General features: G+C 40.6%; 5 protein-coding genes across 9 annotated transcripts; 1 reads left to right on the forward strand and 4 right to left on the reverse strand.

Annotated features, from left to right (window-relative positions):
- Positions 1–3045: 3045 nt before the first annotated feature.
- Positions 3046–6060, reverse strand: LOC104437053 (UPF0481 protein At3g47200). Of its 4 annotated transcripts, none has more exons than XM_010049926.3 (3): positions 6023–6060; positions 4833–4933; positions 3046–4478 (listed from the first exon to the last, which is right to left on the reverse strand). In XM_010049926.3, exons 2-3 carry the CDS (start codon positions 4858–4860, stop codon positions 3157–3159), a joined length of 1350 nt encoding a protein of 449 aa, XP_010048228.1. In that variant the 5' UTR covers positions 4861–4933; positions 6023–6060; the 3' UTR covers positions 3046–3156. The 4 variants fall into 4 exon arrangements, with proteins under 4 accessions (XP_010048228.1, XP_018726310.1, XP_010048229.1 ...); XM_018870765.2 differs by having other exon boundaries at positions 4833–4981; XM_010049927.3 differs by lacking the exon at positions 4833–4933.
- A 10005-nt stretch (positions 6061–16065) lies between these two features.
- Positions 16066–18654, reverse strand: LOC104437052 (UPF0481 protein At3g47200). The gene is made up of 3 exons (XM_010049922.3): positions 18568–18654; positions 17978–18088; positions 16066–17619 (listed from the first exon to the last, which is right to left on the reverse strand). Exons 2-3 carry the CDS (start codon positions 18003–18005, stop codon positions 16307–16309), a joined length of 1341 nt encoding a protein of 446 aa, XP_010048224.1. The 5' UTR covers positions 18006–18088; positions 18568–18654; the 3' UTR covers positions 16066–16306.
- Positions 18655–23785: 5131 nt separating this feature from the next.
- LOC104439375 (UPF0481 protein At3g47200) lies at positions 23786–26008 on the reverse strand. 2 transcript variants are annotated; one of them, XM_010052451.3, is made up of 2 exons: positions 25945–26008; positions 23786–25166 (listed from the first exon to the last, which is right to left on the reverse strand). In XM_010052451.3, exon 2 carries the CDS (start codon positions 25162–25164, stop codon positions 23869–23871), a length of 1296 nt encoding a protein of 431 aa, XP_010050753.1. In that variant the 5' UTR covers positions 25165–25166; positions 25945–26008; the 3' UTR covers positions 23786–23868. The 2 variants fall into 2 exon arrangements, with proteins under 2 accessions (XP_010050753.1, XP_018726309.1); XM_018870764.2 differs by having other exon boundaries at positions 23786–25319; positions 25945–25981.
- Positions 26009–40762: 14754 nt separating this feature from the next.
- Positions 40763–42945, reverse strand: LOC104439374 (UPF0481 protein At3g47200). Its single transcript, XM_018870608.2, has 2 exons — positions 42877–42945; positions 40763–42097 (listed from the first exon to the last, which is right to left on the reverse strand). The coding sequence occupies exon 2, from the start codon at positions 42093–42095 to the stop codon at positions 40800–40802; it is 1296 nt and encodes a 431-aa protein (XP_018726153.1). The 5' UTR covers positions 42096–42097; positions 42877–42945; the 3' UTR covers positions 40763–40799.
- A 4391-nt stretch (positions 42946–47336) lies between these two features.
- On the forward strand, positions 47337–47918 carry LOC104439373 (glycine-rich protein 1-like). Its single transcript, XM_010052448.2, has one exon. The coding sequence runs from the start codon at positions 47337–47339 to the stop codon at positions 47916–47918; it is 582 nt and encodes a 193-aa protein (XP_010050750.2).
- Positions 47919–71909: the final 23991 nt, after the last annotated feature.

Raw genomic sequence — 71909 nt, forward strand, 5'->3', positions numbered from 1 at the left:
AAGTTCAGCATCCGGCTTAGCCGCCAACAAGCGGTCCTCTTCCAGCTCAAGATGACGCATTGCATCCTCAAAGGTTTTGATATTTTCATTATGAGTCAGGTGCACCTTCATATGCTCCCAACTCTGAGGCAAGGAACGAATCACTGCTTGCACTTGCTGCTCATCTGTGAGGACATGGCCAGCATCTCTCAGCTCAGTTATCATGTTTGACATCTTTCTAAGATGTTGCTTCATGGTCTGACCATGAGGCTTCTTATAAGAGTCAAACCTGATAGTGAGCTACCTCAATCTAGTCACCGAAGTATGACCAAATCTAGCTGCCAATGCCTCCCACATTTCCTTGGCATTGTCAAAACGCCGAAACTCTCGCATGACGTCATTTTCCATGCTGCTCAGCAACGTGATGCGAGCTAGAGAGTTCATTCTTTTCCACGCAAAAAAAGCTTCTTTGTCTCTTTTGTGTTGTGCAGTGGTTCCCTCTTCAAGTTCTACCATGGTCATGACAAGAGCCTCAAGTGCTTCTTGCTCTTCCAGCACATACTGGATTTTCATTTGCCAAATTTCATAGTTGTCTCCATTGAGCTTTTCACCTTTGTTCAGCTCGGCAACTATGCTCTTTGTGGCTGAAGCCATTGATCTGAACAAATCAGACAAATATGCACGAATTATTAATGCCTATTATTTATGCATCCCTATTTACATAAACCCATCATATTAATGAATAATTTCAAGTAAGGTTTCAGAATCAAAAGGTCACTATGTTTCCAATCATCCTCCAAAATCCTAACTTAAAACTATCATCAATATAATTGTCTTATGCAAAATCAATTCTATGAAGCTACAAAAACTTCTAAAACTACCCACAGCTAATTACCCACAAAGAACCAGCAATAACAGAAAGCAATATATAATAGAACATCCAATAAAAACAATAATGCTTTCAATTAACACAATTAGGTAGTAATCATTACATAATATGTCCACAAATCACACTTAACACATATCAGCCAATACAACTAACACCAAGTCAAGACACGAACGGGAAAGATCCTCTTTTGTTCAATTTCTTGATCTTTTCCCTTGAAACAATACAATAATATTCATTTACAAAATCCATCACAATTTTCTTATAGGAAGCAGCTCCGTTGACATCCCATATGCGATTCAACACATCTTGCCATTCAGGTGGAAGAGTGTTTATGAAAAATCGCACCATCTCTGACTGTGACATAGGACGACCATTCCATATGACCTGTTGAATTTTCCCATTGACTTCAAGGACATGATCAATTAAGTCACCTCTCTCCCATCGATGATCAGTCAGCTCAACTATCAACTTAGACAAATTTATCCTTTTGTTCATCGGTAGAATCGCGCGAATAGGTGTGCGCAACCTCGGGGAGGCATTGTTCCTGCAACAAATGCAGAACAAATAAGGGAACACATTATAATCCACATAGACTTAATTGAAAAAGAAACACATTCTTTTCCTTTTTTTTTTTTTTGGGTCAACGGTCAACGGTCAAAGTCAACGGTCAACGGTCGTCGGTCAACGGTGGTCAACGGTCAACGGAGGTCAACGGTCATCGGACCGGTCGGGCCGGTCGGGCCGCTCGCGCGGACCGACGCACGTGCCGCGCGCGTGCGGGGGATGACGTCACGCAGACGTCATCCGCACGTGCCTGACACGTGCCTTGGTCTCCGGTGGGTCGGGTCGCCGGCCGGTGACCGTTCGGCGAAACGACGTTAGTGATGACGTCATCGGTGACGTCATCCGAACGGTTACCGACCGTTGGATGACGTCACGGTGACGTCATCACGTGACGTCAGCACGCGTCGGTCCGCGGACCGGCGCGTGCCAGTTCGCTCGCCGGCGGCGTGCACGCGCCGGTTCGCCGACCGGCGCATGCGCCGCACGCGCTGGCCAATGCCAGCGCTTCGGGCGCGTCGCGCCCACGCGCAGCGCCTTCCGGCCGCGCGTGTGGGCGCGTGCGACGGCGCCCGGCGGCGGTCGACACATCGCCGGACTCGTCTCGACGTCGCGCTTCTTCCTATGCAATCAGAATTTTATTTTGACTTACGAAAACTCGGAAAAATGGCCGAAAAGCGCTCGGGTGTCGGGATTTTCTCCCGGTTCCGTACGGCCGAAGGGATTTCGCGAAAAATCAATGAAAAACATCAGAATTGATCAGGAAAAAACGTGAACTAGGGCTCTGATACTAATGTTGGGAATGACTGATCCCCGAAATACCGGATTCGACACTAAATCGAACCCCTAAATCAATGCGGAAGACGAAGCCCGGGAAAACAACACGCATCACCGATCCTAAAGCACACCACGGATTCGAGCGTACCTTTAGCCACAGATTAAACACCGACGTTGATGGAGGAAGAGATCCCGAGCAATTCGATCCGATGAAGCCTTGAAGGGAGGAAGAACAAGCCGTATGCGTTACTGTTCTTTCTTTTTCCTTTTGAGAGAAAATACGCGCGGGAGAGAGAAGACGTGAATTCTGATTTCAACCAACGTCTTCTCTCTCTCTCTCCTCCCTTTTTATACCTTCCCCCTCCACGGGCCCTATTCCCGTGGGCCGGGCCTTTTGGGCCCAGCATGGGTGGACAGGCCTTAAGCCCATCTAATAAAGCTTTCACTAAGCTTCTTCTTTCGCTTCAATTTTGGTTTGGTCTGGTTTAAAATTTGAAGTTAGCAGTCTAGATCCCGGCATTGCTGTTGAATTAGTTCCGAGACTCCCATAAGTTATTGGAAACTCTAGTGGTGGAGCCTACTTTCCGAAGATCAGCAACTCCTTGCAAGCATTATTGGAAAGACCGAGCATTTCTGGTAATTACTGTTCTGGATCTGAATCAGCATTCTCCATTCCTTCCATTAGATCGTCAGTGATCCTGCTTCTCTGGTCAATGACCTGACATTTTGATTGTTCTCTTTCTGGTGATTGCTCGTTCCGTTCATGAGCGTTATTGTGTTCTAGTGTAAAGTCAACCTTTCTGGCAGCGAAGAAACTTAAGTCAATAGTTATGCCGGGCTTCATTAAGATCTCTTTCGTGGTCTTTACACTCTATTTCGTAAATGATGCGGCCATTGATGAGTGTGTTTAGGATATGCAAATCTAGTTTGAGACTTTCTATTCCATGGATCTAGTAATGGCTTTTGCGCCTACGGAACAATCTCCGGGCGTCACCCGCGTATATATCCAAAAAGGAACACGCAGTTTGAAACAAGGTCAGAACGAGCAGCACCACCGCAGCGACCACGGAGATCCCAGACCACGGGTTGCTGAAGTAGTCTCGGTGGAGGATGACCCTCCACCGGTACCAAGCAGCCTTCCACTGGTGCCACCGGTTCCTGCTGTACGCGTTCAGGCCCAGGCACTGGCTCGAGTAGACGAACTCGCTAGAGTCCCTCATGGTCTCCTTGTACATGCTGTTGAAGAGATGAGCCACATCATCCGTGCTTCCAAGCCGATTTTCCAAAATTCCACAGCTGATTAGAATGTCGACGTCTTCGGGCGTGTTAATGAGGCTGTCCATGAGAATGGCGTAGCTGCTGATGTACTTTTCATCATGGTGGCACTGCTCATACGCAATCATGTTCCTGAAGTACGGCTCGGTCCACTCGTGCACAACCACATGCCGCATCACAAGGATACCATCCTTGAAGTCAACATCGAGCACGGAGGAGGTTCCCTCGCCCTGTCTGAACTTGACCCCGGCCTCTTGCAGCTCCTTTGCACTCCGAGTCAGCTGGAATTTCTTGCTCTCTTTGTGCATCACGCGCCGAGGGAATGCAGGCAGTTGCAGGGCTCGCACGTAGTCCACCAGGTGCTTCACCTGAACTCTCGTGCTTACAAGCTCATGCCCGTGCAGGACATCTCTGAAGTACTCGTAGCTAAGCTTAAAGAATGTGACAGTGGCACTCAATGTCGTGAGGCTGTATAGATTCTCGAGGACAAAGAACGGGACTTGATTTTCCAGCAGCAAGAGGTCGTGGAATACAGCGTTGCTCATCCACTGCTTGCTGAATATCTCGTCGTTCAGGTCTCGGTGCTCAGGGTCGTGGTTCCAGTAATGGTTCGTTATGAACAGCTCAACTAAAAAAACTGCATCCACTAAGATAATTTCTACGAGCTCATAGCTGCCTTGGGTGAGCTTTTCTTGGTAGCATTGCCGAATGCGGTCTTCCGATTCGCTGATCATTCTGGTACAAGCTGGGAGGTCGAACTTGCAATGGCGAAGGAAGCCTGTCACGTACCTCAGTTTGATCTCCTCCGTCAACTGAAGCTCTTTCTTACCATAGTGGAACGGCCCGATGGAGATGACTTGAGGCGTGTAGGCCTCTGCGTTTGCTCTACGCAACTTCTCAGGCACTCGATAGATGCAACGCTCGGTGGACAATAGAGGCAAGTTGTCCATCTTCGTCTTCATGGTAACCACAACTTCCTTGACAATCTGATTCATTTCTAAACAAGTGAAATAAAAAGGTTACAAGCCCATGAAACTAGAAAGAGTGAAAGGGTAAATCTGGGCATAATTCTATCGACATTCTCGTTTGTGTCACGGTGGTGCCCAATGGCGAGAATAAATTAAGCACATGTTCATTTAATCCATTTAACAGGACTCGAGACCCGTCAAAAAGAAAAACAAAACCAAAAACAACATGAAAATGATGTTCTTTTCTAGTAGAACAGAAAACATGCCCAGATCGCGATGCATTCACTCTACTCTAGAAATGGCACGAAGGTCTATATTGACAGAATAATGTGATCTGATTTTGATTGTCATGAAGAAACCTCTTTGCTCTCGAAAGATTTTACCTGCGGCACTTGGCTGTGTTGTTGCCATAGGGCGAATCGGAAAAGTCGTTCAGTTTTAGGAGGCCCTGCGCCTCAACTAATTGAGGAAATATCTGAAGAATCTGCCAAGCTTGAGAGATGAGTAATGGAAGACCGTCCGCTCCCCAGATCTCCCAAGGCCGCGCAGCAAAGTCAATTTGCCGTTCAAATCACGTGGCCGCAAATAATACAAAATCATAACTCCTATAAATTCTACTGGAACATGCATGATCTAACCTTCTATTTCTCTATCAAATGCATACATAGTTTCTATACTATTTGATTTGAAAATACTTGCAGCATGTAGTTACTAAACAAGAAAATTGTCCAAAAAGCCCTAAAGTTATTATACGGTAGCCAATTGTCCTAAATCTTTCAATTGTACTAATTTAGCTATAAATTTTTTAATAATTTGTCAATTTAGTCTTAAACATTTTCACAATTCATCAATTTCATCATTTCGATCAATTTTGGCTGAAAATGGCTAACATGACGGTCTAGTCAACGCTAACTATTCTACATGATACGATCGGCACTAATATATTACAATATTTACAATTTTTGTATTTTATGAGTTTTTCTTCTTCTTTTTTCCTTTCCTTTTCTAATCTTTCCTTTTACTTTTTTCCCCCTTTTTCCCTCCACTAGCCTTAGGCAAGGGCTGCCCTCATCGTCCCTTGGTAAAGGTGGTGAGGGCGGCAGTCACAACCCAAGCGCAAAAGTCCCTCGTTTGAGGCCAATGGAGGGAAAAAGGGAATAAAAAAAAAAAGAATATGAAAAAATATATATATAAAGATTAAAAAAATCATAAGATAGAAAAATTGTCCATATCATAGATGATCGGTACTGACTAGATTATCACATCAGCAGTTTCTAGCCATCATTAATCAAAATAACCAAATTGACACATTGTTAAAAGGTTCGAAACTAAATTGATAAATTATCAAATTATCGAGTACTCATTGGGCACAATTGAAAGATTTAGAGCTAACTCGGCAAGTTATCGAAAGTTTTGTGACTAAATTGGCATAATGTAATGTTTATGACTAATTTGGCCCTTGTACAATAAGTTTAGGACTTTAAATTAATTCTCCAGTCACTAAACATAATACTCTATCTGCACAAGAAGAACAGAGTTGAATGATGTTGAATGAAAAATTAAGAAGGCTTACCTGAGATTCAAGATTAAGAATAAACTCTTCCTTCTTGCTGTCACCGGAGAACTACGGCTTGCTTCCCAGACTTATATAGTGAGAAACCACGCAATCCATGAAACAGTAGCTATGGGGGGACAAAAGAAAGGTACAATATTCTTTAACCTTCTATGAAGTATTATTATCTTATTCACACAAAAGAAGGTCCGACAATTACCATTAACCACAAAGGAAAAGACGGGGCAAAAAACACAGAACCGAGTTATTTGGTTTCTTTGCCATTAAGGCGAAAATATTCCTATTGGGCCGACTTTATCTAGACCGTTAGAGAAGTTTTTGGTGCAGAAAATGGCATAATTCTTTTGTCACGATTACACTGCAACTATGAAGTACTTTAGTTATTCTCAGTGATACAACAGCAAAAGCGAAATTCTTCTTGTTGTAATGTTTTTTCTAACACTTTTCTCTGTAGTTACATTTACCCTTATGACTACTTTAAGGCTTATGACAGGGATTAGCTCCCCTGTGCTTGTTGTGTATAAGTAAATACTCTTTACTTATTTATAAAAGAGAAAATTATGACAAGTTATTTTGTTAATAAATGATTTAAGGCTTGAATTATATACTTTTTCAATTTATTCAATTTGATCCTTGAACTCCTTTTTATTGTCCATTTTAATCCTTGAGCTATAAATTTTTTGTTTAAGTTAGGACTGGAGGAAGTGGATGCCGAAGAAGCCGAGGAGGTGGATGGTGGCAGTGATCTTAAGGATGGAGACGACGTGGAGGGGGATGGAGCTGCGGATCTTGTTGTGCCATCATTGGAGGAGATAGTATGGACGGAGAAGAAGAGCGTGAAGAAGACAGCGTTCATGAGGTACAACAGCAATGGGAGCGTGTCCGATGCCTTCAGTGATGAAGGCTTGCGACAATAGATGACGATATCGATAGTCAGAGATTCTTCCGGTTGTGGCGGTGGCGGCGATGGTGGGGACCGCCGCCCTGCAAGGCCGCGCACCCCACGAAGCTTTGTTTGCCACCGACGGACGTCCAACCAGCAGTGAGGTTGAGAGTGAAAGAGGAAGGAGATCAACCTTCCAAACCTTCTAATAAAAGAAAAAAGAAAAGGAAAAAGAAAAAGAAAAAGCAAAAGCAAAAGCAAAAAAGAAAAAAAATGAGAAAAAAATTATTAAAAAGAGTTCACAAAGAAGAACAAGTTTGATCTAGGTGAAAAAAAAAAAAGGAAGGAAAATGATTTCCTCTTTTCAAAAAAATAAATCATTTTTCCTATTTTTGAAGGTATTTTTTTCTAGATGGAAAATGTCCCATTGACTTATTGATTTTCCGTGAATTGAATGCCCGAAAATTTGAAAAATATTCTCTTTAGCAGTTGTTTTCCACGAAAAGAATAAAGCCTGAATCTCATATCTTCCTTCTTTTTTCCCGAACGTGTAAAATGTATGTAGCTGTTACCGAAGGATTTTATGTATTTCTATTCTAAAGACATGAAGAGACAAAGACGTGATAAAATCGAACTGCTTCTATTGTTTTTCTATCCCTGTAACTTCTCTTTTTATAAAAACAAAAACAATATAATTTCTCTCCTGACTCCCTTATACCCTGGAAAAAGCTTCTTTTTTACACCCTGTTTATTCATTAACTTTAGCAAAAAAATAAAAATATCATCTAGATTTTTCGGAAACTCTAGTTCCGGCATTGGGGAAATAATAATATTATTTACAAAATCTATAAGTAACTGGTTTGTTTATTATAATTAAATGTATAGTTGGCAGCCAAAGGCGAAATCCACGCTATTATTCCACCTGAAATTTGTTAAAAAGCGAAAATTGAGACCCCCAACGGTAATTATATGAACAAGTAGAGTCTACGGGCAGTACCCAACAACGTTTCAACTTTGACTGCAAAAGTTTTAGGGATAAAGGCATGGGACCTTCCAACTATTTTGGGTTTGTGCAACCTCGTCTTTAAATTATTATTATTATTATTATTATTATTATTATTATTATTATTATTATTATTATTATTATTATTATTATTATTATTATTTACAATTCCATCCTTGAACTTCTTCGAATTTGCCCATTAGTAATCCTTCCGTTAGGTGCTAAGACAAAAATGCTGATGTGACAATTAATTACGTGTGAAGCACTTACATGGTGGCTTCATGCCGCTAACACACTGCTTACATGGCTTTATGAATTTAAGGAATTTAAACAATAAAGTCAAGGATTTTGAAAAAAAGAGAATTGAAAATTAGATAGAGGAAATACCATCTTCAGCTCGCTTCAACAATAGAGGGTTGATCACTATTTTACCAGCCATCGACGAGGGTGGCCAAACCATTGCTGGCCACAAGCCATGGTGGCATCGCCGTCGTAGATCACACGAAGTGGAGAGGGCGGCAGCCGTCATGAATGTTTGCCAAGGGCTTGCCACCCTTACCAGCAACGGCCAATAGAGACACCGATCAGGGCCATAGCCTTACCTAGCGCAACCTCTCTTTCTCGCGCACCCACTTTATCCGTCTCTACTATGTGCGTTGCCCGCCATTTCTGTTTGTTGCTTGTAGTGTTTACAAGCGACGAGAGCAGGCGTCTAGATGCCGGCGAGGGTCTGGCCACCGTCGCCAGTGGCTGGCGACACCGCGAGCATTCTTTATTTGCGGGGGCAAGGTGAATACGGTTCTCTTTATTTGTATCTTCAATCTTCTTCATTCAGAAACCTCAACGTAATTTTTTTCTTTTTTTAATTTTCGAAATTTGTAAAAAGCAATGTAGGCCCCGCGCTAGCCACATGGGGTTGCCATTTGAGCACTTAATGACCATTTGGCTACCACGTTAGTGTTCATCCAACCTTCTCACGGATGGACTAACATTGCACAAATCGAAAAATCTGAAGTACTGAATTTTGCAAAACTCAGAAAAGCTCGAGAACTCATGTGACATCATCCCTAAGCTTCATCACAAAGGGGGTTACTATTTTTTTCTTTGCACTTCCTATACGTTCGGAGTTCTTCTTTTTAGTTGATTTCTTATCCAATCCATCAGTAAACGTTTTATTTCTTGATCAAAGTACATATTGTCTTAATTAGGGTGCAACTTTTCGGAGAAGAAGAACATCACAAGTACTATTACTTTCATATGATTCTCACCTGAGTAACATAACTTTTTTTTCACTCGCTTAAGTATCCCATCGAAATAAATCGATCATTTGAGTATCATCTCTAATAAATCATCGTACATGGATATTTTTATTAATTTCCCATCCGACGTGAATTTTTTATTTAAAAAAAGAATTGAATTATCTTTTTCTATTTTTTTGGTTTTCCTTGTTTTAGGGTCTGTCACTAACGACCCTCCCCCTCAACCACGGCCAATGAGGCCGCGATGCCCTCCTCATCCAAGGCCTTTACGGCCACACTGGGCAAGGGCCGCCTCATCCAACAAAATATCTCTATTCTTTGAAGATTTAAGATGAGCATCCATGCTCCTAGTGAATCGAATTGAACTTTTGAAAAAATATAATAAGTTATTAGGTTTCGCTATATTGTACCTCGCAATAAGCGACACTTTTTAAATTTAGCTTAGTGTATAGCATCATGTAAGTGTATGCTTTCTCCTCGGTGAATCCTATAAGTAAAGATCGACGTGTCTCGTACATATTTAAGATGTATAATGACCCGCAAACTGTCATAATAGCATTTAACTGGGGTCGAATTATCATAAAAGAACAAACAAAAAAGTTATCTTTCGTCGGCAGATGTGGTATCACTTGACTTTTTGGATAAATCCTCGGCTACTCATGCAATCGAGTAAATTTGTTATTAGACATAAATTCGTAGAATTGAATATTGAGAGAGAGACAATGTCAAGCGCCACTACGGGCTACCTTCTCCCATGGTCAAAAGAAAAGAAAAAAAAAACCGACCCCTAATTTACTAAGAATTTAAAAGGACCGGAAACAAAAATGATGACGAAAATACAAGCATTGAGTAATAGCTGGAACAGAAAGACTGATGCTAGAGAGATATAGAGAGAGGAGTGACGCATAAGCTTCTCCTCCATCTTCAACAAGTGTTCACTCTCTCTCTCTACACTTCTTTTTGGAGTTTATCCCTTATTGGTTGTGAAAGGAGCGAATAGTCAGTTTATAAGTATAAGAAAAAATCTTACTTTTTGAGCTAATTTTTGGAGAGAAACCCAAGACCACCTAACACTAGTATTGCAGTCTAGGTTACCAATGAGGCTGGACCTAAATGTCACACATGAGATACGAGTAGTTGCTGCTCCAACCTGGGGCCCAATATTTAAGGTGAAGATTGTATTACTTATCAATAAGTATAGACCCAACAATCATACAGGAGATAAGAATTGTCAAACTTCAACCCAGGACCCAATATGTGAGGGAGAGATTGTTGGGTTATCCCACATTGATTATGGAATGGCTTGTGCTTGGTTTATAAGTGTTGAGAGAAAATCTCACTCTTTGAGCTAGCTTCTAAGATAAGAGAGGCCCAAGATTACCCAACACTAGTATTAGAGCTTTAGTTTACCAACAAATCTAGACCCCATAGTTACTTGGGAGATACAAGTTGTTGATCGGTAGCCTACTCCCAATGTGTATAGATGTTTGATGAATATCTCAAGGAGAATCTAGTGACCAATGCGGTTTCTAGGTAGGTAGGCATTGTAGTGTAGTAATACGGGCTCGATAGTTAACTTCATGGTTTGATTTGGAGAAAAAGACTAGGGATGAAGTTGGGCATTGATATATATTCAAGTTGAGATAAATTGATGTAAAATGATTCCTAAATTAAAGGGTAGCAAATCTAACACTGAGCTCATATGTGAGGTGAAGATTTGTTAGGATGCATGTATGAGTTGTATTAAAGTTATCCATATTAGAGAATTGGTATGGTATTGAGCGGTTAATGTATACCAATTCTCTATGAAGAAATGTGTTCTTAACATCCATTTGAAACAAAAACCAACCACGATTGACAACAATTGTCGTGAGAACTTTGATGGTTAATCTTTACTATAGTAGCAAATGTTTCTTTGTAGTTTATTCGGTATGTTTCGATGTATCCCTTGACTACCAATCTAATTTTGTGCTTTTCAATTCAACCATCACTTTTGTACTTGTTCTTGTAAATCCATCGATAGCCTACAGGGACATTTCTCATTAGGTTATGGAATAATATCTCGAGTTTGATTTATGTCAAGGGCTTGGAATTCCTTATCCGTGATCTTTCTCCACACAGCTGATTGTTACCCCTTAAGAAAGTTTGTAGACTCAATGTTTGTAACTACAGCTGATAGAAAGGTACAAAAATCTGAAGAAATTTGATTATAACAAACGTAATCCTCTATGGGATGGATTGTCAACAAATGATATGTGACAAAATCCAAAGACAAGTCGAGGGTTGAGAAGCTCAAATTGATTGATAAACTGGAGCTATATCCTGGATAGGGTTGGAAGTAAAGCAGCTATGTCTAGATTAAGAGCGTCTTCCCTCTCTCTCCAGTTCTTGTCAATCACAAAATCATCAGAAACAATTTGTAAAGGGAGCAAAATCCCTATCAAATCTCCTATAGTCATAGTTGTTAGTATTGCCACCACTATTCTCCCCTTGAATTTGATCCATGGGAGGAAAATACACGAGTATCATCAAACGTAACATCTTGAGAAAGAAGCATTATTTTCGATGAAGAGATCAAAACATTTATGAACCTTTTTAACACTAGAATATCCCAAAATATGCATTTGTGCGCACGAGAATCTAGTTTACTCGCCAACGAAGTGTGAGTGTAGCACATACTACCGAATACACGAACATAGGAGAGATTAATCGACCAGCCAAGGAGCACTTCCATGGGAGATTTGTATTGCAACACTTTACTAGGAATATGATTGGTCAAATAGCAGCTTGTTAGAACCGAATCCGACCAAAAATGTAGGTAAGTTTCCATGGAAGGGATCGTGTTACCTTAAGAAGATGACAATTTTGCCTCTTCGCAACCCTATTGTGTTGGACAGTTTTGACACAAGAAGTCTATATACAATACCTAGACTTTTGAGGAAAGACTCAAATGGGTGATTGGTGTATTTAGTCTCATTGTCAGTGTGCAGTATTTTAATTTAAGCACCACACTATGCATTATCCAAGTAAATTTCTTGAAGAAAATCTATACTTCACTTTTAGAGGTAAGCAAATACAATGAATAGTTTGAGATTTAGCATCTGTAAACATAATAAAGTACTTAAAACTATCTCGAGATTCAATTGGTGCATTACCCGACCATCATAATGAATCAACTCAAATAGTGCATATGCATAATTTGGCCTTTGAAAAAAAAGGCAATCTATGCTGTTTAGCAAAATGACAAGTTTTATGAGAACTTGAATCTAGAGAAAATATAAGATCAATAGATTATAACACCCGATTTGATGGATGCCTCATATGCCAATGCCATAGTTGAGATGTCGAGCCTTTATTCTAACTAGCAACCAAAACTGTACTAAAAAAATCAAAGAGTGCATAGCTCCTTTTGAAACCAGACTTCACCAATCTTCCTTCCTGTGCTTCTGTCCCGAAAGATAACCTTATCACAGGAAAAGATAATGTTGCAATTTAGATCCAGTAATTTTGCTAATAGACAATAAGTTAGACGATATTGAGGGCAAAAAAAAAACATATAAGAAGAATTAGAAAATAAATCCAATTTCCTAACCCTGTGAATAGGGACCTTTTCACCACTGACAACCATAATAGGAGAGTAGAAACTAGTAGGAATCTCATGCTAGTAAGTTATCTAATGAGCACTACCACACATCTAGTTAATAGCTCCTGAATCAATTATAAAACAGTCCACAAATGATGTAAATAAGACAAAGACTTGCACAAATACAATATGAGCACCATAGCTTTTGTACAGCGCTTATTTGAGTGCCATAACTTCTTTTTATTCACTTAATTGTCACATCAAAGTAAAATCGATCATTCGAATGTCATTTCGGACAAATTATCCTTTGTGAAATTTTTTTATTAATTTACCATTCAGACATGGATTTATATTTTATTTTATAATTTTTTTATTGATTTGCCACGTTAGTGGTGGCGGTGCCATGTAAGACAACCAACATCCACATCGAATTTTTCATAAAGGCAAATTGCTTATAGCACTTAAGTGATTGAATTTTTAAAATTGTGACACTCAAGTGAACGTAGTACGAAAGTTATGGTACTCCTAGTGTACTCATCCCAAAAAATGCTTATACATGTGTCCATTGAAGGAATGATTATTTGAATATTTAAGAAAATTCTCAATTTAGTCTTAAACCTAATTTAAGGATGTCATTCAATTTTAACTTTCTAATTTTATCAATATAGTGCTACACATTTGCACAATATTTAAATGTAGTCTTTCTTGCCTATTCTCATTCCAAATTGTGACATGGAAATCAACCAATTGCCTATGTTAGCATGCCATTTAGGATGGCCGGCAATAACTAGACTCCATGTTAGTGATTTTCAATGGTAATTGGTGAAAAAGACTACATTGAAATATCACCTAAAAGTTTAGGACTACATTTACAAAACTTAAAAGTAGAGCTAATTAAGTGGAATAATTAGTTGTTGACAAGAAATTATGACAGTCGTAATTGAATTATAAGACCATCCAATCAATCTATTGGCAAATACAATTTTTTTTGTCAATTCTAAATGCATCAGAATTTCCAAAGAAAGAGAAGAAAAAGGTAGAAAAAAAAATCTTAAATTTGGCACATGTAAGAGATATTAAAGTCAATTTGAGGTAATAGGGGGCATCAGAAGTCAAAAAATGGATGGAAAAAGCGCAAGCCTGTATGCATTTATCATTTTCACATAATTGCTCATTTAAATGTTAAACTTAATATATTTATTTATATTTGAGTTAATGCAAGTAAAATAAGGAGAGAGTATGATAGATTTTCAGAGTCAAGGGCATATGGTGATTGGGAAAAAGGAGAGGCGAAGGAGGTAATTTATAATTAATACTTATGTATTAGTGCATAATAATTGTTTTGGTGATATTTAATTTCAATCTTTATTGAATATAAATTTAATATATTTTTGGATTTTACATGTAAGGGGCCTAATTTTATGAGAAGTGCCTAGTTTTATATATATGGCATCCACTTCTATTAATATGTCTTACAAAGAATTAATTAATGCAAGACATATGTCTACGTAAGACCCTTATGATAAAGTTTAGAGGGATAACTACATTGATTGGCCCTCCCTAACCTTCACTTGTAAATAAAAATGCTTGGGATGAAAATAGCAAAAATGTCTTAACTTTCGTACAACATTCACTTGAGTGTTAGATATATATTCACTCACTTACGTGCCACATCTGAATAAAATTAATCATTTGAATGCCATTTCCAACAAATCATCCTATGTGGATTTTTTTTATTAATTTCCCATTTTGATGTGGATTTATTTTTTATTTTGATTTTTTTATTAATTGTCTTCGTCAACGCCAACAATGCCACAAAATATGCTCGGCATTCACATTAGATTTTTTGGCGAGGCAAATTGTTGATGGCACCCAAGTGATTGATTTTTCGAATTTGTGGCATTGAACTAAGTGAAAAAAAAAGAGTTATATTACTCAAGTAAGCGCCATATAAAAGTTATGGCACTTGCACTGTTTTTATCTCAGCAAATACATTACCAGAAGTTTAAACCATGTTTCTTGAGTCAAAACTCTGCTGAGACACACCACTGGAGGACATTAGTTTTTGGAGTTGCAAAGTTATTTATCCTAGAGATGTTTGCATATATGTAATAATGACCTAACTAACAACTCTAGGATCTGTAGCCCTGTCCTCATTAGGTCGCAAGTGAGGGTAAAAACCCCAACAACAGTCCTATATATGCCCATTTTTGCTACAATACGACAGTGAAACTTGGTATTACGACCGCAGCCTTTCCCTTTGACACCATTAAAACAAGTGTTGATACTAGTTTGGTTGCCAAAATTAATTTTATCAGCCAAACTCTCTACCAGTCTATCCCTCGATTTGGGTTCAATATCCATCAACCTTCGACAAGTGTCTTCTCGTTGAATAATGGCACAGACATTAGCAAGCGATGGTAGAGTAGCGCTCATAAGAATCCATCTCTTAACATCTTCATATCCAGGACGAATACCAGCAAGCAACTGAAATATGTGATCCTGTTCTTCTCACTGAGTATACACATCAATAGATTGAACTAGGGGATGTTACTGTCCAAGTGCATCCCATTTTTGCTTAAAATCGTAAAGATGTTCAGTGAAGGATTGAACATAGGCTTGCTCATTATGAGCAATCTCCTACTGCAACTCAAAATCTGGAAAGCATTGTCTTTATGTCCATACATATCACAAAGAGAGTCCCACAAGGCTTTTGCAATCTTAGAATATGCAAAAATCTTCTAGGTCTGAGGTTCATGGAGTCAAAAATCCATTACATGACGAAATTGTAAATAGCCTGCCAGTCGGCATACTTAGAATTAGAAATAGGAAGGGGTTCGATCAAGCCATTAACATGCCCCAACTTTGATCTGCCTCTAAAGCGATTTTAACCGCTTGAAGCCAAGGGAGGTAATTGCGACCAATAAAAATGATAAAGGCAAGTCAAGTGCCCATTTTGTCCGACCCCAAACGACCCAAATCGATGATAATAGAGATGCTGGTCATTGTGCAAAAGGAACGAAAATAAGAGAATTTAACTGATTATAAGGGCAGGGTGCCTCGGCCATATAGTGCATTAATATAAAGAGGGAATAGACAAAGAAAAGAAAAGATAAACAAAGGTTTTATGCGGTTCAGTCTACCAAAAAAAAAAAAAAATTCCTTAGAAGCCTACCTCCACGGAAGAAATCCCCATATTTCTTAGCCTCTTGCGAGAGATTCATTTTCCTCAAATAAAGAAGAGTACAATGTAGTTGTTAAACATAGCCTATGGTTTTTCTGGTAAATATAACTATTACATTTTGGACTTTAATCCTAAATCTTGTCTTGACTTGGCAAATTTATCTCGCCAACGGTTTGTGTGTTCTAGTGTTTAGTCAACCTTTCTGGCAGGAGAGAGACTCAAGTCAATATTTATCCCGGGCATCATTAAGATTTCCTCTGTGGTCTTTACGCTTTATTTCATAAATGAAGCGGCCATTGACAAGAGCGTTTAGGATTGGAAATTTAGTTTGAGACTTTCCATTCCTTGGTACCAGTAATGCCTTTTATATCACTACTTGCGCCTACGGAATAATCTCCAGGCGTCGCCCGCATAAATATCCAGAAAGGAACACGCAGTTTGAAACAAGGTCAGAACGAGCAGGAACACCGCAACGACCACGGAGATCCCAGACCACGGGTTGCTGAAGTAGTCTCGGTGCAGGATGACCCTCCACCGGTACCAGGCAGCCTTCCACCGGTTCCACTGGGTTCTGCTGTACGTGTTCAGGCTCTGGCACTGGTTCGTGTAGAGGAACTCGCTGGACTCCCTCATGGTCTCCTTGTACATGTTGTTGAAGAGACGAGCCACGTTGTCCACACTCCCTAGCTGATTTTCCACAATTCCACAGCTAATTAGAATGTCGATGTCTTCGGGCGTGTTGATGAGGCTGTCCATGAGGATGGCATAGCTGCTGATGCACTTGTTGTCGTGGTGGCACTGCTCGTACGCAATCATGTTCCTGAAGTATGCCTCAGTCCACTCGTGCACAACCACATGCCGCATCACGAGGGTCCCGTCCCTGAAGTCGACATCAAGCAGGGAGGAGATTCCCTCCCCGCATCTGAACTTGACACCAGCCTCTTGCAGCTCCTTTGCACTCCGAGTCAGCTCGAATTTCTTGCCATTTTTGGACGTCACACCTCGTGGGAACGAGGGCAGTTGCAGGGCTCGCACGTAGTCTACGAGGTGCTTCATCTGAACTCTCGTGCTTGCGAGCTCGTGCCCGTGTAGGATGTCTTTGAAGTACTCGTAGCTAAGCTTGAAGAACGTGACAGTGGTACTTAATGCGGTGAGATTATAGAGATTCTCGAGGACAAAGAACGGGACTTGATTTTCCAGCAGCAGGACGTCGTGGAATACAGCATTGCTCATCCACTGCTTGCTGAATACCTCGTCGTTCTGGTCTCGGTGCTTGGGGTCATGGTTCCAGTTACGGTTCCTTATGAACAGCTCAACTAAAAAAACTGCGTCCACTAAGATAATTTCTAGGAGCTCACAGCTGCTTTGGGTAAGCTTTTCATGGTAGCATTGTCGAATGTGGCCTTCCGATTCGCTGATCATTCTGGTACAAGCTGGGAGGTCAGCCTTGCCGCGGCAGAGGAAGCCTGTCAAGTACCTCAGTTTGATCTCCTCCATCAACTGAAGCTCTTTCTTACCACGGTGGAATGGCCCGATGGATATGACTTGAGGTGTGTAGGCCTCTGCATTTGCTTTACGCAACTTCTCAGGCACTCGATAGATGCAACACTCGGTGGACACGGCAGGCAAGTTGTCCATCTTCGTCTTTATGGTAACTGCAACTTCCTTGACTACCTGACTCATTTCTGAACAAGTGAAAGAAAATGATTACAAGCCCATGAAACCAGAAAGAGTGAAAAGGTACATTTGGGCATAATTCTGTCAACATTCTTGTTCATGTCAAGTGTGATTTGGTGCCTCACGACGAGAATGAATTAAGCATATGTTCTTTTTTCCATCTAACAGGAATCAAGTCTCGTCAAAAAGAGAAACAAAGCCAAAAGCAACATGAAAATGATGTTTTATTTCTAGTAGAACAGAAAACATGCCGCAGCTCGTGATGCATTCAATTTGTTCTAAAAATGGCACAGCGTTTACATTGACAGAATAACGTGATCTGATATTGATTGTCATGAAGAAACACCTGCCCTCGAAAGATTTTACCTGTGGCACTTGGCTGTGCTTTTGCCATTGGGCGAATTGGAAAAGAAGTTCAGTTTCAGGAGGCCTTGCACCTCAGCTAGTTGAGAAAATTTCTTAAGAATCTGCAAAAACCTTGAGAAACGAATAATGGAAGACCGTCAGCTCCCTAGATCTCCTACGGCTGTGCAGCAAAGTCAATTTGCCGTTAAAATCAGGTGGTCACATGTGATACATGATCATAACTTCCATAAATTCCATTGGAACACGAAGAATCTAATCTTTCATCTCTCGGCTATTCTACGAGTAATCGCTAAAGTCAAATGCATATGAAATTTTGATACTGTTTGATTTTAAAACAATTGCAGCATGCCAGCCCTGGCAAGGGTGGCCCTCGTCAATCCAAAAACTCGGATGTCCCTCGCCCGAGGCTGGGAGGGGGTGTGGGGAAGAATATGAAAAGAAAATAAAAACTTGTAAAAGTTGTTCACCTTAACGCCGAACATAGAGTTAACAGTTTTGGATAATTTTCCCATCACTAAGCATAATTCTCTTATGTCTGCAGAAGGAGCACTGAGTTGAAAGTTGTTGAGAGAAAAACAAAGAAGGCTTACCTGAGATTGGAGATCAGTATGTTCTTCTTTCTTGTTGTCACTGGAGAAATCCCGTTTGCTTCCCAGACTATATACCGAGAAACCATGCAAACCATGAAAACAACAGCTATGGAGGGACAGAAGAAAGATATGATATTCTTTAACCTTCTATGAAGCAATATTATCTTGTGCGCACAAAAGAATGTCTGCCCATTACTATTAACCCCAAAGAAAAAGGGGAAGGGGAAAAGAACACAGAACAGAAAATTGGTTACTTTGCCATTGAGCTGAAAAGATCTCTTGATCTAACTTTATCTAGACCGTTAGAGAAGTTTTTGATGCAGAAAAAGTGATAATACTTTGGTCACAATTACACTGCAACTGTGAAGTATTCAAGTTATTCTCAATATCGCAACAGCAAAAGCAAAATTCTTTCTTGGCATAATGTTTGTCCTAAGACTTTCTCTATGGTTCCATGTACCCATATCCCTAATTTAATAAGGCTTATGAAAGGGATTAGCTCCCCGTGCTTATTCCGTATCAATAAATAGTCTTATTTATAATTTAGAAAAAAGAACATTATGACAAGTTTCTTCGATAATAAACGGTTTAAGGCTTGAATTATATACGTTTTCAATTTGTTCAATTTGATTCTCGAACTCTTCTTTTTTTTCTTCTTTTTTTGGTCCAACTAAATCCTTGAACTATAACTTCTTTTGTTTAAGTTAGTCTTTCCATCAAATATGTGAACAGAAATGCTGACATAGAATCGTGTCAATGCCACTTCATTACATGGATATCCATGTGACAAGTGTGACACGACCCTTGTAGTTGCAATGGCAAGTTTTGTTTAGAACTTGCAAGTTCTATGGCCAGAATCACAGTCTGATTTACGTGCTCATCGTGTAGTCCTGGCGGACGTTCATAAGATGTTTTCATTCATTGTATTCTCTCCCGGTGGTTTGGAGAATAATTTAGTGAGATTCAGTCTATATATTGTATTCTAAGCGCAACTTTTTGGGGGATTTTAGCGACTTGGCATGTAGCACATGTGCGCTTTTTGGGACTTCGGGAAGCTTCTGAATGAATGTCGAAATGAATGTCACGCCCCGATCTTCGGGTATGCACACATCCTTCTTATTTGATTGATTTTATAATGCGATATCTCAGGACTAGTATCGCCGACCCTTTCTATTATTAAGCACATGCGGAAGCAGTTATAAATCCCCAGACAATAAAACAATGGGATAGAAAAGCAGGGCCATAATTTCATATTGAAACTTATAACCAAACTTTTATACAAAACACAAACCAGAGTACTTCACAACTTTTTACTCTATCTCTATTCACATCAAAATGGAGATCTCAAAAGAAGATAGAATCTCAGTCCATCCGGGCCATACTCAAGGCCCCTCTCGGGATTATCTTCTTCTTCCAAAATTCTTCTCCTCAGGTTTTACCTCAGAGTTCTCCCACTCGATTCCTCCTCCTCGCCTTCTCATCGGGTCCCGAAATGGTTTTCCCCAAACCGGGATGAGACTACATCTCTGCAAGTTCTACCCCACTAAGCCCGATTAGATAACCATTATACTAAAGGCTGCCTAAACACGCATAGGGCAGAAGACGTACCTTGGCCTCATATCCCACCTGCAAGTCAGTACAATTCATAATAGGCACCCAAGCAATCATATCGCCGATCGAAGCATCGATCAAATCGACCTAGTCGATTAAATGCCAACAAGACCACTCACGGTCATTTTCATTCAGTCAATCAATTCACAAAGATCAAATCAAAGCAATGATCAATCGACTCGTCGATTACATGTCAACAATGACCCTTCCCAGCCAATTCGGTTCAATCAATCAATCCATCACAAACGAATCAAACCATAACAATGATTTCATCTACACTTGATAATTAATCTCAACATTCTCATTCAACATTCCCACTCAAATATAGGCTCAAGGCGCTAGAGGTGACCCCAACACGAAGTCTCGTCATCGCGCGGCACTTAGTCCTTGACCACAAATAACAGTAGTATAAGGCGCTAGAGGTAACTCACATGAAGTCTCGCTATCGTGCAGTACTTAGTCATTCACTACAAAGGCAATAGTATAAGGCGCTAGAGGTAACTCACACGAGATGTAGCACTTAGCCCTTTACTATGCATTACAATACTGCAAGGCGCTAGAGATAATTCCCATGCGACTCAGGTCGCCATGTAATACTTAGTCCTTAACTACAATAAGCAATGGTATAAGGCGCTAGAGATAACTCACACGAAGTCTTCTACTTGTGTAGTACTTAGTCCTTTACCTGCTCATGATCCATTGGTTTCCCTCAACACAACACACATCACATCAACTTCCAATAATCATCTTACTTCAACTATAAGCCAACACACGATTAATCCCTCGCGGCCCAATGACATTGTGCCACGCATTTAAATTCCTCAATTCAAATAATGTCGTGGCCTAAGTTTTTGTATTAAAAATACCCGATAAAATATCGTGCGTGAACACACACTACCGGCCTTAGCCAAAATATAATATTTTCCTTTCCATAACTCCCACATTTTCTGTAGTCCGCTCAAATAGATTTGGCATTATCAACCGATGCCTGGTTATTTTTCCAACGATTTTCCAATTAAAGAATAATTCCCAACATTCACAAATAATTCAATTCAACGCAAAATAAAGCTCCATTAAATAAACAGACTTCACCACGACGATCGCCACGAAATTTCGGTCGTCGACTAACCCAACTTTAATTTCCGAAAAAATAAATAAATAATTAATTAATTTCAAATTTTAATAATTAATTACAATAAATCCAATTTAGCTCAAATTAAAGCCCAATTAAATAAACGGGCTACACCACGATCGTCAGCATAAAAATCTGGCTACTAGCCATCCAAGTCGAATTTCCAAAAATAAATAATTAAATAATTAATTTCGAAAAATAATATTTAAATACAAGAAATTCAATTTAACTTAAAATAAAGCCCGATTAAACAAACGGACTTTGCCACGGTCATCAGCATAATATTCCGGTCACTGGCCATCACTGTTGAATTTTTGAAAAATAAATAATTAATTAATTAATTTCGAAAATTAATATTTAAATGCCAAAAATTCCACTTAGGCCCGACTTATCAAATTGAAGCCCGATTTGGGTCGGGAAAAATCCCAAGGCACTTCCAATAATTAGTAGACCAACCTTAAGCATAATTAGCCAACTAATCCAAGATTAGTGAGATTACTCACCAAATCACGCGCAAATCGGATCAATCCGACGGCGGTGACGCGAGGAACGAAACTTCCCAAAGCACGGCTCAGGTTTGGGGCTGGGAAACGGCCCAAAAGCAGGCCCGAAGATGCTGAAACCCACTCCGTGGGTCTGCTGGACGGAGCCGATCGGGGCTGCTCCGGCGGCTAGGGCGGCGAGGGAAAGCCGGCGGAGGGCGAGGGGGTCGCGTGGGTGGTCCGGCGGGGCTAGGCGGTGGCCGGAGGTGGCCGGACGGTGGCTGGTCGGTGCGGAGCAGAGGCGAACAGCGGCTGGTTCGCGCGGCCTGGGCGTGCGCTGACGGCGGACGGCGGCAAGCGCGCGGGCGCGGCGCGGGCGGCGGTGCGGCGGTGCGGCGGCGGGACGAGCGGCGAGCGGGCGGCGGTCGCGGCGACGGAGCTGCAGCTTCTAGTCTTCCTCCGCTTCTGGTTCGCTCGAACGGAAGGGGAAAGGAAATGTCGAGGGAGAGAGATGAGAGAGAGGAGGGGAGATAAACATTGACTGGTCAAAGGGGAAAAAGAAAGAGAGAGAGAGAGAATGGGTGGTGGGGGCAATTCGCACGAGGGGGAGGGGAGAGGAGAGAGGAGAGAGAAAGAAAAGAGAGAAAAGAAAGAAAGAAAAGAGAGGGAGAGAGAGGAAAAAGACAGAAAAAGAAAAGGGGAGAGAGAAAAAAAAATAAAATGCATACTTCCTTTATGCAAATTTTCCTTTTCTCTTTTCCTTTTTCTTTCTATTTTCTTTTGATCTTCAATTTTCTCCCGATAATTTCTTTATTGAAATTTTGGACTCGTCAATAAATTGACGAGTGATGAGACAAGATCCTAAAAATAAGAATTATGACGCGCTTAAAATTCGATTCCGAAATCGAGTTCAATTTCGTGGTTAAAATCGATCGACGTGATTTTAGCTCAATCCAACCAATTAGGTAGCTTTTAGGGATTTTACGGCCGATACATCCCTTAACGGCTTCACCCAATAGGTTAGTTAACTCGTGAGTGATCAGTTCAGAGAAAAAGAGCCATAGGCACGTTAACGAAATGCCCATTTCACTTTATCGAAACGGGGTCGAATTTCAGGATGTCACAATGAAGCTATCGTCCACGGTGTTTGAGATTTGGGTATTTGAAGCCTACTCCTTAACTCGTTGACTATGACCTATTCGACGAAATCCATCCATGGCATTTTCATAAAATAGGTCCACAAAGCGTTCAAACTGAATGAGTGTTGATATAGTTTACACCTCTTATTTGTTCATTAATTGTTAACCACGATTTCGAGTGTAATTGATGGTGGTGGGTGATGAGAAAAAATGACGCGGAGCTATTTATCAGTGATTATTCATGATGATTTGTTGGGTCACATCTCGCTTCCTTATTCATAAGCCATGAGTTTTTCCAAAGTTCGTGATAGTATGAAGATAGTGATTTCACTAAGTGTGAGTTAGGTGTGAGTTAGATTCTTTGATGACGGTCTAGTGATAGATGGACCGACATAACTCGCGGTGAGAATACTTGGTAGTGCTTTGCTTGAACGTGGAGAGCATTATCTATTGATTAAAAGTTTTAAATATTCTGAATTTAATGTTCAGTTTAAGAAAGGCGATAAAACACTGAGTAAGGAAGAAGAAAAGTACATGGAGAAAGAGGAGAGAGTGGAGGCACAGACCTTAGTTGTTATTTTTAGGAAGTTTGGGCTTAATTCTAGTTATAGTTGTATTGATGTTTTTGGGCTTTGATCTGCTTTGATGGAGGCATTGGATTGTTGATGAGTTGGGCTTAATTTGCTTTTAAATTGGGCTTGAATAGCGCATGGGCCGTATTCGGACCGTGCTTAAGGGCCCGCCCCACGTCTCCTTCTTCCAGAATATAAAATGATTTTTAAAAAATTAATTTTAAAAAATTCAAAAATTTTAAAAGAAAAAAGAAGGAAATAATAAATAAAAAAAAGACAACAACAACAATGAGGAAACGAAAAAAAAAAATAGAAAAGAATTAGCGAAATGGAGAGAAGTTGGGCGAGGTTCATTCCGACGGGCATTACTTGTGCCAACGGAACAATCGCCCTGGGTCGCCCGCGTAAACATCCATCAAGGAACACGCAGTTTGCAACAAGGTGAGCACGAGCAGCACCGCAGCGGCAACCACGGAGAACGCGGACCACGGGTTGCTGAAGTACTCTCGGTAGAGGATGACCTTCCACCGGTACCGGGCGGCCTTCCACTGGTTCCACGGGTGCCTGCTGTACTCATTCAGTTTCTGACACAGGTCTGAGTAGAGGAACTCGCTGGAGTCCCTCATGGTCTCCTTGTACAAGCTGTTGAAGAGACTGGCCACGTCTTCCTTGCTACCGAGCCGATTTTCCAAAATTCCGCAGCTGACTAGAATGTCGATGTCTTCGGGCGTGTCGATGAGGCTGTCCATGAGAATGGCGTAGCTGGTGATGTACTTTTGCACGAGGTGGCACTGCTCGTACGCAATCATGTTCCTAAACCACGCCTCGGTCCACTCGTGCACAACCACGTGCCGCATCCAGAGGGTCTCAGCCTCGAAGTGGACATCGGGCAGGGAGGAGTTTTCCTTGCCTGGTTTGAACTCAGCACCGGCCTCATGCAGCTCCTTTGCACTCCGAGTCAGCTCGAATTTCTTGCCATGTTTGTACCTCCCACCCCGTGGGAACGAGGGCAGTTGCAGGGCTCGCACGTAATCCACCAGGTGCTTCATCTGAAAGCTCGTGCTTGCAAGCTCATGCCCGTGCAGGACGTCTTTGAAGTACTCGTAGCTAAGCTTGAAGAACGTGACAGTGTTACTCAATGCGGTGAGATTATAGAGAATCTCGAGGACAAAGAATGGGACTTGATTTTCCAGGAGCAGGAGGTCGTGGAATACGGCGTTGCTTATCCACTGCTTGTTGAATATTTCGTCGTCCTCGTCTCGGTGCTCGAGGTAGCGGCTTCTTATGAATAGCTCAACTACAAAAACTGCGTCCACTAAGATCATTTCCACGAGCTCCTTGCTGGCTTGGGTGAGATTTTCTTGGTAGCATTGCCGAATGCGGTCTTCCAATTCGCTGATTATTCTGATACAAGCTGGGAGGTCAGCCTTGCTGCGGTGGAGGAAGCCTTTCAAGTACCTCAGTTTGGTCGCCATCAACTGAATTGCTGTCTTTTCACGGTGGAATGGCCCGATGGAGATAACTTGAGGGGTGTAGGCCTCCGCATTTGCTCTGCGCAACTTCTCAGGCACTCGATATATGCAACACTCGATGGATCCGGTAGTCAAGTTGTGCATCTTCCTCTCTATGGTTACCGCAACTTCCTCGACGATCTGACTCATTTCTAAACAAGTGAAAGAAAAAAATTACAAGCCCATGAAACTAGAGAGTGAAAGGGTACATCTGATATTCTCGTTCGTGTCACAGTAATTTAGTGCCTAATGACGAGAATGAATTAAGCACATCTTCTTTTTTCCCATTAAACAGGACTCGAGACCTGTCAAAAAGAAAAACAAAGCCAAAAAACAACATGAAAATGATGTTTTTTTCTTCTTCTTTTTTCTAGTAGAACAGAAAACATGCCCGTTTCGCGATGCATTCAATCTGTTCTAGAAATAGCAGAGGTCTACATTGACAGAATAACGTGATTGGATTTTGATTGTCATGAAGAAACCCCTGCTCTCGAAAGATTTTACCTCGGGCACTTTGCCGTGTTTTTGCCATTGGGCAAATCGGAAAAGTCGTTCACTTTGAGGAGGCCTTACGCCTAAACTAGTTGAGGAAATATCTAAAGAATCTGCGAAGCTTGAGAAATGAATAATTAAAGACCGTCAGCTACCTTGATCTCCCAACAACGTGCAACGAAGACAATTTGCCGTTAAAATCAGGTGGTCGCAAATCATACAAGATCATAACTCCTATAAATTCTACTGGAACACGCATAATCCAACCTTCTATTTCTTGGCTATTCTATGGGCAATTAGTAATGTCGAATGCATACATAGTTTTTGTCTATTTGATTCGAAACGAAGTGCAGCATGCGGTCACTAATCATAATGCTCTATGTCTGCAAAAGAAGCACCGTGTTGAAAGATATTGAGAGAAAAACAAAGAAGGCTTACCTGAGATTCGAGATCAAGAATTCGTTCTCCCTTCTTGCCGTCACGGGAGAAATCCCGTTTGCTTCCCAGAATATATAGTGAGAATGCATGCAAACTGTCGCTACTGGGGGCAAAAGAAAGATCTGATATTCTTTAACCTTTTATGAAGCATTATTATATTATGCACACAAAAGGTTGTCTGGCCATTATTATTAACCCCATGAAAAAGTATAAGGGGTAAAAACACAAAAAAGAGTCATTTGTTTTCTTTGCCACTAAGTCGAAAAGATCTCCTCTTGGTCCAACTTTTTCTACAGTGTCAGAGAAGTTCGTGATGCAGAAAAAGCGAATATATACTTTGGTCACAATTAAACTGCAACTACGAAGCATCCTTGTTATTCCCAATGAGACAACAGCAAAAGAAAAATTCTTCTTGGCGTAATGTTTCTTCTAAGACTCTTTCTATGGTTACATTAAACACATCACTAATTTAGGGCTTATGATGGGGATTAGCTCCCCTGGGCTTATTTCGTACCAATAAACAGGAGTGTCAGGAACCGAACCGAAAACCGAACCGAACCGAACTGAAAAATTCGATTTTTTTCGGTTCGGTTCGGTTTTCGGTTCGATTCTCATTAAAAATTGATAATTTTTTATTGGTTCGGTTTTTATCGGTTAACCGAACCGAACTGAACCACAAACCGATAAAATTAAAATTCTCTCCTAAATCCCGTCTCCTCTGGCTCTCTCTCTCCCTCGGGGCTTCAGGCCAGCTCCGATTCTTAGCTTTCATTGCTCGAAGAGGCAGGCTTCCTTCTTCGACCCTCTCTCTTCTTCCCCCACCAACTCTCTCTCTCTCTTTCTCTCTCTCTCTTGCCACCAGCTGCTCAAATCATTACTTTGCTTTAGATCTGCCTGGGTTCTTGCTCTTCGAGTCACGGACCCCTGTTGTTGTTGTTACTTCAGTTGATCGGAATTCGGACCATTCGATTTGAGGCAGGGGAGGTTTTGGGGGCAATGGAATTGAATGTGGAAGATGCGACGTGTCTGTGCGCGCTTGCTGCGAAGTTTCTTGAGACTGGTCAGCCCAAAGATTCAAAGAAGTGAAACGAAAGAGAGGAACCAGACATCAATCAACGGGAGCCCAACACTCGCGCTGCGATTCCATCGAGGATGGCCACGGCGAAGGCGGCACGATCGCGGGGGACGCCGGTGAAGGAGAACGGCGCGAAGCTGGAGGAAGGGCTCACCGTCTTCAATTCTGAAAAGTTCGACGCCAAAAAAACCGAAAACCAAAACCCAAAATCTAAAAACCGAAAACCGAAAAACCGAACCGAACCGAAATTTCGGTTCGGTTCGTATTCGGTTCGGGTCTTATTCAGTTCGGTTCGGAAGTTTTTTTTAACGGTTCGGTTCGGTTCGGAAGTTTTTTTTAACGGTTCGGTTCGGTTTTGAAGTTTTTTTTAACGGTTCGGTTCGGTTTGGTTTTTCAATAAAACCGAACCAAACCGAACCGTTGACACCCCTTGGCAATAAATGCTCTAACTTATTTATAAAAAAAAGAACATTATGACAAGTTTCTTTGGTAATAAATTATTTAAGGCTAGAATTATATACTTCATTAATTTGTTCATTCTAATTCTTGAACTCTTTTTTTTTTTTTTTGGTGCAGCTAAATCCATGAATTGTAAATTCCTTTGTTTAAGTTAGTCATTCTGTCAAATACATGAACGGAAATGCTGACATGGAACTGCGTCGACACCACTTCGATACATAGATATCCATGTCATTTGCACTCACCAAAGAATTGAGCGAAGGCTGCCCTCTTGCAAGTCTGTGGCAGGGGACGCAGCCCTTGTAGTTGGAGTGGCAAGTTTTGTTTAGAACTTGCAAGTTCTAGGGTGCGAGTCAGTTTGATTTACGTGCTCGCCAGTGTAGTTATGGCGGACATTGATCAGTTGGCTTTCGCCGTGATTCAGTTTATAGATCATATGCCAAGGTATTATCCGTGCAACATTTTGGGGGACTTTAGCGACTTGGCATGCACAAGTGCGTTTTGGGGACTTTAGGTTTGAGGAGCGGTTCTGCTGCTGAGGATGGTAACTAGGATCCTAGTGTTAGGGTCCAAAGGTTTTCAAGCCCAAAGACCTAGCAAGTAGGTCGTGATAACCTATAAATCACCCAGTGTTCTAGAATCTTTTTTATCTAGAGTTTTTAGGGAGACTCTAGAATGTTCCAAGGGTAATAAGGGAAATGTACACATGGTATTCTAGGGTAATCTTGGGGATAATATAGGAAATATGCACTTGTATTTTAAAGACTTTTCATCAATTCACTGTTAAATTGTATTGTAGATTGGCAATTGCAATTGAAGGGATATTTATATAAATAGGGCTCACCTTCCTCTCATTTGGATTACCAAGAGATGTAAACACAAATTGAGATTTTCTCTCTAGAACTGCTTATGTTGTTTTGAGTAAGGCTGACTTTGGAAAGAGCTTCCTAAGGATGTACGGATAAGGAAAAATTATAATAGCCCATAACAAGTGGAATCAGAACCCATAACAACGTGATCGTTCCAATATGATCAACAAGGCGGTAAGGTCGTCGATGAACAAGGTAGAAAGGTCGAGGATCAACAAGCCACCAAGGTTATACTGACCATTCAACAAGCAGTAACGCTGCTCTGCTCTATTTCAAAACTTGAATCCACAAATAAAACATATGAGATTCAATCGGTGGACCATCAATTGGCAGCAATAAGCATTTCATATCTCAAAGCCTCGACAACTAATAGAATTCATCAACAATTATGGTATATCTCAAAATCTATCGAACAGTTTCTACCATTAGCATATCTCATTATCAACAAGTCAAATTAAAATACTGGACTCCACATAACAAGCTCAAAGCAACGAGATTCGAGTCAAGATCCATCAATCATCAGCGATAAGGATCAGACATCTTGAGCCTATGAACGTCAAATTTCAGTACTCGCCTTCAGCTCATCACATCTCAGAATCAACTAGTCAAATTCAAAATTACCAAACCAAAAATTATGGGGACAAAAAAAACCTCTAGCGACTCGATTTCAGGTAGCAAATTCATTAATTACCAATGATAAGGATCGGATATCTTAACGCTGAAGTAATCATCAAGAATGGACTCGTCTCTATGATTGAGCGGATACCGTAATAGATCCCACTCTAGGACGAAAGGTAATGGCGTGGTGCCTTAAGAGACGGTGAAGAAAATAACAAGAGTTGGATGGGTGAGAGGGCGCATGGGAAAGTAGAGGTAATCAGTTCTAAGGTGGGTAGATTCCAGACCTGAACCCTATATGCTACCGCGTTATAACCGGTTCCCCATTTTTTGGATCATGTATCCTACCATATTTGTACTGAAACCTGTTTTGGAACTTACCCTACTTTTTCCGGTCTAGTTCCAGGGTCTACCTTGTTTGTATTGGAAACTGTTTTGCAACCACACAATATCCTATACGACTTCAAATTTTACATAAATACGTGAGAAAACAACAACATAATCCTCATAATTTGTATTGAAACATTAATTACATGTAATCAATCAGTAAGTACATGAACTTTTTAACTAAACAAAGAACTAAGGACCTATAAGCCTAATTATCATAAACTCAAGACGCCTACATGTGGAAGCCCAAGCACCATAATGCCTACTCCCATTCCATTTCTTTGAATTGAGAAGATAAAAGAGGAGTTGAAGACAAAGAAAAGATGAGCAATCGGCATGGCCCACCCAAGCACCAGAACGCCTATAATTGGATGCCCAATGCCGGTGTCAAAATCAAAGGGCCTGTTTGTTTGTGTTCTTGGCCCGTGTTTATGAACACAATTCCTGTTTTTTTGTTCCCGAGAACAAAAAAAGAATAGAAACGCGTTTATTTGGGTTTTTACTCAAAATCTATTTTTTGTTCCCGGAAACAAATTTGGAACAAAAACAACAAATAAAAAAAAAACTTGTTTCTTGTTTCGGAATACTTTCAAGAAACAATTTTTCTCTCTTTGTTTTTTTCTTCTCTTTCTTTTCTTCTTTTTTTTTTCTTCTTCTTTTTTCTTTGGCCAGTGGCCGGCGACTAGCCGTCGAGGGCCGGCGACCTTGCCGGAGTGTCGCCGGCCCCGGGCGAGGCCACGAGCCCTCGTCGGCTGGTCGCCGGCCATGGCCGAGGCCAATGACCGGCCAAAAGGAAGGAAAAATAAAAATAAAAAAGGAAAAATAAAATAAAAAAATATTAAAAAATTAAAAGAAACAAAAAAAAAAAATTATACAAGTTTACCAAACGTGTTCTTGTTCTTTTTCTATTCCAAGAATAAGTTTACCAAACGCGTTCTTCTATTAAAAAATTGTTCCCCGGAACATAAATAATTTTTTTTTTAATTTCTATTCCCTTGAACAATTTTTGAATAGAAACGTTACCAAACGAATCTAAAGAGATTATAAAACCCCCACCCCAAAAAAGCGAAAAACCCTACAAAAAAAAAAAAAAAAAAGAACAAACAATTTCAAACTCACCTTGCTTAAGTTTGTGCTATTTGGGCAATAATGGCAAATCTCACGACAATGAGACAAGAGGCAACAACGAGTTAGGTTGCGTTCCTTCAGGCTACAATGCCGATGGTGGTGACAATGATGGTGGTTGGGCATACAGAGAGAGACTAAGAGAGAGAGGCGACTGAGAAGGAGGCAGATCATGTGAAGAGAGACAGAGAAAGACAAAGAGACGGAGAGAATAGGAGAGAGGGACGCAACTAGGGTTTCTTTTTTTTAACATTAGTAAAAACCGGTTCCAAAACCAGTTCAATTAGTCTAGTTTCTAGGAGGGCTTTTACTTGGAACTGGTTCTCAAACCGGTTTCAACTTATTCCCAAAAAATGGAACTGATTGCTAGACCAATTCAAATAGGAACCCGTTCCTAGACCTGTTTTCCTAACGGTTTGGTCTGGTTCCTAGGTAAACCCGGTTCGATTGTGCACCCCTATGGGAAAGGGTGATGAGGAGAGGGTGAGGCGCAAATGGGTGAATGAGAACATGATTGGACGAGTTTTGTGGCTGACTGCTAGCCCAAGAGGAACAACTGGGGAAGGCCTCATGTGGGGGGGGAGAGGAGGAGAGGCCTTGAAGGTGTTTGGGTGCTTTGACAAGATATTTTCATATTCCACCAATCTTTTCATTGTGCATTGAACTCTACCACTTTAGGTAAACTAGACTGTTCAAAGACATCTTGTCTCTTTCCTTCCAATCAAAATTAACAATTTTTAATGGAATGATTAAATCGAATAAAAAAGTATATAGTTCAAGAACCTAGATGGACAAAAAAAAAGATTCAAAGATTAGATTGAGCAAATTAAAAAGTTCAAGGACAAGCAATGCTTGGCAAAAGTACCCAGCAAGTCGTAAATATATTGCATTGATGCTAATTTAATCTCAAACCTTTCAATTGAGTCAATTTTATCCTAAATTTTTTCATATTTTTTCCAATTGAGTCTGTCTAACCAATTTTGGCAGGAAATCATTAGCGTGGACACTGACCATGGCCATCCCACATGGCATGGTCGACGTTGACATGTATATATTTAAATAATATTTTAATTTTTTATATTTTCTTTTCTTTTTAATTAATTTTTTTTCTTTCATTTTGGTGAGCAAGGACCAACAAACCCTCATCAACAGCTAGCGAGGGTCGCAACCCTCACCTAAGCCCTCACCGGATCCGGTGAAGGTCTCCTCACCTAAGGCCTTTGTTGATATCATCGGCCAAAATCAAAGGAAAAAAAGAAAAAAATAATGATAACATTTAATTAAAATTTTATTTTTAAAAAAATTGTAAAATTGTCCACATTAGCGTCATCCATGTCACGTAGGACGGTCGGCATCCATATCAGTAATTTCTAAATTGGCCAAAATGACTCAATTGGCAAGTTGTAAAAATATTTATGATTAAATTGGCATAACTAAAGTTTGTGATTAAATTAACACCCTATAATAGACTTAAGATTTTTTTTTTTTATACTTTTCCTACCGACCCTTTTATCCCATAGGCATTTAAGTGAGAACATGGATGAAACATGTAGTTTGACCAAGACGATAAAAAAAAAAAAAACTGGTTTTTCTCCTCATTCTTAACCTTGCTTTTAGCTACATCTCATGGCAAATAATAAAATAAAAAATCCAAAAGATAGAACTAGAAAAAGTTTTGTACGAATTTATTTCGATAATCTTGGGGAATCGTTATAAAGACTTAGCTTACTTTTTCAAACACAATGCAAGAGAAAAATTATCAAAAAAAAAATATAAACGTATTGTACTTGTACCCATTTAATCATAAATTTTTCAATTTGGCCAATTTAGTTATAAACATTTTGATAATTTGCCAATTTAGTTCTAAATCTTTTAATTGTGCCGATTTAGTACTAAGAATTTTAACTGATATGCCAATATAGTTCTAAATATTTTAACAATATGACAATTTAATCTTTATGGTCAATTTGGGCTCAAAATCATTAACATGGTAGTTTAATTAGCACTGACTATCCTACATAGCATGACTGATATTGATATGAATAATTCTTTTTGTTCTTTTCTCTTTGTTTCTTCTTTTCATTTTTCTTTCCTTTTTTTGTTGACCCTGGTCTCAACCCTCACCAGCCATAAGCGAGGACAACGAGGGCTGTGACACCCACTTTTGGCCTATGCAAGGGTCCACACCTCACCTAAGCAAGTAGGGCCTAGGATAAGTGAAAAAAAAAAGACAAAAAAAAAGGATAAGTACACTAATGGTGCCAAAAGTTTCCGCCGGATCACTTAAGTGCCAAATCGGAGGAAAAACGATCACTTTGGTGCTACCGACGACAGATTCCGGCCAAAATGATTACGTGGCTTTTATATTTAAAAAAAAAAATCAAGAAGCCTTTTAAATGACGTCGTTTTCTGTCTTCCTTAAGAAAACGACATCGTTTTGCCATCCTACGTGCATAGCCTCACAAAAACAACACCGTTTTTTTTTTTCATTTTATTTGGAGATTGAAATTAGGGTTTTTTTGTCCGCCATTGTTCGTCCGCCATCGCTCGGCCCCGTCCCTCGGCCACGTCACTTGGCCGCCGTCCCTCGGCCACCGTCGCTCAACCGCCATCCCTCGACCTCCATCGTAGTTGCTTGCCACAGCAAGACAAAAGAAAAAAAAAAACGAACAGAAAATCTCGAGAGAGAGTGAGGTGTCAACGATGAGGGCGGAGGAGGGGATGGCGAGGCCACGGCTGCTGCCTTCGTAGCAGCTGGCTTAGCCAACAACCTCCGTGGCGTTCCAAATCTTCGCGGCTACCATTGGCCGGATCACTCGTGCTTCTGGAGATTCTTCGAACTCGTGTTTCCTCTGCACCCAACGATATTCCTTGTGAAAAGGCGGTGGTGGGGCTAAGATTCAGGCATTTGAAAGGTTGATAAGGTGATTGAAAATGGGGGAAAACTACCGGGGGAGGGCGGAGGCGAATGCATGGTTTCTTTTCTGGAAAATTACTGATGTTGCTGGTTTTGCGCTATTGGTGTTGCTAGTTCTGCGCTGCTGGTGTTGCCGGATCTGTTTAGGGAAGAAGACGAATCTATTCGGGGAAGAAGACGACACAAAATGGCGTCGTTTGGGAATTTAGGATTTTGAACTAGGGGGAAAGACACAAAACGGCGTCGTTTTGGTATTAGGATGCTAAAACGACGTCGTTTGAAGGCCTAAGTGATCTAATGGAAACTCCGGCGAGCCACATCAGTATAAGAAATTAATAAAAAAAAGGCCACGTCAGATTTCCGGCCGATCAGATCGGCATTAGCACCAAAGTGAGCGTTTTTCAAAATTTTTGGCACTTAAATGATCCAACGGAAACTTTTGGTACCAAAGTGAGTGCCGTACACAACTTATGGCACCATTAGTGTACTTATCCAAAAAAAAAAGTATAATAAAGTATAAATAAATAAATAAATAAGAAAAATTTTAAACAATTGTCCATGTTAGTGTTAGCCATGCCTTGTAGGATGGCTAGAACTAATAATATTGCCATGTCAATGATTTTAGGTCCAGATTCGAAACCTTTGTACACCATGGCGAAAATTAAATAAGTGATCTCTGATAACTAAGTTTGGAATCTTTTGATACTTCAATTAATTGTTGCAACGGCTCATAAAAGTAAATTTTTCCAAATTTGAAAAGACATTTACATCTGATAACTTTCTTCTTCTTTTTTCTTGAACGTGTCAAATGTATCTAGTTGTTGCCAAAGATTTTTCTATATTTCTATTTCAAAGGCATGAAGAGAAAAAGACTTCATAAGAGCAAACTCATTCAACGAAAAAAGATAGATAAATAAATAAATTAAGATTGAACTACCTCTTAACATTATGCATACTGAATAGCATATCTGTTGTCTTTCTAATTCCTTTTACTTCTCTCTTTTCAAACAAAAGCAGTATTTTTCCCTCCTGACTTCCTTATACACTAGAAAAAAGCTTCATTTTACACCCTGTTCATTCATCAATATTGGAAAAATAAATAAAATAAATAACATCGTTAGGATCTTCCAGTAACTCAAGTTATGGCACTAGGGAATTTTTCTGGGTGTAAATATTTTTGCAAAATATATGAAGTAACCAGTTTGTTTATTATAAATAAATTTATAGTTGACAGCCAAGAGTGAAATTTACACTATTATACCACCTGGATTTTGTTGAAAAAGAGAAAATTGAACCCACCGGCAGCAATTATATGAACAAGAAAAGGCTTCCGTCAGTATCCAGCAACGTCTCAACTTTGATTACAATATGTTTTAGGAATAAAGGCGTGGGGCCTTCAACTTTTTGGATTTGCACAACGTCGTCGTTCAAGAGCGTTTGCAATTTAAGGATTTTCAAATTTGCAAATTATTAATTTTTCTGTCTTAGACAAAAATATTGATGTGACAGTTAAATAGCTGTTAAGTGCTGACATGGCAGCTACAAGCCAATGTGGCACTCACGTGACTTTACAAATTTAAAGAATTAAAAGAATTGAGTTAAGGATTCTGGAAGAAGGCAATTAAAAATTAAGATAAAGGTTAAACCATATTTAGCTTCCTCGAGCCGCGGTGGTGTCGCCCCACACATCAACCAAGGTACATACCTTTGTGGAGAGAGAGAGAGAGAGAGAGAGGGGTCTTGCCCTCGCCCTCACGGAACCCCTCAGCACACAGTGGTGAGTAGGGGTGAGCAGTTCCCGGTTCCTCACAGGTTCCGCTTGGAACCTGAAACCTACCCTCGGGTACAGGTTTCTCATTTTTTGGAACCTGGAACCTACCCATTAGAACAAGAACCTAGAACCTACCCTGTCACAGGTTCCAGGGTCGGTTCCAGGTTCCAACAGGTTCTATTTTTTTTTTTTTTTGGTTTCATTTTTAGTTTAAAAGAAAATGGAAATGAATGCAGCAATAATAAACCTTTTTGGATAATTTTCCCATCACTAAGCATAATTCTCTTATGTCTGCAGAAGGAGCACTGAGTTGAAAGTTGTTGAGAGAAAAACAAAGAAGGCTTACCTGAGATTGGAGATCAGTATGTTCTTCTTTCTTGTTGTCACCGGAGAAATCCCGTTTGCTTCCCAGACTATATACCGAGAAACCATGCAAACCATGAAAACAACAGCTATGGAGGGACAGAAGAAAGATATGATATTCTTTAACCTTCTATGAAGCAATATTATCTTGTGCGCACAAAAGAATGTCTGCCCATTACTATTAACCCCAAAGAAAAAGGGGAAGGGGAAAAGAACACAGAACAGAAAATTGGTTACTTTGCCATTGAGCTGAAAAGATCTCTTGATCTAACTTTATCTAGACCGTTAGAGAAGTTTTTGATGCAGAAAAAGTGATAATACTTTGGTCACAATTACACTGCAACTGTGAAGTATTCAAGTTATTCTCAATATCGCAACAGCAAAAGCAAAATTCTTTCTTGGCATAATGTTTGTCCTAAGACTTTCTCTATGGTTCCATGTACCCATATCCCTAATTTAATAAGGCTTATGAAAGGGATTAGCTCCCCGTGCTTATTCCGTATCAATAAATAGTCTTATTTATAATTTAGAAAAAAGAACATTATGACAAGTTTCTTCGATAATAAACGGTTTAAGGCTTGAATTATATACGTTTTCAATTTGTTCAATTTGATTCTCGAACTCTTCTTTTTTTCTTCTTTTTTTGGTCCAACTAAATCCTTGAACTATAACTTCTTTTGTTTAAGTTAGTCTTTCCATCAAATATGTGAACAGAAATGCTGACATAGAATCGTGTCAATGCCACTTCATTACATGGATATCCATGTGACAAGTGTGACACGACCCTTGTAGTTGCAATGGCAAGTTTTGTTTAGAACTTGCAAGTTCTATGGCCAGAATCACAATCTGATTTACGTGCTCATCGTGTAGTCCTGGCGGATGTTCATAAGATGTTTTCATTCATTGTATTCTCCCCCGGTGGTTTGGAGAATAATTTAGTGAGATTCAGTCTATATATTGTATTCTAAGCGCAACTTTTTGGGGGATTTTAGCGACTTGGCATGTAGCACATGTGCGCTTTTGGGACTTCGGGAAGCTTCTGAATGAATGTCGAAATGAATGTCACGCCCCGATCTTCGGGTATGCACACATCCTTCTTATTTGGTTGATTTTATAATGCGATATCTCAGGACTAGTATCGCCGACCCTTTCTATTATTAAGCACATGCGGAAGCAGTTATAAATCCCCAGACAATAAAACAATGGGATAGAAAAGCAGGGCCATAATTTCATATTGAAACTTATAACCAAACTTTTATACAAAACACAAACTAGAGTACTTCACAACTTTTTACTCTATCTCTATTCACATCAAAATGGAGATCTCAAAAGAAGATAGAATCTCAGTCCATCCGGGCCGTACTCAAGGCCCCTCTCGGGATTATCTTCTTCTTCCAAAATTCTTCTCCTCAGGTTTTACCTCAGAGTTCTCCCACTCAGATTCCTCCTCCTCAGCTTCTCATCAGGGTCCTGAAATGGTTTTCCCCAAACTGGGATGAGACTACGTCTCAGCGAGTTCTACCCCACTAAGCCCGATTAGATAACCATTATACTAAAGGCTGCCTAAACACGCATAGGGCAGAAGACGTACCTTGGCCTCATATCTCACCTGCAAGTCAGTACAATTCATAATAAGCACCCAAGCAATCATATCGCCGATCGAAGCATCGATCAAATCGACCTAGTCGATTAAATGCCAACAAGACCACTCACGGTCATTTTCATTCAGTCAATCAATTCACAGCATCAAATCAAAGCAATGATCAATCGACCTCGTCGATTACATGTCAACAATGACCCTTCCCAGCCAATTCAGTTCAATCAGTCAATCCATCACAAACGAATCAAACCATAACAATGATTTCATCTACACTTGATAATTAATCTCAACATTCTCATTCAACATTCCCACTCAAATATAGGCTCAAGGCGCTAGAGGTGACCCCAACACGAAGTCTCGTCATCGCGCGGCACTTAGTCCTTGACCACAAATAACAGTAGTATAAGGCGCTAGAGGTAACTCACACGAAGTCTCGCTATCGTGCAGTACTTAGTCTTTCACTACAAAGGCAATAGTGTAAGGCGCTAGAGGTAACTCACACGAGATGTAGCACTTAGCCCTTTCCTATGCATTACAATACTGCAAGGCGCTAGAGATAATTCCCATGCGACTCAGGTCGCCATGTAATACTTAGTCCTTAACTACAATAAGCAATGGTATAAGGCGCTAGAGATAACTCACACGAAGTCTTCTACTTGTGTAGTACTTAGTCCTTTACCTGCTCATGATCCATTGGTTTCCCTCAACACAACACACATCACATCAACTTCCAATAATCATCTTACTTCAACTATAAGCCAACACACGATTAATCCCTCGCGGCCCAATGACATTGTGCCGCGCATTTAAATTCCTCAATTCAAATAATGTCGTGGCCTAAGTTTTTGTATTAAAAATACCCGATAAAATATCGTGCGTGAACACACGGCTGGCCTTAGTCAAAATATAATATTTTCCTTTCCATAACTCCCACATTTTCTGTAGTCCGCTCAAATAGATTTGGCATTATCAACCGATGCCTGGTTATTTTTCAATTAATAACCAACGATTTTCCAATTAAAAAATAATTCCCAACATTCGCAAATAATTCAATTCAACGCAAAATAAAGCTCCATTAAATAAACAGACTTCACCACGACGATCGCCACGAAATTTCGGTCGTCGACTAACCCAACTTTAATTTCCGAAAAAATAAATAAATAATTAATTAATTTCAAATTTTAATAATTAATTACAATAAATCCAATTTAGCTCAAATTAAAGCCCAATTAAATAAACGGGCTACACACGATCGTCAGCATAAAAATCTGGCTACTAGCCATCCAAGTCGAATTTCCAAAAATAAATAATTAAATAATTAATTTCGAAAAATAATATTTAAATACAAGAAATTCAATTTAACTTAAAATAAAGCCCGATTAAACAAACGGACTTTGCCACGGTCATCAGCATAATATTCCGGTCACTGGCCATCACTGTTGAATTTTTGAAAAATAAATAATTAATTAATTAATTTCGAAAATTAATATTTAAATGCCAAAAATTCCACTTAGGCCCGACTTATCAAATTGAAGCCCGATTTGGGTCGGGAAAAATCCCAAGGCACTTCCAATAATTAGTAGACCAACCTCAAGCATAATCCAACTAATCCAAGATTAGTGAGATTACTCACCAAATCACGCGCAAATCGGATCAATCCGACGGCGGTGACGCGAGGAACGAAACTTCCCAAAGCACGGCTCGGGTTCGGGGCCGGGAAACGGCCCAAAAGCAGGCCCGAAGATGCTGAAACCCACTCCGTGGGTCTGCTGGACGGAGCCGATCGGGGCTGCTCCGGCGGCTAGGGCGGCGAGGGAAAGCCGGCGGAGGGCGAGGGGGTCGCGTGGGTGGTCCGGCGGGGCTAGGCGGTGGCCGGAGGTGGCCGGACGGTGGCTGGTCGGTGCGGAGCAGAGGCGAACAGCGGCTGGTTCGCGCGGCCTGGGCGTGCGCTGACGGCGGGACGGCGGCAAGCGCGCGGGCGCGGCGCGGGCGGCGGTGCGGCGGTGCGGCGGCGGGACGAGCGGCGAGCGGGCGGCGGTCGCGGCGACGGAGCTGCAGCTTCTAGTCTTCCTCCGCTTCTGGTTCGCTCGAACGGAAGGGGAAAGGAAATGTCGAGGGAGAGAGATGAGAGAGAGGAGGGGAGATAAACATTGACTGGTCAAAGGGGAAAAAAGATAGAGAGAGAGAGAAATGGGTGGTGGGGGCAATTCGCACGAGGGGGAGGGGAGAGGAGAGAGGAGAGAGAAAGAAAAGAGAGAAAAGAAAGAAAAGAAAAGAGAGGGAGAGAGAGGAAAAAGACAGAAAAAGAAAAGGGGGAGAGAGAAAAAGAAAAATAAAATGCATACTTCCTTTATGCAAATTTTCCTTTTCTCTTTCTTTTTCTTTCTATTTTCTTTTGATCTTCAATTTTCTCCCGATAATTTCTTTATTGAAATTTTGACTCGTCAATAAATTGACGAGTGATGAGACAGATCCAAAAATAAGAATTATGACGCGCTTAAAATTCGATTCCCGAAATCGAGTTGATTTCGTGGTTAAAAATCGATCGACGTGATTTTAGCTCAATCCAACCAATTAGGTAGCTTTTAGGGATTTTACGGCCGATACATCCCTTAACGGCTTCACCCAATAGGTTAGTTAACTCGTGAGTAATCAGTTCAGAGAAAAAGGGCCATAGGCACGTTAACGAAATGCCCATTTCACTTTATCGAAACGGGTCGAATTTCGGGATGTCACAACGAAGCTATCGTCCACGGTGTTTGAGATTTGGGTATTTGAAGCCTACTCCTTAACTCGTTGACTATGACCTATTCGACGAAATCCGTCCATGGCATTTTCATAAAATAGGTCCACAAAGCGTTCAAACTGAATGAGTGTTGATATAGTTTACACCTCTTATTTGTTCATTAATTGTTAACCACGATTTCGAGTGTAATTGATGGTGGTGGGTGATGAGAAAAAATGACGCGGAGCTATTTATCAGTGATTATTCATGATGATTTGTTGGGTCACATCTCGCTTTACTTATTCATAAGCCATGAGTTTTTCCAAAGTTCGTGATAGTATGAAGATAGTGATTTCACTAAGTGTGAGTTAGGTGTGAGTTAGATTCTTTGATGACGGTCTAGTGATAGATGGACTGACATAACTCGCGGTGAGAATACTTGGTAGTGCTTTGCTTGAACGTGGAGAGCATTATCTATTGATTAAAAGTTTTAAATATTCTGAATTTAATGTTCAGTTTAAGAAAGGCGATAAAACACTGAGTAAGGAAGAAGAAAAGTACATGGAGAAAGAGGAGAGAGTGGAGGCACAGACCTTAGTTGTTATTTTTAGGAAGTTTGGGCTTAATTCTAGTTATAGTTGTATTGATGTTTTTTGGGCTTTGATATGCTTTGATGGAGGCATTGGATTGTTGATGAGTTGGGCTTAATTTGCTTTTAAATTGGGCTTGAATAGCGCATGGGCCGTATTCGGACCGTGCTTAAGGGCCCCCCCACATCTCCTTCTTCCAGAATATAAAATGATTTTTAAAAAATTCAAAAATTTTAAAAGAAAAAAGAAGGAAAAAAAAAAAAAAAAAAAGACAACAACAACAATGAGGAAACGAAAAAAATAGAAAAGAATTAGCGAAATGGAGAGAAGTTGGGCGAGGTTCATTCCGACGGGCATTACTTGTGCCAACGGAACAATCGCCCTGGGTCGCCCGCGTAAACATCCATCAAGGAACACGCAGTTTGCAACAAGGTGAGCACGAGCAGCACCGCAGCGGCAACCACGGAGAACGCGGACCACGGGTTGCTGAAGTACTCTCGGTAGAGGATGACCTTCCACCGGTACCAGGCGGCCTTCCACTGGTTCCACGGGTGCCTGCTGTACTCATTCAGTTTCTGACACAGGTCTGAGTAGAGGAACTCGCTGGAGTCCCTTATGGTCTCCTTGTACAAGCTGTTGAAGAGACTGGCCACGTCTTCCTTGCTACCGAGCCGATTTTCCAAAATTCCGCAGCTGACTAGAATGTCGATGTCTTCGGGCGTGTCGATGAGGCTGTCCATGAGAATGGCGTAGCTGGTGATGTACTTTTGCACGAGGTGGCACTGCTCGTACGCAATCATGTTCCTGAACCACGCCTCGGTCCACTCGTGCACAACCACGTGCCGCATCATGAGGGTCTCAACCTTGAAGTGGACATCGGGCAGGGAGAAGTTTGCCTTGCCTGGTTTGAACTCAACACCGGCCTCATGCAGCTCCTTTGCACTCCGAGTCAGCTCGAATTTCTTGCCATGTTTGTACCTCCCACCCCGTGGGAACGAGGGCAGTTGCAGGGCTCGCACGTAGTCCACCAGGTGCTTCATCTGAAAGCTCGTGCTTGCAAGCTCTTGCCCCTCCAGGACGTCTTTGAAGTACTCGTAGCTAAGCTTGAAGAACGTGACAGTGTTACTCAATGCGGTGAGATTATAGAGAATCTCGAGGACAAAGAATGGGACTTGATTTTCCAGGAGCAGGAGGTCGTGGAATACGGCGTTGCTTATCCACTGCTTGCTGAATATTTCGTCGTCCTCGTCTCGGTGCTCGAGGTAGCGGCTTCTTATGAATAGCTCAACTACAAAAACTGCGTCCACTAAGATCATTTCCACGAGCTCCTTGCTGGCTTGGGTGAGATTTTCTTGGTACCATTGCCGAATGCGGTCTTCCAATTCGCTGATGATTCTGATACAAGCTGGGAGGTCAGCCTTGCTGCGGTGGAGGAAGCCTTTCAAGTACCTCAGTTTGGTCGCCATCAACTGAATTGCTGTCTTTTCACGGTGGAATGGCCCGATGGAGATAACTTGAGGGGTGTAGGCCTCCGCATTTGCTCTGCGCAACTTCTCAGGCACTCGATATATGCAACACTCGATGGATCCGGTAGTCAAGTTGTCCATCTTCCTCTCTATGGTTACCGCAACTTCCTTGACGATCTGACTCATTTCTAAACAAGTGAAAGAAAAAGATTACAAGCCCATGAAACTAGAGAGTGAAAGGGTACATCTGATATTCTCGTTCGTGTCACATTAATTTAGTGCCTAATGACGAGAATGAATTAAGCACATCTTCTTTTTTTCCATTAAACAGGACTCGAGACCTGTCAAAAAGTAAAGCAAAGCCAAAAAACAACATGAAAATGATGTTTTTTTCTTCTTCTTTTTTCTAGTAGAACAGAAAACACGCCCCGTTTCGCGATGCATTCAATCTGTTCTAGAAATAGCAGAGGTCTACATTGACAGAATAGCGTGATTGGATTTTGATTGTCATGAAGAAACCCCTACTCTCGAAAGATTTTACCTCAGGCACTTTGCCGTGTTTTTGCCATTGGGCAAATCGGAAAAGTCGTTCACTTTGAGGAGGCCTTACGCCTAAACTAGTTGAGGAAATATCTAAAGAATCTGCGAAGCTTGAGAAATGAATAATAAAAGACCGTCAGCTACCTTGATCTCCCAACAACGTGCAACGAAGACAATTTGCCGTTAAAATCAGGTGGTCGCAAATCATACAAGATCATAACTCCTATAAATTCTACTGGAACATGCATAATCCAACCTTCTATTCTCCGGCTATTCTATGGGCAATTAGTAATGTCGAATGCATACATAGTTTTTGACTATTTGATTCGAAACGAAGTGCAGCATGCGGTCACTAATCATAATGCCCTATGCCTGCAAAAGAAGCACCGTGTTGAAAGATATTGAGAGAAAAACAAAGAAGGCTTACCTGAGATTCGAGATCAAGAATTCGTTCTCCCTTCTTGCCGTCACGGGAGAAATCCCGTTTGGTTCCCAGAATATATAGTGAGAAAGCATGCAAACTGTCGCTACTGGGGGCAAAAGAAAGATCTGATATTCTTTAACCTTTTATGAAGGATTATAATATTATGCACACAAAAGGTTGTCTGGCCATTACTATTAACCCTAGTGAATATATACTTTGGTCACAATTAAACTGCAACTACGAAGCATCCTTGTTATTCCCAATGAGACAACAGCAAAAGAAAAATTCTTCTTGGCGTAATGTTTCTTCTAAGATTCTTTCTATGGTTACATTAAACATATCACTAATTTAGGGCTTATGACGGGGATTAGCTCCCCTGGGCTTATTTTGTACCAATAAATGCTCTAACTTATCTATAAAAAAGAACATTATGACAAGTTTCTTTGGTAATAAACTATTTAAGGCTAGAATTATATACTTCATTAATTTGTTCATTCTAATTCTTGAACTCTTTTTTTTTTTTGGTCCAGCTAAATCCATGAACTGTAAATTCCTTTGTTTAAGTTAGTACTTTTGTCAAATACATGAACGGAAATGTTGACATGGAACTGCGTCGACACCACTTCGATACATAGATATCCATGTCATTTGCACTCACCACAGAATTGAGCAAAGGCTGCCCTCTTGCAAGTCTGTGGCAGGGGACGCAGCCCTTGTAGTTGGAGTGGCAAGTTTTGTTTAGAATTTGCAAGTTCTAGGGTGCAAATCAGTCTGATTTAAGTGCTCGCCAGTGTAGTTATGGCGGACAGTGATCAGTTGGCTTTCGCCATGATTCAGTTTATAGGTCATATGCCAAGGTATTATCCGTGCAACATTTTGGGGGACTTTAGCGACTTGGCATGCACAAGTGCGTTTTGGGGACTTTAGGTTTGAGGAGCGGTTCTGCTGCAGAGGATGGTAACTAGGATCCTAGTGTTAGGGTCCAAAGGTTTTCAAGCCCAAAGACTTAGCAAGTGGATCGTGATAACCTATAAATCACCCAGTATTCTAGAATCTTTTTGTATCTAGAGTTTTTAGGGAGACACTAGAATGTTCCGAGGGTAATAAGGGAAATGTATACATGGTATTCTAGGGTAATCTTGGGGATAATTTAGGAAATATGCACTTGTATTTTAAAGACTTTTCATCAATCTTCACTATTAAATTGTATTGTAGATCGGCAATTGCAATTATAGGGGTATTTATATAAATAGGGCTCCCCTTCCCCTCATTTGGATTACCAAGAGATGTAAACACAAATTGAGATCTTCTCTCTAGAATTGCTTATGTTGTTTTGAGTAAGGCTGACTTTGGAAAGAGCTTCCTAAGGCTGTACGGATAAGGAAAAATTATAATAGCCCATAACAAGTGGAATCAGAACCCATAACAACGTGGTCGTTCCAATATGATCAGCAAGGCGGTAAGGTCGTCGATGAACAAGGTAGAAACGTCAAGGATCAACAAGCCACCAAGGTTATACTGACCATTGAACAAGCAGTAACACTGCTCTGCTCTATTTCAAAACTTGAATCCACAAATAAAACATATGAGATTCAATCGGTGGACCATCAATTGGCAGCGATAAGCATTTCATATCTCAAAGCCTCGACAACTAATATAATTCATCAACAATTATGGTATATCTCAAAGTCTATCGAACAGTTTCTACCATTAGCATATCTCATTATCAACAAGTCAAATAAAAATACTGGACTCCACATAACAAGCTCAAAGCAACGAGATTCGAGTCAAGATCCATCAATCATCAGCGATAAGGTCAGACATCTTGAGCCTATGAACCGTCAAATTTCAGTACTTGCCTTCAGCTCATCACATCTCGGAATCAACTAGTCAAATTCAAAATTACCAAACCAAAAACTATGGGGACAAAAAAACCTCTAGCGACTCGATTTCAGTTAGCATATTCATTAATTACCAACGATAAGAATCGGATATCTTAACGCTGAAGTAATCATCAGCAATGGACTCGTCTCTATGATTGAGCGGATACCGTAATAGATCTCACTGTACAACGAAAGGTAATGGAGAGGTGCCTTAACAGACTGTGAAGACAATAACAAGAGTTGGATGGGTGAGAGGGCGCATGGGAAAGTAGAGGTGATCAATTCTAAGGTGGGTAGATTCCAAACCTGGATCCTATATGCTACAGTGTCATAACCGGTTCCCCTTTTTTTGGACCCTGTATCCTACCATGTTTGTATTGTAACCTATTTTGGAACTTATCCTAATTTTTCGGTCCAGTTCCAAGGTCTACCTTGTTTGCACTGGAACCTATTTTGCAACCACACAATATCCTATACGACTTCAAATTTTACATAAATATGTGAGAAAACACCGACGTAATCCTATTAATTTGTATTAAAACATTAAGCACATATAATCAATCAGTAAATACATGAACTTTTTGACTGAACAAAGAACTAATGACCTACAAGCCTAATTATCATAAACCCAAGACACCTACACGTGGAAGCCCAAGCACCATAATGCCTACTCCCATTCCATTTCTTTAAATTGGGAAGATAAAAGATAAGTTGGAGACAAAGAAGAGATGAGCAATCGGCGTGGCCCACCCAAGCACCAGAACGCCTATACTAGGAAGTCCAATGCCAGCGTCAAATCAAAGAGACATTAAAAACCCCATCTTCAAAAAATCGAAAACTTTATCACGACAAAAAAAAAATCGAAAACTTGACAAAAAAAAAATATCAATTTCAAACTCACCTTGCTTAAGTTTGTGCTGTGTGGGCAATAATGGCAAATCTCGAGACAGCGAGACAAGAGGCAACAACGAGTTAGGTTGCGTTCCTACAGGCTACAATGCCTACGATGGTGACAATGATGGTGGTTGGGCGTATAGAGAGAGACTAAGAGAGAGAGGCGACTAAGAAGGAGGCAGATCGTGCGAGAGAGAGAGAGAGAGAGAGAGAGAGAGAGAGGCAACTAGGATTTCTTTTTTAAACATTAGTAAAAACCAACTCCAAAACCAGTCCATTTAGTCTAGTTTATAGGGGTGTGTATGGTTCGGGCGGGGGGTTCCCGACCTAGAACCGAGAACCGCCCGCTAAGGACCGATTCTGAAAAATTGGAACCGGGATCCACCCGTTTGTTGCATGGATCCACCCGAGAACCAAACCGCCGATCCGGTCCAGTTCCCGAGTGGATCCATGGAACCGATCTTAATGCGAAAATTTTTGGTTTTCAACATAGAATGGTCGCGAAACAATTTTGGTTTCTCGGACCGCCGATCTGGTCCAGTTCCCATGTTTTGAGCTCTGAAATTCCAAGTTCCAATCTCCAAAAACTAAAACAATAATTAATAGATAAATGCTCAACATTAAATAACAGTCAGCTACACGTGAATGACAAAAAAAAAACTAAGTGCGGTGGGGGAAAAAACCCTCAAGATGACTCATGGATCTACCTCATAATCTTCACCAACATCTGCCATTGTTGACTCAATTTCCATGACTTTCGGAGGTGCAACAACAGAAGTCGCAACATCTTTGGGGGCCACATTTTTTGCCAGAGAATCTGTCCATGGAAAGAAATCACAAGCTCCATGTCCCTGTGTTCAAGCCAACACAAGTTAGATAAACAACAACCAAAAGTGCAATCTTGTGAGTACCAGATGATTAGAACCAATGTCAAATAAAGGAAGCAACTCAAAGAGTTGATCCTTAACATAACAAACGAAGAAGAAAGGTGGCTAATTGGGACAATCAAAGAACCTAAAAATGGAAGGGAAGTGGAGTTCATATTCATCAAAGAGAGACTCGCACAATCTACCTCATAGTCAAAAGAGGATTTGTTGAGATGATTGTTATGGAAAGTTAGACTTGTACTACAAGTGCAATAACATTTTCTACTCTATGCAGCAGTATATAGCTCATAAAAAACACACACAACTATCAATTGTCAACCCGCTAGCCATGCATCAATATTAGGCACATAAAACTACTTATAACAACAACTCAAGTGAATCCAAATTTGAAGAGGGCCATCAGAAATGAAAAAAAAAAAACATCTTCTAGAAAATAGTTGAATGTAGCTAATACTTAATAGCCTTCTGAGGTGAAATGGTGACTTCCCATTTCTTTGCCAACAGCCAAAAATATTTCCCACGACCATGAGCATAGAATTTATTGACAATCAAACATACAAAAAATCAAAAAACATAGCAAAAGGGAAAAGCAACTTAGGATTCTACAAATTCAAGCATGAGCACCGTTGAAGACAAAGCACCAAGATGAACAGCGATCAATTCCCAAAACAAAGACTCGAACTTCACCTATTGGGTAATTAAACCGAAGTACAAGTTCATAAGCGGAAGATGAATCGAGAGGCAAGCTGGAAGCTGATAATCGTACCTTGTTGAGTGACGAAAAAGGGGCTTGATCGAGATGGACAGTAGAGGTGGACGAGCAGCGGCTGTGGCGGGTGGCGACCAATGCGAGGGGGCGGACAGCAACAAGGGGACGGACAGCAGATGCGGAGGAGCAACGGCTGTGGTGGGTGGCGACTGGCGCGAGGGGGCGGACAACAGAGGTGAAGGAGCAGCAGCTGTGGTGGGTGGCGACCGGCGCGAGGGGGCGGACAGCAGCGGCGGAGGAGCAGCAGCGGCAGCGTCAACGCTTAGGGAGGAATCAAAGATGAAGGGACCGAGCGAGAGGGCGGACAACGTGAGGGGGGACAACGAGGGTGGAGGAGCAGCGGTTGTGGCAGGTGGCGACCGGCGCGAGGGGGCGGACAGTGGTGGAGGAGGAGCAGTAGCAACGGCAATGGCATCAATGCTCTGGGAGGAATCGAAGACAAAGAGATTGAGCGAGGGGGCGGACAGCAACGAGGGGGCAGACGACAGAGGCGGAGGAGCAGCGGTTGTGGCGAGTGGCAATTGGTGCAAGGGGGCGGACAACGGCGGAGGAGGAGCAACGGCGGCGACGTCGACGCTCGAGGAGGAATCGAAGACGAAAAGAAGAGACTAAAGAAGAAATAGAGAGAGAACCGAAGACAATGAAACCGGAAGAGATGAGACGCGAATTAGGGTTTCGTTTAGGATTTTTTTTTTTATTAAAAAGGTGTCGGTCCGGTCAGGGTGGGCAGGCGGGCGGATCCGCCCACGGAACCGGGAACCGAACCGGTTCCCACCGGTTCCCAACAATTGGAACCGGGAACCGGACCGGTTCCCTCAAGAACCGCCGGTTCCAGGCAATTCCGGTCCTATTCCGAGCGGTCCAGGCGGTCCCCGGACATTTTGCACACCCCTACTAGTTTCTAGGAGGGCTTTTACTTGGAACCAGTTCCCAAACTAGTTTCAACTGATTCCCAAAAAGTGGAACTGATTGCCAGACCAGTTCAAACAGGAATCCGTTCTTGGACCTGTTTTCCTAGTGATTTGGTCCAGTTCCTAGGTAAACCTGTTTCAATTGTGCACCCCTATTAGAGAGGGTAATGAGGAGAGGGTGAGGCGCAAATGGGTGAATGAGAACATGATTGGACGAGTTTTGTGGCTGATTGCTGGCCCAAGAGGAACAACTGGGGAAGGCCTCGCGTGGGGGCGAGGCCTTAAAGGTGTTTGGGTGCTTTGACAAGATATTTTCATATTCCACCAATCTTTTCATTGTGGCATGGAACTCTACCACTTTAAGTAAACTAGACTGTTCAAAGACATCTTGTCTCTTTCCTTCCAATCAAATTACCATTTCTTTAATGGAATGATTAAATAAAAAAAAAAGTATATAGTTCAAGAACCTAGATGGACAAAAAAAAAAAAAAATTCAAAGATTAGATTGAGCAAATTAAAATGTTCAAGGACAATCAACACTTGGCAAAAGTACCCAACAAGTCCTAAATCTATTGCATTTATGCCAATTTAATCTCAAACCTTTCAATTGAGTCAATCCGACCAATTTTGGTAGAAAATCATTAGGATGGACATTGACCATGGCCATCCCACATGGCATGGTCGATGTTGACATTTATATATTTTAATAATATTTTAATTTTATATATTTTTTTCTTTTTTATTAATTTTTTTCTTTCATTTTGGTCGTAGGGACCAACAAACCCTCATCAACAGCTAGCGAGGATTGCAACCCTCACCTAAGCCCTCACCAGATCTGGGTGAATGTCGCCTCGCCTAGGGCCTTTGTTGATGTCATTGGCCAAAATCAAAGGGAAAAAGAAGAAATAATAATAACATTTAATTAAATTTTTATTTTAAAAAATTTGTAAAAATTGTTTACATTAGCGTCATCCATGCCACGTAGGATAGTTGGTATCCATATCAGTAATTTCTAAATTGGCCAAAATGACTCAATTGACAAGTTGTAAAAATATTTAGGACTAAATTAGCATAATTGAAAGTTTGTGATTAAATTAACATCCTATAATAGACTTAAGATTTTTTTTTTTGGGATAAATGTTCCAGAAGTCCTACAACTTGTCACGAAAGTGCATTTCAGTCCTAAAACTTGCAAAAAGTGCATTTCAGTCCTACAACTTGTCAAAATGTTTCAAACGAGTCCTAAAATCGACGCCGTCTAATTTCTTAACGGAAAAAGCTGACGTGGCCCCCGTATGGCTTTTTTTAATCGTTTCTCTCTCCTCCGTTGCGAATAGTTTAAAAAAAAAAAGCCACGCATGCAGAACGACGTCGTCTCCTCCTTTCTTCTTCACCACGATGCCGTCTCCTCCTTTCTCCTTCCCCACGACGCCGTCTCCTCCTTTCTCCTTCGCCACGACGCCGTCTCCTCCTCCCCCCTTTGTCTCTACTTCTTCTTTCTCTATTCTGAGTGTCCCCTAAGCCCCAAATCGAATTCGTCCAAACCCTAAGCCCCAAATCGATCTCGTCCGAACCCTAAACCCCAAATCAAATTCGTCCGAACCCTAAGGCCCAAATTGATCTCATCCGAACCCTAAACCCCAAATCGAATTCATTCGAACCCTAAGCCCCAAATCGATCTCATTCGAACCCTAAACCCCAAATCGATTTCGTCCTAACCTTAAGCCCCAAATCAAATTTGACAATCTGTAGTTATCTTGCGATTTGGGTCCTCATCGACCTCGAGTTCGACGCTCGTCGTGAGTTCGTGTTCTTTCCTTCCTTTGACGATTGCGCGTTCGTGTGAAGATCTCGCTTGCGAGAGTCTCGACATCTCAGCGGCGAAGCGATTGGCGTCGGGGACGACGACAGGGTCAACGACGGCGATGGCGACTCCTCCTCACGTAGGTATCACTCTCTGCATTATAGCATTTTGTTGTTTTCCATTCTCCAATACTAGTGACAAATTAGAACATTGATGCAGAAGTAAGTTATGGTTGTCTATTCATCCAGTGCATATGAAAAAAGAGATGTTTTTTGGAGATTGAAAACATCTCCTAAATCTCTCAAGTAAACACATTGCATTATGTAGAAGTTATTAATATGAAGACGTTATGAAGGAATCATAATATAGCTAATATACTTCTATTAGGTTCCTATAATACGAAGCCCAGAAGAATGAGGGCGGCAACATCTGCATCAAGTAGCGTAACTCCTAATGAGGTCAACTCGGAGCCAACATGTTATTGTGGCCTTCAATCGCCAATTCTTATGGCAAAGAAAAATGCAGGAAGAAGGTTCCATGGATGTGCTAAGTTTGATAGTCCAAGTTGCTGCAATTTCTTCATGTGGGTGGATCCAAAGATACCAAATCATGTGAGGGACATGATAGTTGACCTCTTTGAAAGAAATCAAACATTGTCTGAATCAAGCCAATCGAGGGGTGACGGAGTCGAGGTGAGCTCATTGCTAGCTGAAATGAAGACTCAAAAGGCGAAAAATAGATGTTTAAAGGAGGAGCTTGCACAAGTAAAGAAAGGAAAGATGCTATATCAATCGGCATTCATTCTATGCATGTGTTATATCGCTATATTGGTTATATATAATGTGAAAGTTGGTGGGAAATTTCTAAGTCTTCCATAGTACCTTCTATCTGAGTTTGTAAATTTGAACACTAGTTGTGGATAATTGAGATGGGAATGAAATCTGATGTGAGTTTGTAGTTTGCAAGATCGGTTGCTTGCCATGCGAGAAATTACTATCGCATTGGAAAATGTTGCTTGATTTGTGTGCTTGTCAATAGCACTACATAAGCTGTTGCCACCAGAATAAATTTGGAACTTCAAAAAATGGTGACAACTCCCTTATTATGCAATCGAGATTGTTAATTGGTGATTTTTTCATGATTTTAATAACGAGCTTGCCTCAAATGGAATGTGTAAAAAATCAAGTGAAATCAAAGTAGTCGCCTACAATACCTAAGTTACCTAATCAAATCTTCCCTGAATCATCCAATGCGGGCCACAGAGACCACGTAGAGCAAAACCCCATCATATAAAATGAAAAATTAGCAATAAGAGGTGGTGGTATTAGTTACCATTAATGCCCCTGAGGAACTCGAGAAAAATGTATGGGAAAGAAGATGACAAAAGTATTGGAAGAATGAAAATTCTGCATGGCCAATTTCAGTAATTACCTATTAACAATCCCGAAAAGTAATCACTTTCGTGCATTATCCAAACCAAAACCAAGCATCCCACATAACTTGTTGAAACATGATTCATTGACAAAGCAACAGGCTTACATTTTCAATGCACAAAAGGTTCTGTTCAACAAAATATGCACTTTCAGTGCAGAAAAGGTTCTATGCACAAACGCTACACGTCTCATACAAAAAACCAGCTAATAATTGATATACATTCACCTAACAACACCAATTTCAGCAGACATATCAATCCAATATGATGGTCTCCGATGGTCCAGTAGGTTGAGCCTTCACTTGATTAAGAATTCTGGCGCTTTTCCTTATATATGGTCTCGCAGCGATAGGCTTTAGAGGAGTTGTTGTAGCCTGAGATGACTGAGCTTGACGTTGTAATAGTGCCTTTGGCTTCATCGCAACATGCTTTCGAGGAGGTAATGTTGCGCGAGATGATTGAGATTGGGAACTTGCCTTGGGTTGTGATGGCGCCTTTCGCTTTAAACCAAGATGCTTCTGAGCTATTGTAGCCTTAGATGACTGAGCTTCGGAATTGGCCTAAGGTTGCGATAGTAGCTTTGGCTTCAGCGCAACATGCTTTGAAGGAGGTAATGTTACACGAGATGAATGGGGTTGGGAACTTACCCGGGGTTGTGATGGTGCCTTTCGCTTTAAACCAAGATGCTTTTGAGCTATTGTAGCTTGAGATGACTGAGCTTGAGAACTGGCCTGAGGTTGTGATAGTGTCATTGGCTTCATTGCAACGTGCTTTGGAGGAGCTACTGTTGCATGATATGACTGACGTTGTGAAGTGGCCTTGGGTTGTAATAGTGGCTTCGGCGTCACCGCAATTTGTTTTCGAGGAGCTGCTGATATATGATATGACTGAGGTTGTGCACTGACTTGGGAATGCACCTTTGCTGTTGACGTAGCTCTTGTGACTACCCCTTTCTCCGGTAGGTTAACGATTCTTGCACCAATTGTATTAGGCTACATAAGAATGAGTATCTTTTTAGCTTAAGGAGATAAGTAATTGCTATTATAAAAATTTAAAAATATTACTCACCTTGCGAATATGAAGGTTTGTCATAGGATTTGCATCAACACCCAACCCTATCATTTTCATCCTCTTGGCTTGTGATTCTCTCTGTATCATGCAATTTTCAATGGTAGGTCTTTTAAACTGAAATAATAGAAAATTCATTCAACATCAGAACGTAGTCACAATACATGTATACTTGGGGATTGAGATATTACTCACCGGAATTTTTTCACGTCTATGCTTAGCCATTATATTGGCCGGTGCACTGCCTTCCCCTTGATCTGAACGAACTTCACCAAAAGCATTGGCCTCACCACTACATCCTCTATCAGCACTAGCATGAGCAGAAGCAATGGCACTACATTCTCTTACATTTGCACGAGCACTACATTCTCTTACATCTGCACTAGCCTGAGCAGAAGCATTAGCATGCCCACTATTGTCTCCTATTGAATTGGCATTTGCAGAAGCATTGGCATGGCTTTCGGATCCTCCTTCAGCTATGCTTGTCGTTGCTTTAGCTTTAGCCTGAATATATATTCAAAGTTACTAAATTGGAATCTTCATATACAAAACTTACAATAATGGTTAGATGACAACTTACTTGTCTTTTTCCGAGCCTTGGACCAGTGGAATTAGCCTGAGATTGAGCATAAGCTTTAGCTGTACTTGCATTGGCATGAGCACTGGATATACATACATTGACCTGAGCATTGGATGTACGTACATTTGCAGAAGCATTGGATGTACGTACATTGGCCCCATCATTGGCCTGAGAAGCACATATTAAGTATTGATTAACAACATGTTAAAGTGACATGCCCAACATTAAGATGATAAGTTAGTTGAGGAAATACATTTTTTAAAGGACATCCCTTGCAGTTATGTCCAATTTGTTTGCAAGCAGAACAAGTCATTTGCTTACCTTATTTAGTCATTCTATCACCTCTTACAAGCTCAATCGGTTGCTTTCTTCTACTCCTTTTTGGCCTACCAGGCATGTTCTTCATTGGTGGGGGTTGAGGAGCTTCTTTATTGGTTTTATTCCAAAATTTATGTCCTCTCACCGTAAGCATCATGAATTGATAAGCACTTAGATACTTTTCCTTGTTGAAGCACTCGGCTAGATAGTCGGTCGGATCATTTCTCTTATGGTGTATTGCACAAATGGCGTGGCAACATGGAATTCCACTAAGTTCCCAAGCTCTACAAGAACAAGTTTATAAATTCAAATCAACAACATATTTGTCACCACCTTCTGTAATCTCATATCCTTCATTTCCATTCTATATCAAATGGCAATACCTACTAGCAGATGTATTCTCATGTAACTTACGCATAATCCTTGGACCGTAATTTCTAGTCCACCTAGCACATCCATCCCTCTGAGTATGCATTCTATTCATAACCATGATTCTAATATCCTCCAGCATACTCACAATGGCCTTGCACCTAACTTCCACACACCTGCCATTGAACGCTTCACTCAGATTATTATCAACGACATCACATTTAATATCGGTGTCAAAGAAGGCTTTGCACCAATGTTTTGGCTCAATACGGAATAAGTCATCATGACCTTCTCGAGTCAGTTCCTTCAACCTCTGTCTATGCATATTGAAATTTGACATATTATTGCTCTTGACACATCTCCAAAATTGCCTCAGCAATTGTTTTCCTTTGTATTTTTGACCCCAGTTGGAATAAATGTGCCTTGCACACATCCTATGCTCTGCATTTGGCAACAGTTCAGCTTCGATTGGACAAGACCCCGACAATTACCGAAAAAAAGAAAATATATATGAAAACAGAAAGAAAAACATTGTAATGTCACAATCAATTTACAAATGAAAAAAAAAAAAGCATATATTTTGTTGATCACTTATCAACGCCCATCTGTCACCATTACACATATCGAGGTCTAACTTCAACAATTCGATAAACTAAGTCCATGTGTCCTTATTCTCGATTCTTACCACTGCCCATGCCACTGGATACATTTGATTGTTGTCATCCCTTCCGACAGCACGTAACAACTCACCCTTGATCAAACCCCTCAAAAAACATCCATCTAATCTAATGATCTTCCTACATCCAGCCAAAAAACCTTTCTTGCAAGCATCAAAGCAAATGTAAACCCTATCAAATACTGGTAGAGAATTTGGCCATGGCCTTTCAACTTTCAATTTAAAATTGCTTGATGGGCTTGCAGTGTAAAGCTCTCCCAAGTAGTCGTGCATCTGTGCATATTCCTTCTTGTAATTGCATTGCAATTCCTTCAACACTTTCAGCTTTGTTCTCCTATACTGACTGAAAGTGACATTTACTCCAAGTTGTTCTCTAACTAATTTCTTTAACTCAGGTGCTTTGATTTTAGGCATTGCAAAAATGAGAATCATGAAGTGCTTAGCTAAATAAGTGCTAGACACTCTCTTATTCTCGAAAGTGATACTGCATATATGCTGATTTACATACCTTCTCAAATGAAATGACCTAGTTTTTCTATCAAGAGCACCATAGATCATCCAGTTACAATTGTTCTGGCCACACCTGGCTCTTACAACACTTTTTGTATTCTTAGTGTATTTGATTGCTCTTTGCTCAGCCACAGAATACTTCAAAATTGCATTCTTGAACTCAGTTGCATCATCAAATGTCATGCCAACAATAAATTCTGGATTTGTACCACTTTGATCATATGATGGCAACCTACTTCTCCTCCTTGAAATAACATCAACCTCTTCACCACCCTCATCATTTAAAATTGATTGAAGACTGTCTTCCTCATCTGAATCAGCATACTACTTTCGTACCCAGAATCATCTAACGATTGAGCCTCATCCACAATCGGTGGTTGGGAAGTACTAGTTGCCTCACTATAATTTAAAATTTGGAGCCTATGTCTTGCTGAAAATTCAATTAATTTTTTCCTTGCTTCAACCAATTCAAAGTCATCATCATCACTCGCCTCTTCCATATCCACCAAATTATGTGCATCATCATCCTCTTCCTCATCTAGATCCCTATTGGCAACTCCAGCCTGATTCCCGTCATCATTAGTATTCCTAATCACATTAGACATACCTCCGGTTTCCATCTCAACACCCCCCATCTCAGCTCCTGCCTTTTCATTATCAACATGCTCAACATATAGTGTAATATTTTAAGAGCACAGATGATGATAAAATAGATCCATCACATCAGCGTTATCCCATAAATACCTAAGAGTTACTCCGTCTACAAGAGTCTTACTTCCAGGAACTCTGTAAAAGAGTTTCTCTACTCTACACACACCCAAAGCCTCAATAGTTTCAATTATACTAGACAGTGAAGGCTTACTTAAACTTATTTTAGCAACATCAGCCCTTCCACCTATGTATTCCAATGGTGGGCCACCTTTAAATTTACCTCCATAACGAACAGTGACATAAACTTTGTTCTCGGCCATTAGACATACAAGGGAATAGAAACAAAAAGCAGAGCACTTTCAATCATCAAATTATTGAAGCAATGTTTGTGGCATCCCAAAATTCAAAGTCAAGCCATAAGGTGTGTTAAATTTTCTAATTAGGTGATAAAATTTAGCCATTAGTCATTTAATTAGAAGAATTGTGCATATGATTGTGAAAATTTAAATTTGATAGATTAATAATTTATGCTTGGCCATGTACTTTATAAAGTAAATTTCAATAAACAAAATGCCACAAGACTTTGGCCAAGATGAAAATTGAAATTAAAAAATATTTATAGAAGAAATTCAAAAAAAAAGGGAAAAAGGTCAATTTTTAGGATGGGCCTTAGGCCCATTGGCCTAAGTTTAGTGGGCCAAGTTGACCGGCCCAATAGAGACCCAAGAGGGAGTGGTCGACTGGCCACATGGAAGCCCAACTCCAAGGCCCATGATGCATGCAAGCCCATAAGACAAGTGGCACAAAGAAGGGCATGCATTGGCCAATTGAAAGGCAATCTCATGATTGCAAATGATGAGCTTTAGGGGGGTATAAAAAGGGAAGAGAGAGAGAGGGTGGCCGGATTTCTCATTTGCTCGCCCAAGGAGAGAGAGAGAGAGAGTTGTGCGAGAGAGAGAGAGATCGTGCGAGAGAGGGGGAGCAGCCGAGAGAGAGGAGGAGGAACCGCCGTGTGCCACCGATTCGTGTAGTCTAGAGGCAAGTGGGAGTCCTCTAGCTTCTCTTGCATGCTTGCATGTTGTTTGCATGTTGAATCTTTGAATGTTTAAGTGAGAAAAACCGAAGCATGGATGATGTATGTTGAATGGTATGGCTGTTTGTGTTCGGACCGTGTGAGTCAGAAACTTGTTTGAGCTTGCATGTATGTTTAGAGTTCAATTTTGGCTTCGATTTCTTCATGAGAGTTGTAGCTAACATCTTGAACTACAATATACTGAAATTTAGTGGAAAATGATGGATATTTGAGGGGTTAAAGTCTTATTCTACGGAGACCTCAGATCTGGAGAGTTTTTACTGACCTCTTGCTGGATTCGTGGTTGCATGTTGGTTTGTGTTGAGAATCTCACTTCAATTTATTCATGGAAGTTGTAGAGACATCTTAAACTACAACATACTCAAATTTGAAGTGAAATGAACAAGTATATCCTAGTAAATCAACTAGATCTTGAAGACGATGATTCTGGTGATGTATTCCGAGACACCCCAGACTTCATGGACATAGATGATGACTATAATCGGGTTATTTGACCTATATCTCTTCATGAAACTTGTATAGGATACCTTGATGTATAACATATCCAAATTTCAGAGGAAACGAAATAGAACAGGTAGGTGGAATCTCCATATTTCGGAGATGTGTACACTGGACGATGCGGTAATAGATCCAGAAGCTTCGTGAGATTTTATAAAATAATCTAAAAATAATCTGGTTTGGAGTTCTGCATGAAAGTTGTACGAAAATGTCTTTTCTATAACTCTGTAAAATCGCATAATTTTTGGAGGTCATATGGATATTTTAATCGAATTTCTTCGGAAACCGTGCATTCTGGTTTCATCCGAAAATTATATGATGTTTTGTGAAAATTGGGAAATTGTGTGAAATACTATTTGGCCATGTATTTTGTATGAAATTATCATCCTATTGGCTTGTTTAATACTTTCTGTAATTTTTATAATTTTGGGAATTTTTTGATATTAAATTTATGGAAATGGCAAAAGTTGGAATTTAAATAAATAAATAAATAAATAAATAAATAAAAATAAAATAAAATAGATTATTTTATTGGCCATAAATTCCATTAAATTTATCTTGTTGCATGTATGATAAAGTCTTGGTATATATATGACATTGAATGGAGATGCATATGATAAAGTCTTGGTATATGTATGAATTGTGATGCATGTGTGAATCCTATGCCAAGTATGACTTGTTTGATGTCACGCCATATGCCATGTTAAATTGAGATCAAAATAATGGTAAATGTGGATAATGATAAGTGAGGAAGTGGTTGTGGTGGAGGATGAGACCGGAATGTATAGAGATGCATTGTCGGATTTCCCTGGGAGATTCAGGATGCCCGGAACGTGGGGGTGCCGGAAGCCCTGTCAGAGGTTTCTGCCCGAAGGGAATGCCTCGTGATGCCAGTTGGGATGCGAGATGCCCGGAATGTGGGGGGCCGGATGCCCGGTGGCCTGGGAGGCTGAATGCCGGAAGCCTCGGAGGTCTTTGCCCGAGGGGATGATGAAATTGATGATTTGAGGAATGGGTTATGTGGTGATCAAATTGAAAGCTAAAAGTGGAAATTAAATCATGATATGATATGCATGATGATATGCAAGATGATGATGATGATGATGATGATGATGATGATGATATGTGATGTGAAATAATGATGATCACCCATGATATGATATGCATGATGATGATGATGATGATGATGATGATGATATATAATGTGAAATAACGATGATCACCCATGATATGATATGCATGATGATGATGATGATGATGATGATATGTGATGTGAAATAATGATGATCACCCATGATATGATATGCATGATGATATGCATGATGATGATGATGATGATGATGATGATGATGATGATGATGATGATATGTGATGTGAAATAACGATGATCACCCATGATATGAGATGCATGATGATATGCATGATGTTATGCATAATGATGATAATGACGATGATATATGATATGGCACGATAACATGTGTAATGTGATGATGACATGTATGTTGTAATGATGCCATGATGACGCTGACATGTGCAATGTGATGATGTCATGATGATGATGAAATGTATGATATGATGACGCATGATAGTATGCACATGACTTCAAAGTAAGTAACGCCTGCAATGCATGTATGATTTGCCTGATGCATTGAGTTGTTATTGGATTCCTTATCTGCTGAGTGGTTGTACCCACCCCTTTGGGGACCAATATTTCAGATTAGCAGTATGCCGCTTCCTACCGTCACGCGTGGTGCATTTTATGGGTTACCGTCCGACGTCGAGGTAGAGTGTGAGGAGTTCAGCTGTCCTTCCGTACCTGGACTCACCTACATACGTGTGCGCTGTTTCGTTTTGTATGACATAGGCCTGGCTGGGGGCCCTATTGTTCAGGAGTTTGTCTCTGTCCACGTTCGCCGCGAGGGGGTGATGAGAGGGATGCTTCCACCGCCGCCGCCTAACGCACTGGACTGGGTGTGAGGCCTGTGCGTGATGAGTAGGGGCTATTTCTTTTTGGATAGATAGCCGACACTTATGATGGGGGTTGTACACGTGAAATGTAGAGGGTCGAGGGTTCTTTTTTTGAGGTTTTAGGCTGGACATGGCTGAGTCCTAGCTTTTCCTTTTTGATGTACCGACCCAAAAGAAGTCTCATCTTGAAAATATATGTAAGTAAAGTGTCGTGGCTTGTTTATAAAATTATGGTGATTAGTGGTATGTATTTATATCATGGTTGGTAGGGGGAGAGATGGTGATGTTTTAATTTGCTTCCGCTAATGAGTCGCGCTGGGACCGTTTTGTTTAAAAAAAAAAGTGTCTATGAATTATGACGCTTCTTCAAAGGGAGAAAGGTAATAAGGTGTAACATTGGCGCTGGTGGCGACCTGCGAAGGGTTCGGTGTGTCACAGCCACCCTTTTTGGTATCAGAGCGAATGGTTATAGGTGGAGTGATAAGGAGCGTCATTTGGAAATTGAGGAACATGATGACAATGCACACCATAGGATCTAAAATGAAATAATTGAATAACAGGTGATGAGTATTCACTCGTAGATCCCTAGTAGTTTATTTTGAGTTGCCTTTAGGTACCAGTAACATGTATATGTTACTTATGTAGTGATAGTAAATGCTTTGAATAGAGGCAGTGAGTCTCAGATTATTCCTGAGGCAATGCTTGGAAATTGCAGGAAAGTCATGGTGCGAGCTAGAAGTGCTCATCCATCGAGGGCTGAAGCCTCTGCTGCAAGGGTTGAACCCCGAATGGAAGATATCCTGCAGCATTAGCCAATATTGGAAATCTGATGGAGAGGCAAAGGCGCAAAGAACAGCCCGGAGCGAACGCCGTACTCAAGGACTAGTGGAGCAGTTTTTTAAGCAGAAGCCACTTAAGTTTAATGGAATGGGAAGTCCTGAGGAGGGGGAGCAATGGATTGATGGGATGAAACAAATTTTCCGGCTGTTGGACTGCACTGATGCTGAGAAAATAGTTTTAGCAGAGTACCAGTTGGAGGGAAATGCGAAGTTTTGGTGGAGAGCTTCGAAGGACATAATCTTTCCACCACGTACTGATGTGAGTTGGGAGGAGTTTGTTAGGGCTTTCAATAGGAAGCATTTTTCTGATTGTGCTAAGGATAGGAATATTACTAAATTTGTTCAACTAGAACAAAAAAGATTGACAGTAGATCAGTATGAGGCTAGATTTTCTGAATTGTCTAGATATGCTCCTAGATTGATTGAGGATCAGGAAGAGAAGGCTAAGAGATTCCTGAAAGGACTGAGGATTGACATTAGAAAGCAACTGGTGCCTTTGAACATAAGAGATTATAATGAGATTTATGAAAGGGCGTAGTTAGTGGAGCAGGAATTGTTGAGAGAGCGGTCGGAGTTTAAGAAACCGTTGAATTTTAATGATGTGAAAAAGGGTAAGAGACCTTATTCTGGTCAAGGTCAGACCTGGAATGTGAAGAAGAAAAGTAACTTTGGGAATTTTGGAGGGGCAAGAAGTGGTCCGAATATAGGGAAAGCACCCTATTAGCCTGGTGTTTGTCAGAAGTGTAATGGACGCCATGGCCCAGAACCTTGTACTGGACAATTGAAATGTTTTGGTTGTGGACAAGTGGGTCATCTTAGGAGAAATTGCCCACAAGAGAGGTTGCAAGTGAGTGTTGACTCGGTGTGACAGGGATATCAGAGTGCTGTTAGGTCAAACCCACAAGGAAATCCTCAGAGACCACCTACACAAGGAAGGGTGTAGGCGATCACCCAGGAGGAAGCGGAAGCTTCCAAAAATGTTATCTCATGTACGATTCTTATTAATGGTGAAAAGGCATATGCATTGTTTGACATGGGTGCAACGCATTCGTTTGTGTCTGAAAGATATAGACGTTTGAATAAGATAGAAGTTATGCCTCTTGAGACGCCTCTTTGTGTTTCCACGCCTTTAAAGGATATGGTATTGTCTACGCTGGTGTGTGGAAATTGTAAGATATCAATGGGAGGAAAGGATATGGAAATAGATTTGGTTGTAATGACTATGTATGATTTTGACGTTATTATAGGAATGGACTGGCTTCGTAAGTATTGGGCTAGAATGGATTGTTATAGAAGAGTGATTCAATTCGTTTTACCTTATCAGTCTAGTTGTGAATTTTTAGGAGGTCAGACCCATTTTCCTGTAGTACTTATATCGGCAGTAGAAGCCTGTAAGTTAGTTGACAAAGGATGTCAAGGGTACCTAGCCATAGTTAGAGATTATGCAAGGGAGGAGCCTAATCTTGAGGAAGTTCATGTAGTTAACGAATTTCAAGATGTATTTCCTGAGGAATTGCCTGGATTGCCGCCAGAGCGGGAGATTGAATTTGAAATTGAATTAATGCCTGGAACGAGACCAATATCGAAAGCCCCATATAGGATGGCCTTAATTGAATTGAAGGAATTGAAAGTGCAATTGCAGGAGTTTTGCTTGACAAAGGATTCATTAGACCAAGTGCTTCACCTTGGGGTGCACCGGTCTTGTTTGTGAAAAAGAAAGATGGATCGATGCGCTTGTGTATTGACTATAAGCAGCTTGAATCAGTGACCATTAAGAATAAGTATCCTTTGCCTAGAATTGATGACTTATTTGACCAACTCCAGGGAGGTTCGGTCTTCTCTAAGATTGACTTGAGGTCAGGATACCATCAATTGAGAATTAAGAAGGAGGACATTCCTAAGACTGCGTTCAGGACTCGTTATAGACACTACGAGTTCCTTGTTATGCCATTTGGATTGACTAACGCGCCGACTACATTTATGGATTTGATGAATAAAATATTTCAGCCTTATTTAGACCAGTTTGTGATTGTTTTTATTGATGATATTCTGGTATATTCAAAAGGGCCTAAAGAGCATGAGCAACATTTAAGAATAGTTTTGCAGACTCTGAGAGAGCATAAGTTGTATGCTAAGTTTAGTAAATGTGAGTTCTGGTTGGACCGGATAATATTTCTAGGACATGTGGTGTCGAAAAGGAATTGCAAGAGACCCAAAGAAAAGTTGAAATGGTAGTGAATTGGCCGAGACCGACGACACCTACTGAAATACGAAGTTTCTTAGGACTGGCTGGTTATTATAGGAGGTTCATTGAAGGATTTTCACGACTAGTAGGACCTTTAACTAAATTGACCCGAAAGAATGTGAAGTTTGAGTGGAATGGAGAATGTGAAAGGAGTTTTCAGGAGCTCAAAAGGAAATTGACTTCAGCTCCAATTCTGACTATACCTACTGGACCTGATGGTTTCACAGTGTATAGTGATGCATCTCACAAAGGACTAGGATGTGTGTTGATGCAGCATGGCAAGGTTGCAGCCTATGCATCCAGACAATTGAAATCCCATGAGCTGAATTACCTGACGCATGATTTAGAACTAGCAGCTATAGTGTTTGCCTTGAAGATATGGAGACACTATTTGTATGGGGAAAAGTTTGAGATTTATACGGATCATAAAAGTTTGAAGTATCTGTTCTCACAAAAGGAGTTGAACATGAGACAAATGAGATGGATGGAGTTGTTGAAGGATTATGATTGTGAGATAAGATATTATCCATGAAAAGCGAATAGAGTAGCAGATGCTCTTAGTCGAAAGTCGGCTATGGAAATGGCTAGCTTGAGAATGGCAGAATGGGAATTGTTAGAATCTGTAGCAAACTCAGAGTTTAAATTGGAAATGAATTGTCTTACTGGCATGCTTAGTGCATTAAGGATTGAGCCAGAGATTATCCAGAAAATCAAAATCCTGCAAGAATCTGACCCAGAGATTTTGAAAGTGAAAGATGCTGTATCTTTAGGGAAAAGATCAGAATTTTAAATCTCTGATGATGGAATAGTAAGATGTCAAGGACGACTTTGTGTTCCCGACAATGAAGAATTGAGGAAGGAAATTCTGTCGGAGGCACATAAGAGTAATTATAGTATCCACCCAGGTAGTACAAAGATGTACAGGAATTTGCGTAAGCAATTTTGGTGGAATGGTATGAAGGCAGATACGGCTAAATACGTATCTCAATGTTTGACGTGCCAGCAAGTAAAAGCGGAGCATCGTAAACCCGCAGGACTCTTGAGACCATTAGACATTCCAGAATGGAAATGGGAACATATAACGATGGACTTTGTGCAAGGATTGCCAAGGACATCAAGTAGTCATGACTCAATTTGGGTTATAGTGGATCATTTGACTAAATCGGCACATTTCTTAGCGATTCGCATGGACTACCCAATGGATAAGTATGCGGACATGTATGTAAGTCAAGTGGTATGCTTACATGGTGTTCCAGTGACCATTACTTCAGATCGGGATTTGAGGTTTACTTCGAATTTTTGGAGAAGTCTTCAAATTGCATTAGGAACTAAGCTTCAGCTTTAGTACTTTTCATCCCTGCATGATGGTCAATCGAAAGAGTAATCCAGATAGTGGAGGATATGTTAAGGGCTTGTGTAATCGATTTCAAAGGAAATTGGGATGAAAGATTGCATTTGGTAGAGTTTGCCTATAATAATAGCTTTCATAAAAGTATAGGCATGGCTCCTTATGAAGCATTATATGGAAGGAGATGTAGGACTCCTGTCTGTTGGAGTGAAGTAGGTGAAAGGAAGTTGACAGACTGAAATGGTACAAGTTACCACTGAGGCTGTTGAAATTATCAGAGAAAGACTTAGAACAGCTCAGAGTAGACAGAAAGGCTACGCAGATAGGCGTAGAAGGCCTTTGGAATTTAGTGTAGGAGACCATGTATTCCTTAAGGTATCTCCAATGAAAGGAATATCTCGATTCGGGATGAAGGGTAAGTTAAGCCCTAGATTTGTTGGACCTTTTGAAATTCTCGAAAGGATAGGGGATGTAGCTTATCGTTTAGCGTTACCTCCTAAGTTAGAAAATCTGCACGATGTGTTTCATGTATCGATGTTGAGGAAGTACCAGCCGGATCCTGGTCACACACTCGATCATGAAGCCATCAAAATGGATGAGAAAGTAAGGTACATTGAAGAGCCTGTGCAGATATTGGACCGAAAAGAGCAAATTCTTAGGACCAAGAAGATCCCATTGGTTAAGGTGTTATGGCGACATCATGATATGGAGGAAGCCACATGGGAAAGTGAGGATCAGATGAAGGAAAAGTACCCCTATTTGTTTCAAGAAGGCGCGAGTGGTGTTTGAATTTCGAGGACGAAATTCTCTAAGGAGGGGAGAATTGTGGCATCCCAAAATTCAAAGTCAAGCCATAAGGTGTGTTAAAGTTTCTAATTAGGTGAAAAAAATTTCCATGGCTTATGCTTTAGCCATTAGTCTTTTAATTAGATGAATTGTGCATATGATTGTGAAAATTTAAATTTGATAGATTAATAATTTATGCTTGGCCATGTACTTTATAAAGTAAATTTCAATAAACAAAATGCCACAAGACTTTGGCCAAGATGAAAATTGAAATTTAAAAATATTTATAGAAGAAATTCAAAAAAAGAAGAAGGAAAAAGGTCAATTTTTAGGATGGGCCTTAGGCCCATTAGCCTAAGTTTAGTGGGCCAAGTTGGCCGGCCCAATAGAGGCCCAAGAGGGAGTGGTCGACCGGCCACATGGAAGCCCAACTCCAAGGCCCATGATGCATGCAAGCCCATAAGACAAGTGGCACAAAGAAGGGCATGCATTGGCCAATTGAAAGGCAATCTCATGATTGCAAATGATGAGCTTTAGGGGGGTATAAAAAGGGAAGAGAGAGAGAGGGTGGCCGGATTTCTCATTTGCTCACCCAAGGAGAGAGAGAGAGAGAGAGAGAGAGAGAGAGAGAGAGAGAGAGAGAGAGAGAGAGAGAGAGAGAGAGAGAGATCGTGCGAGAGAGGGGGAGCGGCCGAGAGAGAGGAGGAGGAACCGCCGTGTTCGCCGCCGTGTGCCGCCGATTCGTGTAGTCTAGAGGCAAGTGGGAGTCCTCTAGCTTCTCTTGCATGCTTGTATGTTGTTTGCATGTTGAATCTTTGAATGTTTAAGTGAGAAAAACCGAAGCATGGATGATGTATGTTGAATGGTATGGCTGTTTGTGTTCGGACCGTGTGAGTCAGAAACTTGTTTGAGCTTGCATGTATGTTTAGAGTTCGATTTTGGCTTCTATTTCTTCATAAGAGTTGTAGCTAACATCTTGAACTACAACATACTGAAATTTCATAGAAAATGATGGATATTTGATGGGTTAAAGTCTTATTCTACGTAGACCTCAGATCTGGAGAGTTTTTACTGACCTCTTGCTGAATTCGTGGTTGCATGTTGGTTTGTGTTGAGAATCTCACTTCAATTTCTTCATGGAAGTTGTAGGCGACATCTTAAAATACAATATAATCAAATTTGAAGTGAAATGAACAAGTATAGCCTAGTAAATCATCTAGATCTTGAAGACGATGATTCTGGTGATGTATTCCGAGACACCCGAGTATTCATGGACATAGATGATGACTATAATCTGGTTATTTGACCTATATCTCTTCATTAAACTTGTATAGGATACCTTGATGTATAACATATCCAAATTTCAGAGGAAACTAAATAGAATAGGTATGTGGAATCTCAATATTTCGGAGATGTGTACACTGGACGATGCGGTAATAGATCCAGAAGCTTCGTGAGATTGTATAAAATAATCTAAAAAGAATCTGGTTTGGAGTTCTTCATAAAAGTTGTACGAAAATGTCTTGGCTATAATTATGTAAAATTTCATAATTTGTGGAGGTCATATGGATATTTTAATCGAATTTCTTCGGAAACCGTGCATTCTGGTTTCATCTGAAAATTATATGATGTTTTGTGAAAATTGAGAAATTGTGTGAAATGCTATTTGGCCATGTATTTTGTATGAAATTATCATCCTATTGGCTTGTTTAATACTTGCTGTAATTTTTATAATTTTGGGAATTTGTTGATATTAAATTTATGGAAATGGCAAAAGTTGGAATTTAAATAAATAAATAAATAAATAAAAGAAAAATAAAATAAAATAGATTATTTTATTGACCATAAATTCCATTAAATTTATCTTGTTGCATGTATGATAAAGTCTTGGTATATGTATGGCATTGAATGGAGATGCATATGATAAAGTCTTGGTATATGTATGAATTGTGATGCATGTGTGAATCCTATGCCAAGTATGACTTGTTTGATGTCACGCCATATGCCATGTTAAATTGAGATCAAAATAATGGTAAATGTGGATAATGATAAGTGAGGAAGTGGTTGTGGTGGAGGATGAGGCCGGAATGTATAGAGATGCATTGCCGGATTTCCCTGGGAGATTCAGGATGCCCGGAACGTGGGGGTGCCGGAAGCCCTGTCGGAGGTTTTTGCCCGAAGGGAATGCCTCGCGATGCCAGGATTTGGGGTGCGGGATGCCCGGCCAGGGAGTGTAAATGCCGGAAGCCCTGTCGGAGGTTTCTACCCGAAGGGAATGCCTCGTGATGCCAGTTGGGATGCGAGATGCCCGGAATGTGGGGGGCCAGATGCCCGGTGGCCTGGGAGGCTGAATGCCGGAAGCCTCGAAGGTCTTTGCCCGAGGGGATGATGAAATTGATGATTTGAGGAATGGGTGATGTGGTGATCAAATTGAAAGCTAAAAGTGGAAATTAAATCATGATATGATATGCATGATGATATGCAAGATGATGATGATGATGATGATGATGATGATATGTGATGTGAAATAATGATGATCACTCATGATATGAGATGCATGATGTTATGCATAATGATGATAATAATGATGATATATGATATGGCATGATAACATGTGTAATGTGATGATGTCATGATGATGATGACATGTATGTTGTGATGATGCCATGATGACGCTGACATGTGCAATGTGATGATGTCATGATGATGATGAAATGTATGATATGATGACGCATGATAGTATGCGCATGGCTTCAAGGTAAGTAACGCCTGCAATGCATGTATGATTTACCTGATGCATTGAGTTGTTATTGGATTCCTTATTTGCTGAGTGGTTGTACTCACTCCTTTGGGGACTAACATTTCAGATTAGCAATATGCCGCTTCCTATCGTCACGCGTGGTGCATTTTATGGGTTACTGTCCGACGTCGAGGTAGAGTGTGAGGAGTTCAGCTGTCCTTCCATACCTGGACTCACCTACATACGTGTGCGCTATTTCGTTTCATACGACATAGGCCTGGTTGGGGGACCTATTGTTCAGGAGTTTGTCTCTGTCCACGTTCGCCGCGATGGGGGTGATGAGAGGGATGCTGCCATCGCCACCGCCTGACGCACCGGACTGGGTGTGAGGCCTGTGCGTGACGAGTAGGGGCTATTTCTTTTTGGATAGATAGCCGACACTTATGATGGGGGTTGTACACGTGAAATGTAGAGGGTTGAGGGTTCTTTTTTTGAGGTTTTAGGCTGAACATGGCTGAGTCCTAGCTTTTCCTTTTTGATGTACCGACCCAAAAGAAGTCTCATCTTGAAAATATATGTAAGTAAAGTGTCGTGGTTTGTTTATAAAATTATGGTGATTAGTGGTGTGTATTTGTATCATGGTTGGTAGGGGAAGAGATGGTGATGTTTTAATTTGCTTCCGCTAATGAGTCGCGCTGGGACCGTTTTGTTTAAAAAAAAAAGTGTCTATGAATTACGACGCTTCTTCAAAGGGAGAAAGGTAATAAGGTGTAACATTGGCACTGGTGGCAACCTGTGAAGGGTTCGGGGTGTCACAATGTTCAAGTTCTAAATTGAAGATATTTTTATAAAAGACTAACAATCAATATAGAAACAACAAATTAGCATAATCCGTTTTACAACCACAATGCAACTACATGATCAATAGTGAGAGCAATGTTCTAATTTGCTGCAATGTTATAATTTATCGCAAGAATTGGAAAATGCAAAACAACCATAACGCAGATAGTAAAACGCCGCTATATTGTAGAGAGTAAAACACCTTTGCAAAACAAAACAAAAAAATGGTAATATTACTATGACATACCCAAATACTGTAATGTAGAGAGTGATACTTACATGAGGAGTCACCATCGCCATCCCTGATGCTGCTCGCTCCACCGTTGAGACGCCGAGATGCCCACAAGACATATCTTTGCACGAACTCGCAATCATCAAAGAAGAGAACATTATGTCGATGTGTGTCAAACTCGAGCTCTCTGAACTCCAAATAATGAAGAACTGAGGATGCTAACTGACATCGTTTTACATAATGCAGAGATTAAAGCACTTTTGCAAAACAAAAAAAATCGTAGCATTACCATGAGATACCAAAATGTTATAATGCAGAGAGCGATACCTGCGTGAGGAGGAGTCGCCATCTTCTTCGCTAACCCTGTCGTCATCCCCGACGCCAATCGCTTCACCGCTGAGATTTCCAAACTCCCGCAAAGAGGTCTTCACACGAACTCACAATCGTCAAAGGAAGGAAAGAACACGAACTCACGACGAGCGTCAAACTCGAGGTTGATGAGGACCCAAATCGCAAGAGAACCGCAAATCATCAAATTTGGGGCTTAAGGTTCGGACGAATTCGATTTAAGACTTACGGTACAGATGAATTCGATTTGGGGCTTAGGGTTCGGACGAGTTCAATTTGGGGCTTAGGGGATACTCGGAAAGCGAAAGAATACGTAGAGATGGAGAGGGGAGGGAGAACACGACGGTGAAGAAGACGTACAGACGGAGGGGGAGACGATGTTGTGGTGAAGGAGAAAGGAGGAGACGGCGTCATGGGGAAGGAGAAAGGAGGAGACGGCGTCGTGGGGAAGGAGAAAGGAGGAGACGGCGTCGTGGTGAAGAAGAAAGGAGGAGACGACGTCGTTCTGCATGCGTGGCTTTTTTTTTAAACTATTCGCAACGGAGGAGAGAGAAACGATTAAAAAAATCCACACGGGGGCCACATCAGCTTTTTCCGTTAAGAAATTAGACTGCGTCGATTTTAGGACTCGTTCAAAACATTTTGACAAGTTGTAGGACTGAAATGCACTTTTTGCAAGTTTTAGGACTGAAATGCACTTTCGTGACATGTTGTAAGACTTCTGGAACACTTATCCCTTTTTTTTTTTAATACTTTTCCTACCAACCCCTTTATCCCATAGGAATTTGAGTGAGAACATGGATGAAACATGTAGTTTGACCAAGAAGATATTTTTTTTTTAAAAATCCAAAAGTTAGAACTAGAAAAAATTTTGTACGAATTTATTTCGATAATCTTGGGGAATCATTATAAAGACTTGGCTTACTTTTTCAAACACAATGCAAGAGAAAAATTATCAAAAAAATCATAAACCTATTATACTTATGCCAATTTAATCATAAATTTTTCAATTTGGTCAATTTAGTCATAAACCTTTTGATAATTTGCTAATTTAGTTCTAAATCTTTTAATTGTGCCGATTTAGTACTAAAACTTTTAACCAATATGCCAATATAGTTCTAAATATTTTAACAACATGACCAAAATTACTAACATGGCAATTTAATTAACACTAACTATCCTACATATCATGACTAATATTGATATGGATAATTCTAATTTTTTTAAATTGATTTTTATTTCTTTTCTCTTTGTTTCTTCTTTTCTTTTTTCTTTCCTTTTTTTGTTGACCTTGGTCTTGGCCCTCACAAGCCATGGGTGAGAGCCTCCGCACCCTCACCAACCACAAGCGAGGACGATGAGGGCTGTGACACCCACTTTTGGCCTGTGCTAGGCCCACACCTTGCCTAAGTGAGTAGGGCCTAGGACAAGGGGGAATAGAAAAGACAAAAAAAAAAAGAATAATAAAAAAATAGAAAAATAGAAAAATAGATGGGTGAGAGCCTCCGCACCCTCACCAACCACAAGTGAGGACGATGAGGGCCGTGACACCCACTTTTGGCCTATGCTAGGGCCCACAACTTGCCCAAGTAGGGGCCTAGGATAAGGGGGAAAAAGAAAAAGACAAAAAAAAAAAAATAGAATAATAAAAAATAGAAAAATAGAAAAAATTTAAACAATTGTCCATGTTAGTGTTAGCTGTGCCTCCTAGGATGGCTAGCACTGACAATATCGCCATGTTAAGGATTTTAGGCCCAGATTCGAAACCTTTGTACACCATGGCGAGAATTAAATAAGTGATCTCTGATAACTAAGTTCAGAATCTTTTGATACTACGACAGGTTCGTAAAAGTAAATTTTTCCAAAGTTGAAAAGACATTTACATCTCATAATTTTCTTCTTTTTTCTTGAACGTGTCAAATGTATCTAGTTGTTGCCAAAGATTTTTCTATATTTCTATTGCAAAGGCATGAAGAGACAAAGACTTCATAAGAGCGAACTCATTCAACGAAAAAAGATAGATAAATAAATAAATAAAGATTGAACTACCTCTTAACATTATGGATACTGAATAGCACATCTGTTGTCTTTCTGATTCCTTCTACTTCTCTCTTTTCAAACAAAAGCAGTATTTTTCTCTCCTGACTTCCTTATACACTAGAAAAAAGCTTCATTTTACGCACTGTTCATTCATCAATATTGGCAAAAAAATATATAAAAAATAAATAACATCGTCAAGATCTTCCGGTAACTATAGTTATGGCACTGGGGAATTTTTCTGGTGTAAATAGTTTTGCAAAATATATGAAGTAAGTAGTTTGTTTATTATAGATAAATTTGAAGTTGACAGCCAAGAGTGAAATCCACACCATTATACCACCTGGATTGTGTTGAAAAAGAGAAAATTGAACCCACCGGCAGCAATTATATGAACAAGAAGAGGCCACCGTCAGTACCCAGCAACGTCTCAACTTTGATTGCAATATGTTTTAGGAATAAAGGAATGGGGCTTTCAATTTTTTGGATTTGCACAACGTCGTCGTTCAAGAATGTTTGCAATTTAATCCTTAATTTTTTTCAAATTTGCAAATTATTAATTTTTCTGTCTTAGACAAAAATATTGATGTGACAGTTAAATAGCTGTTAAGTGCTGACATGGCAGCTACACGCCAATGTGGCACTCACGTGACTTTACAAATTTAAAGAATTAAAAGAATTGAGTTAAGGATTCTGGAAGCAGGCAATTAATAATTAAGATAAAGGTTAAACCATCTTTAGCTTGCTTCAACAAATAGAAGGGGTCACTGTTCTAACAGTCATCGGCGAGGTGGCCAAACCCTTGCTGGGCTCGAGCCGCGGTGGTGTCGCCCCATACATCAACCAAGGTACATACCTCTGTGGAGAGAGAGAGAGAGAGGGTCTTGCCCTCGCCCTCAAGGAACCCCTCAGCACACAGTGGTGAGGGCAGCAGCCCTCGTGAGTGTTTGCCAAGGGTCGGAGACACTACCTAGGGCCACAGCCTTGTCTAGCGCAAACTCTCTTTCTCACGTGCGCGCTCTATCCGACTCTGTTACTGTTGGGAAAAATATGGATTGGAATTAAGTAGAACAATGAAGATGGATATTTAGACCACTAGGACCCACCCCATGCGGTGGCCGCGTTGGCTTGAGCTTCCATCCCCCTCACGAAGGGGATGAGTTCAAATCCCAGTGTGGTCGCTAGTGGTCTTAAGCGTGATGCCGTGATGGTGGGTCTTGCGCTAGCATCACCAGGGGGTTGCGCTAGCATCACTGGGAGGTTTACAGCGCAGCTGTTGGCTGCAAGTTAGTTCCTCCTGTCCAAAAAAA

Source organism: Eucalyptus grandis, chromosome 10 (assembly GCF_016545825.1).
Source record: "Eucalyptus grandis isolate ANBG69807.140 chromosome 10, ASM1654582v1, whole genome shotgun sequence".
Classification (NCBI taxonomy): domain Eukaryota; kingdom Viridiplantae; phylum Streptophyta; class Magnoliopsida; order Myrtales; family Myrtaceae; genus Eucalyptus; species Eucalyptus grandis.

Excerpts from the sequence above, each read along its gene's own strand:
- LOC104437053 (XM_010049926.3), bottom strand. The coding sequence starts at position 4,860 with ATGGCAACAACACAGCCAAGTGCCGCAG. Across the intron at positions 4,479-4,832 it reads AACACAGCCAAGTGCCGCAG|AAATGAATCAGATTGTCAAG; the intron begins GTAAAATCTTTC and ends TCACTTGTTTAG.
- LOC104437052 (XM_010049922.3), bottom strand. The coding sequence starts at position 18,005 with ATGGCAAAAGCACAGCCAAGTGCCACAG. Across the intron at positions 17,620-17,977 it reads AGCACAGCCAAGTGCCACAG|AAATGAGTCAGGTAGTCAAG; the intron begins GTAAAATCTTTC and ends TCACTTGTTCAG.
- LOC104439375 (XM_010052451.3), bottom strand. The coding sequence starts at position 25,164 with ATGAGTCAGATCGTCGAGGAAGTTGCGGTAACCATAGAGAGGAAGATG.
- LOC104439374 (XM_018870608.2), bottom strand. The coding sequence starts at position 42,095 with ATGAGTCAGATCGTCAAGGAAGTTGCGGTAACCATAGAGAGGAAGATG.
- LOC104439373 (XM_010052448.2), top strand. The coding sequence starts at position 47,337 with ATGGACAGTAGAGGTGGACGAGCAGCGGCTGTGGCGGGTGGCGACCAA.